Below are 66,201 nucleotides of genomic sequence, written 5' to 3'. Positions count from 1 at the left end.
TGCCACTTGTTGTGTGAACATGGATTTTTCATCTTACTAGTACATGTGGATAATTATGTAACGTGACCACTATTGAGAGTTACACACATATATTCCAACACTCTTTTTTATTATATTATTATTTGTATAAATTATCTTAATTTTATGAATAAACAAAAATAGTGAAACTTTGTGCCATTTGAGTTTATTATTTATTATATTTCAATAAATAAGATTGAGTTTAGGTCAACTAGGCAACGAATACTAAAACTTTTGAATATAATGGGTAGAAAATCCCCTTTTTAGTTGTACGAGAATGAACCATATATATTATCTTCATAACTTCCAACAACATAGCTATTGGAACACATGCTTCCCAGTTAAACTTGCATTTCTTGGGAAGCTAATTTTCTATTTCTCTATAAAACTTATTTTCCAAATGGACTAGAAGTTCATTTCTCATTTAATGGAAACTCATTTTTTTCATCTCCCCCCTCACTCTTTCTAGAAGCAAATTAATGGGTACACTTACAAGAGTTGAGCACATCAAAGATCTACAACAAAAATTCTCCTGTTATACATTTCTTATTATAACCATCCTCCGTAGTTCGATACACAACATCTAGAGTGGGTCATCAAAATAAAATTAATAGTTAAAGAAAATGTATAAATATTGTTAAATTGGATGAAAACACTTAGTTAGGTCAGTTTTAACATAAAAATATCTTGAAAGAGTGCAATACAATTGTGAAATTTAAATGTTTCCCTGCATATTTGCATTGTTGTCTCTCATACTTTTTCGTAAAAGTTAATTTTCTTCTATGAAAATTATGATCATTCTATGTCCACATTGTAGTATCTCATATGATTTTGTTTTCCTGAAACAAATGAAATTTTAGAGTTGCTTCTCATACCTCTTTCCTTCAATGGAAACTATGCCCAACATCTTAGAATATATATATTGAAAGGCTAAAAGGCTTTATAAAAAAATAAATAATCAACACTATAAACTTCATATCAACATTATAGGATCTGATCGTAGTAGAATTCATAAAGAGAACTCTACACTCAAAGTATCAAATTTTATAATCCACAACTTCTCAATCACAATGCTTATAAAAGTGTTAGAAACATTGTAAAGCTGTATTAATATTCACAAAATCAGGTTAGAAAATGCAATATCACATTATTTCTTGACCCTCTTTATTTTTTAGAAGTGAGTCATCTCATCCTCTATAAGATTCTTAATTTTTTTTTTCATATCTATGCTTAACATGTTATCCAAGTAGTAAAAACTATGTACAACTCAATTGTTTTGCATTCTGTCTTTAAATTTTACCACACTAGATTGCTTGAAATCTTAAATAGCTTATGAAATAAAATCATTCGATGACTTAATTCTAAAAAATAACTTGATAGGTAGTTTAAACACCCCAAAAAGAAAGTCACAAATTAGTCTTACCTTGATAACAAACTTGAAAGAGAATTGCTTCCTAGATGCATTTCTTAACAATTACATGCATACATTGCATTCCTTCATATTTTATTCAAGTTAGAAACATACATTTTTTAAGAATACACAAACCAATGGGAAGTTTCTATAAAATACATTTAAATATTCAAAATTAGGAGTATATCATTATCTATTTGTTATTCACCGTAAAAATTGTGACGCCCCGCCAAACGCTAACACAAATCCCAAGGCCAAATCCAAAGGTACTAGGTGGCACCTCGAAATTTCGGCATGGTCTCCTCTATTTATGTTAGCGTTTCACGGAACTCAAACCTGATAAACCAATTTATAACAAAACCTGTATATAAAAATGTAGATACAGGAAAATAACAGCGGAAGACTAATTACATCTAACATGTAAGTAGATCAGAGTGCGGAAGATTTATCAATATACAGGCTTACCAAAACACTCTCACTCTAACATAGGCCTAAACTCTCAATCCAAAAACTACATACATCCTGGGTGAAACTGACAACACTAAGGGATGTGGTCCTAGTGCTCACCAGGCAATAAAATCTGATCGTCGATCTGATCGACCAGATACTCCTCAATTACTGCCTCTACGCCTGCCTCGACAGCTGCAAGTGCTGAAACTAAAAAAAAATAGGAAGGAAAGGGTGAGTAACAATGGTTACCCAGTAAGTTCACAGCCAATTCCTACTAATAACCCTTCCTAAGCATGATCGAATAAAGCATACTGAACATATTAATACATGCAAGGTTTTACAAGATAAAATACGATCAACTGGTACATATAGCCAGGGATGAGCAACTAAACAGTTTAAAAATTACACATAACATCAATTATCCATACTCATTATACATTTTTCATTTTATGCAAATAATGTTGACAACATTAAAATAATAGACATGCTTCTCAGTTTGTAATTCGAAATATAACAACAGATACATAATACAAATGGTGGAGTATTGGAATTAAAGAGTTGGGATTCACGACTGGATCGCTCCCAGTCAGGACATGATGTTACAACATAAATCTGGCTTTTAGTTCCTGATTTTGTGGCCAGTCGCTGCGCTTACCACACTGGTGACCATTTATCCGGCTCAGGCTGGCCGTTTGACGTGACCGTAAGCAATGGGTCTCTTTTCGATGTGTCAGAACGTTCGACTACTACTAGATTATTAGTGATCACTGACTAATCATCTTCGTCTATGCCTATCAGGCGTGCATGTGATTCCCAAATGACACTCCACTCGTATACGACCACCTTTACAAAACACGTTCACTGGTAAAGATAAGAAAGGAATGGACCCGGATTCCAGTTGTGACTCCACTCTCATACGCTTCCCATACCACGTATGAGTTTGGTGGTCCCTACCGTACATCCCAGGATAGTGCACCCCTCCGGATGATGTGACACACTATCCCTTCAGGCATTCACCAACCCTTTAACAGCTCACAAAATAGTTACGTATATATATAGTTTTTCATTTAAAACAAAAGAGAAATTAACAGAACAGGGTTGAGAATGGATATCCAGTTCCTACCATGCAACCGTGGCCAATCGGCCTAAAATAAATAACAGTACTTAGCGCAAGCGCTAACATAATCGGAAATAAACATGCAACCCTTTCATTAATAACCTGGATATCCTTTCACCAACCTACACACCACATACAATGTAAAATGCAGACATCACCCCTCGGGTGTGATTCTAACATTTTACCGTTCATTCCCTTTTCTCATTCTCTCAACATTCTCATTTTTCATCCTTTCAAATCAACCATTCATTTTCAATCGTTCAAAGTCATTCTTTTGGTCTTTCCATTGAAAACCATCGAAGTTTATTCAAAAACAAGGTCCCGGCAATGCACGAGACCAAAGCTGTTAAAAATGGTAAAAGCTGATGAAAATTTGGCTAAGTGTTGGAAACTCAATTTTTCAAAGTTCTCGAAATTAAAAATGAGTTTTTCAAAATGAAAGCCTCGATCATGAGATTCGACACCATATAGTTTTTGTAATCTAATTCAAAGGAACGCGAAAGTTATTTCATTTTGAAAACTTGCCGAAAATGTCGAAAATTACGTTTTGTTCTTGAAACCAAAATTCGGATTTTGATCCTTTGAGATTTGGATCTTAAAACCATTCCCATTGTTCCGAAATGGGGGGTAAAACCTTAATTTCATTAAAGAACTTAAAGTAAATGGAACATTTACTTAAATGTTTTTAATGAAATAAAGGGTGAGAAATAGTGTATAAGGTGTGAGGAAGTCAAGCCAAGAGTCAGAACACTGTTTTGATCAAAACTGTGTCTGTCGGTGGCAGAACCAGGATTCTGTCGGTGGAACCGACATAATACACATCGGCAGATGTCGGTGGGACCGACGGTCCTGCCGACAGTGTAAAATTTCTCGCGCTGTTTAACTTCGTCGGTGGCAGAAGCTTCATTCTGTCGGTGGGACCGACAGAATGCCTTCGGTAGGTGCCGGTGGCACCGACCCTTCCCACCTACAGCCTGAACCTCACTCGCGATTTTTGGGTTTTTCAATCCCTTTTTCGATTTCTTCTTCCATTCTTCGAACCATTCGACCCACCCACGATTTTGTTATCAAAATTCGATAAAGCATAAACAAAACACCTACTTCTACCATGAATGTGAAATCAAACACCAATTTCTACGATTTAAATGCAAACAATAAGTTTTGTTTCAAAACCCTAAATGCACATTTCGGAAATCTAAAGCTACCAATAAGAATTGGAAGTCCCTTACTTGGTTGTGGATGCCAAGGATACAAGCTAGCACTACAAATCAGGGTTGGATGGCTCAAGAGTCGAGGTTGGGCTGACTTGGATGCGAAACGAGCGAGGGTTTGCAAGGTATCCGATAATGACGTTCTCCTTCGCTTCTATAATGAAGTAAAGACCTGGCTCCTAACTCGATGAAGCCCTCAGACGGAAGATGGGGAGGTTTACTCGAGCTACCCGGCTGGTTTTGATGGAAGATGGAGAAAATGAACAAGAATGGGTAAGTAAAGATGGTGAAGTTGTAGCTCTCGACGTGGCCGACAACTTTGTCTTCTTCGTCGAGGTTCAACTCGGCTTCGTTCGGGCTAGAACTTGAAGGGAATGGGTTGAAACCCTTGGGTTGAGAAGTGGCTGCCGTTTGGTTTCCTTGGAGAAGAAGAGAAATGAAATGAAATAAAAGAAATAAGATTTCTTTTATAATAAAGCTGAGGGCATACTTGTAATTTTCCCATCATTTCTAACTTCGATCGTAACTTAACTATTCGGACTCGGAAAACGACAAACGAATATACCATTTCGAATAATATTTCGATTCGGATCTAATGGTGTCATCAAATCTTTTCGATTCTCGCTCTAACGAAATTCCACTATTTTGGGTCCCACTTAACACAAAATTCGAGGATTCTATAACTTCTCTATCCGAATTCGAATTCGGACTTGCTTACAGGCTAATGTATATATTTCGATCCTTTTGAATCTAATGGCGAAGTCGATTTACCTCGAAATTAATCATAACAAAATCCGAGTATTTTACTCTAAGTCTCTCCTTCGATATTTTCTTTCAAATCTCACCATTTACTTTCCTCGAGATATGAGTTGAAAATCTGGGGTGTTACAAAAATCATCATAAATGATTGCAATTGCCGTTGAAAAATCTAAATATGTGAAGAAGATGGGAAAATGGTAGTTTAGCTACTCCAAAAAATAATTTTAAGGGGAGATGAAGTTGAGGGGTCATTTAGATATAAAAAAGTTTACTAAATAGTCCATTAAGATACCGCTCAAAAGTCAAGGACTATTTACAAAGAAACCCCTGCAACATGGTCTATTAAATAATTTTCCCCTATTTTTAACATACTTTTCCCTCAAGTAGAAACTTATAAATTTTTTTTTTTTTTTGAAGCAGTATACAGTTAAAAAATATTGAAGTGGTAGCATAATAATCCCAAGTTTATTTAGGATGATTTAGGTAGGTTTTGGGTGAATGTTGGGGTTATCTTGTGTTTTCAAAGTGACAACCTATCTCCTTGACCAAGGTCTTTTTAGAGAGCCTAATAGAAAATGACTAATTTCCCTCAATTCTAATCTTTATGGAAAGAAAAGGCTTGATTTTTTCTCTTAAAAATTTATTATTTTGATATTCTTCAACCTCTAAGATAATATAATATTTAAAAAAAATATTTGACATCATCTTCAACTTAACAATTTCAACGAGTTAAAAGCCATTGAGTTTTCTATGTTAAAATCCATCATGTTCAATTTCTCAAAAAGTGGATTTTGGTCTTGAGGTTGAGGTTTGAAGGAGAAAAAAACTTGACATTGATAAGATATATATATATATATAGGGAAATGTTCAGCAACAAACATTTTGGCAAAACATTTTTCAAAACCTAGGTTAGAGGTTTTGGAATGGGCTGATTTTTGGTGAGGATGATCTATACGGTGAGGAGATCATCATCACCAAAAATCAGCCCATTCCAAAACTTCTAACCCCATCAAAAATGATTTACAAAAAATGGACGGTCCACGATTTTTCAACTTGTAAACTGGGGTTAGAAGTTTTGGAATGGGCTGATTTTTGGTGAGAATGATCTCCTCACCGTAGAGATCATCCTCACCAAAAATCAGCCCATTCCAAAACCTCTAACCCATGCTTTGAAAAATGTTTTGCCAAAATGTTTGTTGCTGAACCGGACCGCTGAACCGGACCCATATATATATATATATATAGGGGGCGGTTCGAGGGACGTATTGGAAATCGACTGGAAAACCGATGCAAGCGAACCGTTAGATTTTTGGCTTTCGACGGTTAGATCTTGCTTAAAAATAGAACATGCGGGCCAGCTGGAAACATCATTTGTTTAAAAACTTTTCAGATATTTTTAAAGACCTCCCTCCATCATTTATATTATTAAAAGTAAAATCCATTGTCTTCTCTCTCAAAACTAACACGTAGACTCTGTCTTCTCTCTCAAGAGTCTCCTCTCCACAAAAATTACAGATTCAAACCCTTCTCTCTCACGACATCATCCAAATTTTCAATAAAATTTTATAATAAAAAATTGCTCCAACTATTTTCAATGTCATTGTATGGATAACAATGTAAGATCTGAAAAAGAATATGAAAGACATTTATACCAAAAATATAGACCTTTGCATCATTGGATTAAGTGGAAAATTTCTTGGCTCAAAGCTCCATGACATATGGTAGATTCTTCAGGAAAGCTATCAACATTGATATCCTTTCCCCCTCAAGAATAATATAAGATATTACAATCTGTAGTAAATTATGACAACGAAAATCATTCAAGAAAAATGAAAATGTTCTCTCTCTCTCTCTCTCACTCAGGGTGTGAATTGTGATGTAGGTTGGGCTAATTCTATCTTCAAAAAAAGAAATGAATCATTAGAACAAACATGCAACAATGGCCCATCTCTCAAGATCACTTGTCTGCCTTGCCTGGCTACACCATCAAGTGAAAAACAATGATCTAATCCACATTTTTTTTGCTCCTAAAGTTCTCCTTCAATGACGTAAATTTCTTCTTACATTAGTTAATAGTTTCCCAGGGACCGTAGCTGCAACTCTTTCCCAGCACTGACTTGTTTATTTGGAGAATGTTTTTAGAGCTTGAACCAATGCTCTTCCTTGAACGGCAGACCACAAGTCCTGTTCCACACAAGAAACCCCATTGGCGACTTTCTCGAACATCACCACTGTTAGAAATAGTTGGAGCAATTTTTTATTTTCCAATTTTATTGAAAATTTGGATGATGTCGTGAGAGAGAAGGGTTTGAATCTGTAATTTTTGTAGAGAGGAGACTCTTGAGAGAGAAGACGGAGTCTGCGTGTTAGTTTTGAGAGAGAAGACAGTGGGTTTTACTTTTAATAATATAAATAATGGAGGGAGGTCTTTAAAAATATCTGAAAAGTTTTTAAACAAATGATGTTTTCAGCTGGCCCGCATGTTCTGTTTTCAAGCGAGATCTAACCGTCGAAAGTCGAAAATCCAACGGTTCGCTTGCATCGGTTTTCCAGCCGGTTTCCAATACGTCCCTCGAACCGCCCCCATATATATATATATATGGGAAATGTTCAGCAACAAACATTTTGTATATATGGGGGCGGTTCAAGGGCCATATGTAAAAATATATGAAAAAACAATGGTGTTTCAAAATATGGGTTAGAGATTTTGGATTGAGCTGATTTTTTGTGAGGATGGTCACTATGATGAGAAGATCATCCTTACAAAAAATCAGCTCAATCAGAAACTTCTTAATCCATCAAAAGTTATTTACAAATTATTGACAAAAATTAGCAAAAATTTGACGATCCACATTCTAAATCACTTTTAATGGGGTTAGAAGTTTCAGATTGGACTGATTTTTTTTTCGGATGATCTTCCCATCATAGAGATCATCCTCACAAAAAATCAGTACAATCCAAAACTTCTAACCCATATTTTGAAAATTATTAATGTTACATTGTTTTTACATATGTTTTCTCATATGTCCCTTGAACCTGACCCTATATATATATTAGAGGACAAAAACATTGGATTTTTGGAAAAGAAAATGGAGTTTTTTTTTTTCTTTTATTTTTTCAAGAGATCAAAGGTGACAATTAAATTACGATTGTGCTATTACCACACCTATACTATGACTATATACCCTTTTATAAAGTCACACCTTTCATACAAACATTTTAGTTATTTATAGTTAAGGTTGAATAATTTGAATAATTTCTCTAGATTTTGATGAAAATTAGAGATTCCCTGTGTTTTCAAACTTACGACATACACTTGAGTTCCTTGATGCATTAGAGACTAACGTAAAATAATTGAAATGCCCTTACTTCCAACCTTGTCCAAAAGCCCTTTATTTTCTTCGAAACCTATGATCTTCAACTTTTAAGGTAAAATTGTATATCCTCATCTTCACTCTAGAGATTCTATCACCTTCACCCATCAATTGTCAATAACATGATAGGATTCTGAGGGAGATTGAAGACAATAGGTTTTTGGGAAGAAAAATCACAAGTTTTGCCAAAAGGTTGAAAAGGTTCAAAGGTTAAAATAAACTTTACTTTGAAGTTGAAGACAATGGATTTTTGGATTATCATGCAAAACCGAGTTCCTGAGATCAAGGGGCATGTCCCCAGTATGAAATCAAACTAAAGTATCTCTAATTGTGGCCAAAATCTAGAGATGTATCTCAAAAGATAGGATCCTTGTTTTTGTGTGTTGTTAGTTCTTTTTTCCTCCCTAAAAAATTCTTGAAAAATAAAATAAAATTGAATTTATTTTTTTAAAATGGTGTAATAGTTATAATAATTGGAGGGTTAATCTACCACCCTTGAGTAATTTTTTTTTGTTAATTTCTCAGAGATAAGCACAGTCAAGGGGTATATAATTAATTTGGAAACAAGGGAGGGACTCAAATGTTTAGCAAAACCTAGAGAGATATATGTGAAAAGAGAGATTCTACTAATTGGCGACTTATTTTATTTTATAGATAATTTTTTACTTATTAATAAATATGGAGGTAGCGGTCAAAATGATCACCCAACAAGCCAACTATTCACCTACTTGTATACCTTTCTTTTGTATCGGAGGTTTGAGCCCACTAACTCTCCCTATTCGATACCTGAAGAATAACAGATCTTTGAAGGAATGAGAACTTTCTCCAAGAAGTGGTCATTTCCATTATTTACTTTTTTTTTAGTGTGAACTTTTCTAAGAGTTCAAAAGGGTTGGGATAATCCAGACTGGAAAGCACGCAAGAATACGTGTTCTCTATTAAATCATTCTACAATTCTTTGGGTCCTAACAACTTCTATCTTTTCCTTTCATTACCATTTTGAGACCAAATGTTTTATCTAAAATATCATTTTTCATTCTATGAACAATTCTTACCACAAATATTATGATGACAAGGGGAATATCATCAGTTAATTTTTGGTTCATGCGTGAGTCAAGTGGGGTATAAATTTTGTCCTTTTGTTAGAGAGGTTTGGACTCATTTTGTATTTTTATTCAAAATTCCGAGTTGTTTTACTTAAACGTGTCCTTAATCTATTTTAAAGTTGGTCCACTAAAGTTAGAGCTTCCAAAATAAATCCACGATCTTCACATCTCTTTGTTGTTTGCTGGGATATCTGGTTGGAGTGGAGCAATAAGACTTTTGAAGGGAGAGCACTTCATGCGTAATGTGCTTTTGAAATATTAAGACTGACCACCTCTAGAACAAAATTTTTGAGGAATTTAAGGAGATCTTATTATTATTTTTTTTGTTGAGGATTTTATGTTCAGAATGAGACTTATTATGTTATTAGAATTTAGCCATGACTAAGACACATACATCCCCTTTGAGTTTAAAAGGGTAAAAGAGAAAATATGGTGAAGTTAGAAGAGTATTATTAAAAAGATGAGAGAAAATACAATAAGGTTAAAAGGGGAAAAAGAGGAAATGCAATAAAATGAAGGTTAGATGAATCTCACTCCTTTATGTCAATTGTACCCCCACAAAACTGTAATTGAGTGGGATCCACTGTTGTGTGTTATTATATAGACTAAAATTTGACTATGCCTACGACACATGCATTCTATTTGAGGTTAAAGATGTAAGTGAAAAAATATAATAAAGTTAAAGGGATATTATTGTATAACAGGGGGAGGAGATAGGAAAAACAATAAAGTTGAAGGGAGGATAAGAACATAAACAATCAAGTGCAATTGTGCAAGACTTCACTCCTTTGTTTCAATTTTTATACCACATAAAACTTTAATTGAATGGAATCCACCGTTGTGTTTTATCATTCATTTAGGAATATAATGAGATCCCCTTTTTTTTTGGTTAGTAATCAAAACTCAAAACAACCCAAAATATTTGTAGGATATTTAAGTTAATGACCAAAATGTCTACAAAAGCTGTTTTTCACACAAAATGTCCACAGCATATGAAATGCCTTTAGACCCCAAACAACACTCCCTAAACACTAGCCACCAAAGTCCAGATCATTTAGTGCAGAGATCAAGTCAACACAAGGCAAAGGCCACGTTGATTCCAATACAAACAATGTCAAGCCCTAGTCAAATCGTAAAATGAGACACATCGTCCTTTATTCTTTTCACCATCAATAAACCAAATAAGATAGTCGTAACAATAACAAGCTGACGCACTTCAACCCAGCAAACATAAGCCCTTCCGAAGCATGTCAGGTTGTTCAGCTTCAGCTCAACGTGCAGAAGCCCCCCCAAACAAAGGAGGCTACTAAATGCACCATCCAAGCCAAAGAGTCCAACTGATGTTATATCTTAGTAAAAAAATGACAAAATTATGTTCTCTCTCAAGCCAATGTGAGAATGGGTGCCTTTGAAATGGATCGTGGTAATGAACATACAGTTTTGTGTTTGAAACATAAGAAATATACACTACAAAAATAAAAGAACTATGACCTTTATGTACATTGCTGCATGAAAACAAACCCAAGTCTGAGATGTAAAATTTGCTTACGAGAGGATCAAGATGTGCCAAAAACTGATACAACTCCAAATCAAAACGTGACCTGAAAAGATGGAAAAATAATGCATTAGTCCAGCATATATTTTTGGAACAATTGTCCCACAATGGGGTCTCCACTGCAAAGAAATTCAAGACAAAATTCAACAAAAATCATATAATCACAATCCTGGCGTTTATAATCTCATCTTGAGGGATTACTTCAGCCGTGAAAAAAGCCAAGAATCTTTCAACCAAGAAAATTTGAAAAAAAAAACAAAAAACAAAAATTCAATGTTACCCATTGTTCCATTCCTGTCTAGGCCCAAGAATGAGACATTAATGAGACGGCATGAAGCTTTGCAATATGATAATAACCAATTGAACATCTTTCAAGCTATTTATTAGGTTTTCCCTAGAGTTAAATGGGCCCGGGGTATGGGCAAATACTCTGATTAAGATTAAAAAATAGCTCAACTTATCATCAAATGGTTAGGGAAGATCTGATTGGTTGGATTTTTGGGATGTTTCAGTTCCTTCTTGATCTCCAGTATGCCTATTTTGTCAAAAACTTTTAATATCAATAAAAGCTTAAACAAGTTTAATACAGTTTGATTCACGCACACTTCATTTCAATATCCATACGTAGACCCCTGTTATCCCTTGTTGGACCCATCTACAGTTGTTGACCCCATAGATATGCAAATTCTTCTTGATTGGTCCTTTTAATAATTTTTAAGAAAGCTTATAATGTCACAGGAATCCTTCTTTTTCGTTACAAAACTATAAATGAAATTACTTATAACACACCAAGGGTGTTATGACCCAAATGGGAAAAAATAGAGGAAGAAGGGAGCAAATGAGACTGCAGCCGACCATCTGACAACGGCCGACCTTAGATTTCTTGATCACTCTCTCATTACCTGTCCCTTTATGGAGAACAAGAAACAGAAAAGAGGGTGTAGTCATTAAAAAATAGAGCGGTTATAGGAAATCCAAACACCATACTTAAGTCACCAATTGGTGGGTTATAAAAAAGTTGGTGTGGTTATATATGCTCTGTTTGTTTTATGTGAGATCTCAAGCTTCGCAAAATCACTAGCACTGCCCAACAAGCCAGACTGAGTGGATGACCCTAACCATTTTTTCTGAACCATCCGATCTCTTTCTGGCAAATTTTGGGGATAACCCAGCGATTTAATGTGTCCAAGGATGGCCAGGAAGTAAGGTGTATGCTGAAATGAACTTCATTATTATATACTGTGCTGTAATGAAGATTAAAAGGAAAAATATTTTCGTACTAACTTACAAACGGAAATGAGCAACACACCTCGTCTCTATAGCTTGATCCAAGGATGGCTTGCTTGAGGAAGCTGTTTAAGTCATAAGTTTCTAGAACTACCGTTTGGATCCTTTACCACGCCAGGCAGTCCCTCGTCTTGTTCCAATATTAGATAATTTTGAAGGAATGATGCAATAGATATGGGCAAATTCTTCATCAATAATTTCTTTGATTTCTTTATGCCAATAGAAGAAGCCTTTGTCAGTCTAACAACTTCGTCTTCATATTGCTCATATATAAAGAAGAAGGTGAATGCAGCGACCAGGCCTAAATGTACAATACGTAGGTCAAAGGGATTGAATAGCGTTATGAAATTAACAAAACTCAAAATATGTCCCTTACCTACACCAATCACTGAAGAGAAGGAAGACGAGAGTAGCTTAAAAAAATATAGAGAAACCACAACCTGTATTGGTTAAGAAAATCATCAGAAACATAAGACACACAGTGTCACGCACCATGAGTGCACAGGTTTAGGCTAGGGCATAAAATGGGTCAGATTTTTATCCGAAATCCGACCTGGATCCGAATTTAGTGGGTTTGGACCCTTGGAGTAGACCCAAATAAAAAATGGGTCGTCAGTTTTTTTTATCCAAAATCCAATCCACCTAGATCCGAATGATATATTGCTCTGAAAATTATATTTTGACAAATTATATTTTTATAGTTGTCAAAATATCTTTTTCCTACTCCTTCAATATAACATGAATTCTTATAAAATAAAAGAATTATAATAGTAAAATAGAATAGTATAGCACTTAGAAAAGAAATATAGCAAAAAAAATTGAACGTTTCAAAGTTACTTGACCAGACCGACTTGAATCAAGTAATTTGGGCAGTTCAGATCTGGATTTAGTGAAAGTAAAATGGTTCGGATATGGTTTTAGTTAATAGGATCCAAGTTGGATTGGGATACGGATACGGATCCGGATAAATAATTTGGATCTAGATATGAATATACTCAGATCCAGCCGAACCCGGTCTATTTTATATCCTAGTTTAGGCACATTCTTTACCTTGAAGAAAATATTCCAATCTTCTACTTGAGTAAATGACCTTAGAATTCGCACGCATTGGTTCCATGTAGACGTTAGAGATAACAATGCAGCCTTGATCACTGTTTCCGATACTTCAAAATGGGATGGGGATATTTTTTTAATAGTGAAACCAAACCTGTTGCAGCAATAACCAGACCAACTTTTAACCTCATATCCTAGGCAGGACCATTAAATTACCTGATTACTCCTATTTGCATGTTAACTTGTATGAAAATATTTGCGACTTTCAAGATTTACTACAAAAAATAATTTCTTCGTAAAATACAGGCAAAGAAAAATATTCATTTATTAAATAATTCACAGATTATAAAATGTTAATAAAAGAAATGGTTGATAGTGCTGATACCTACAATGAAGATGGTAGGATGCCGTGACCGAAAAGGACAACTGAGATCAGTAGTAGAAGCTTGGCTGTGGAGGAGATAAAAGTTCTTCCAGAAAGGAAAAACCAGTAAAATAACAGAACCAGAGCAATAAAACATGTAAATGTTTCCTTCTCATCCCTCCACAATAGTATGTCTGCAACTGCATTAAGATTATTCAACATCAGTCCGTAGAAAAACAGAAAAGGATTGGTTTCTTCAAAAAATGTGGTAGGCTGCTTTGAATTCTTATCCAAGTGCTTCAGATATGACACAGAACACTGGACTGACTTCAGTTGCACCAATGTACTAAATTACACACCCGTACCCAAAAGCAGCCAATTATGAATATGATAGAGAGATTCTATTGCCACAACAACTTTTGCTAACACCACCCCAAATTAGCATACATCTTGGGGTGGCAATAGTAAAAGTTGGTGTGGCAATAGAATCTCTCGTATAATATTAGACACAGTTATGAACATCAGTAGGCCTCTTGTAGACCCACAGCCACTTTATTTTAAAATGTTAGGATTCAAATTCATTTTAAAAATCAAATGCAAATAGAATCCCACCTCTCCCGCTGCCTAACATTTTATCCACTGATGAAGGTTCGTTAAAGTATCGGTATCTTGAGTAAGGTGAATCTTTTGCTAAATGAGAGAATGATTCGACAGTTAATGTGACACCTTCCTGTAAATTAAGCAATCAGTGTACATGAGCAAAATATTAAGTTTTATGCTTCCTTTCTTCCATGATCGATGCTACTAAATAATGATTAAGCACAGTTTTTTTAGAGGAAAGCCTATAGAGATAAGAGAGAATAAGGAGCAGTACTCCCTGCCAACGGACCAAAAATAGCATGGGTTGGATGATTCCTAATGATCCAATATATTGTATTCTTCTTAACTATCAGAGAAGATACAGTGATCAGTCCGGGACAAGAAAGTCAATAAATCTGACTGTTATGTTCATACGAGTTAACATTTGACAAGAAAGTCAAAAAATAGTTTTTTGACATTGCAAGGTTTCCCCACATCCTTTTGGGTTGAGACTAGTCCCTATGGTTGCACATCTCGATCCCATGAAAATTTCCCAACATGCAACCCCCCCACACACGACGTTGTGTTTGTGGGGACCCATCCGACAGTGAGTCCCTACAACCCTAAAGACGAACACATGCAATGGCATGGTAGAGATAATGAGGACAGCGACTTCTCCCTTCCACCCTGATGTGAGCATTCCTTGTATATTGTGGTTCATAAGAAAAAAGATAAGCTAGTAAACATTTATGAGAGTAGGACTGAAAGAGTCGTGGTTGTTAGGCTCAAGGCAAATTATCAGAGACTAGTCTTTTCAAGAAATCATCAAGCCTTCAAAAGTTGAATAAGCAAGATTAACCTTAGACATTCACGTAAACTTTCAAAACTACAAAAAAGTAAATAGATAAATAAACAATCCAATAGAATTGTGGAGAAGAATCATATAATGTCTACACCTAAAGTAGAGTTGTGGACCATTGGAGAACAGAATGGAGGAGGTGAGATGTATGCAAAACTAAACAGGGAAAAAAAGAAAAGAAAACCTAAAATAGTCAGATGTTTACCTCAAGGGAGACAATTGGTGAGTACGCAATATGTTTTTCGGCTTTAGAACAATTGAAAGTCCGAGTGCGTGAGACGAAATGAACAGTAGCAGGAGCTAGAATTGAACCGGCATTTCTTTTGTTGCCCAATTTCTCATGCACCCACTTGACAAGTACAAGGATGAACCAAACCAGACTAGAAGGAAGTTGGATTGTTGGGCTGTAATAAAAATAGGATTCAGCACAATGTCAAGTACAATTTTTAGAAAGCATCAGGAATAGCAAAAAAGCAAAAAACAAAAAACAAAAAAAGAAGAAGAATGGGTGCACAATTTCTTTAATATCCAATAAACTAGAGAAGCATACCAAATGAAAATAAGACTGGGGAGAACATGATATAAAGATATATATATGTGGAATATGAATGTGAAATCATGCTCAGCTCTTTTTTTTTTCTTTCTTCTATTTTCTGGGAAGTCACACCATACTTAGCTCTTCCTAACTTCTAAGCTTCCAAGGAACCATGAGTCATGTGTACGCTATGCTCAAAGACCTAATAACTATTTATAATCTTTGGACTGCAGTTTTTTGAGCAAGACAAGATTAGGATGTGTAGTTCACCTTTGATAACCCAGGCCTTCCAACATGAGAGACACATACTCCCAAAATTTTATTGGCTCAAGATTGGTGATAAAAAATGCCTGAAACTCTTACACATGAATCTGGTCAATAATGACAAGCAATATAATGTAATATTTAAGAATGTTTAAAAGGTATATAAATACCTTTCCAGCTGCAGAAGTTATCCCAGATCGTAGAGCTTTCTCTGCACAGACATGGGCATGAGCAACGTTATCGACGAATGTGAAGTCACACATATTTTCTCCATTGCCTACGATGAACTGAAACAAAAACAAATTTTCAATAAAAATCCCAGAAAAAGTGAGATTTGCTGATTTACAGCAGAAAAGAGTACAACGTGTCGTGCTTGCTTTCCAACAAGAAAACAAATAACTCTTTTCTCCATCCCATTGTCCCCTTGCTCTGCGACTTAGCTTCAACCAACTCTCAAAAACAATGTTATGGAACATATCATCTTGCCAAAAATCTATTGAATTGACAAATAATATTGATTTCTTAAAAGGTCAAACCCCATCTGAAAAATCTGTTTGCAAATTGAGTTTCCTATAATATCCTTAGTTAATGAAAACTTTGGTAAAACTAATAAAAGGTGAAGTGAGGCATAACGCAATTCTCAACCTTAGACCAGCCAGGTTTTGCGGCACTCAGGAGAAATGGTACAAGATGCGTATCGCCGGGTCCAAAAGCATTACTGGGACGCAATGCACATGTTAAGAGCCCATCATCAGTGTTCGCAAACAAGACCAATGCTTCTGCCTGAGCCTTTAAATCACTAAACATGTCCTCAAACTGCACCAGTGCACACAAATAAAAGTTATAACTGACCCATGCTTCAAGAAAATTCAAACCAAACTTGAATATTGGAAGCATGAAAAAAAAAAACCTTTTCAAAAAGAAACTTACTCTCCAAGGGTATGGCAAGGACTCATCTCCATTGTGTATGTCATGTATACCATCAAAAACTACATCCGCAGAACTGTTATATAAAAGCCTTTCGACTTTGCACTCTCGGCATACATTAATTACATTTTTGGTACCTGAGGAGTATACAGTCTTCAGTAATTTATGTCCTACAATGAGTTTTAGTAGAAAAATTCCTTAAAAGATTATCCTTGTGAAATGAATGGAGATTTACCTTGAACAGTGATCATATACTGAAGATAGAAATCACTTAAAGATGAATCAGTTGCATCCATGTGAAATACAACAGAGGAACCTTCAATGGCTGCAAGTGAAGGAGATCATGCAAACAATCAGCAAAGAAAATCACAAATTCCCAGTCCAATTTTGGCATGGCAAACTTAAAATCAGACAATTGCAACTAAATTTTAAAATCAGACCATTCATTGTCACTTGTCCTATTTAACATACTGGTTAAAGTGCTAGAGAGGCTAATGGGAAAGGCAGCGGTGGCTAATGGAGACCATGCGGGTTTTAGGGTAGAGGTAAATGGTCTGATTATTTCAAACCTTCAGTTTCTCGATGGACTAATCTTATCTAGCTTTGTACTATGCTGGTCACCTCAACCGTCATTTTTATGCCATTTAATATATCTTATACATTCCAATGTATATGAGAAGATTATCTCAACTAATGCCACTTCTCTGTCCATGACCTTGCCAAAGTTGCACTCATCTACTAACAATAAATCAACTCAGCATGGTTCTAGTTTTGCATTCATCCCTTCCCTAATCTCATCAACCCATATTGTGTCATTTGCAAATTACAAATGACTAAGAGAGCCACCTCATCGATATGAACAAATAGTGCATATAAACCAATGCAGAAAAAGAATTGACATAAGGTTGACCCTTGATGTAAAACCACTTTACCTTGAAATTCTTTTGTCTCTAACATGTTGGCATCCTAGTTTTGATATTTTCTCATTTCATATATTGAACTATTGATACATATCAATTGACTGATTTACTTTTTTTGTCTTTTATTATTCGAATCATTTTAGTGTGTATGACCAATAGTTATGAACCAATATAAATGGGTATTCAATCTTATCAACACTGGCCAATTTATATCAATATTTAAAACCATGACTCATAAGTGTCTAATGATGTTGATATAATCTTGTGTCTGCTTTCTTCCTCAAAACCCCCAGATTTTTTCAGTAGGTACTCTATCTAATGATTTTTATAGATCAAGAGAACATAATTTCTTTCATGTATCTTTTCAATTCTATTAGGATTTCCTTTGTTAGTAATACAAGCATCATAGTAGTTATCCAGTATTCCAATTTTTAAATATTTTATTTGTCTTCAAATTCTTACTAAAAATCTAAGTTATCTAAGGCAGACTTGTCTCTCCCAAGAATGGAAATTCAGCTGATTCCAAATCCTGTCAATCATCATTATTTTGCAAGAGATTTTTTTTTTCACTCATGTTACCCTACTTTTACAATATTGTAATGTCCAACGTGGCATTTTTCAATTAATTTGTAAAAATTCCATGTTACCCACCCTAAACATCACCTTCCTTCACTAGTATCCTTTTATTTGTTTATTGCACAATATGATCCCCTCCCTACTTTGTACCCTTGGACTGTTTTTTGCCTCTTAATAAATCATCTTTTACTGGTCAAGGAAATCTTTCCTTCCTTCCCTAAGACCCAATAGTCAACCTCTCTAATGCAATGAACACGATATAGGCCTCTCCTTTTCCTCTTTTCAAATGCGAATTATGCAAGGTGCATACTGCACTCTAGGTGTGCACACAATTCCCACGCCATTGCACCTAAGGTATGAACATGGATTCCCAAGAGCCTTGAGCATGTGGTTTATATATATAGCCTTCCCCAACATTTTTGGACATATTTGAGAATGTTCCATGATAAATTTTTTTCTTCTTGCCATTTAAACAAATTCGATTGATATTTCGAAGGTGCCAGCTTGCTAAAAGTTTAATTTCTCTTAGTTTGATACCATGACCAGGGTTCAAAACTAGCTTTCACCTACCAATTTCTGACCACTTACCAAACAAAAAAAAAAAGGAAGAAAAACATAAGAATTTCATTTACGGTTACTTTATATTGATCTAAATGTCTTAATAGAAAAACTTAAACGAATTATTCTCAAAAACATGTAAAAGAAGTTCTAATAGAGCAAATTACTAAATACAAACTGACCAAACCAGACAAAAGTTCACTTAATCGTAATTGGTTTTTTTTCTCACACAATCAAAATTTTCCATATCACCTCCAAGATTGAACGTGCACGTTGTAGGTTCTTAAGATTGAAGGAAATCTAAACAAATATGGATTGAAGTAGCGAGAAAGACATGACGACATTCGAATTAATAGAAGAAATGGATGATGATGATGATCGTGAATTTCTAAGGATCAAATCAAACAACACAAAAGCACCAATAGAGAACAATGAGATCAGATTCTTAAAAATCAGAATCAATAATCAGTGAATCAGAACAGAGATTATTCACCTCTGCTAAGTTGAGATTTCTCTCTAACATCAACTTGGAAATACGAAGCCCGACCAGATGAAATCGCTTCGGAGAGAATCGAATTCTTCTCATTGAAATCGAGTTTCAGAGAAGGAGCAAAATCTGCGATCCGAACGATCCAATTCTCTGATTTCAAGAGCTTCGAAACAAGTGATCTTCCAATAAAGGTTCGACCTCCCAAAACCACACAGGTTCTAGGGTTTTCGTCTCTGAAACCCTCATCGATGATCGCCATTTTAGAGAGAGAGAGAGAGAGTTGAAGAAATGGTTCAGTTGGGCTGTGCACGTATATATTTGGCGCCGAAATTGAAGCATAAGGGTAAATTTGCAATTTCGTATTCGTATTTATAAAGGGAAACAAAGACAATAATACAATATAGGGGTAAACTGGTAATTTCATATTTATGAAAAAGGCGTTGCACTATGTCGGGGTAAATTGGTAATTACGAAAGGAATGAAGAGAAATATTAAAAAGTCATTGATCCAACAACCCGAAATGAGACCAACCCATTGACCCGAAATTTCTTTATAAGAGTGAATTCTCAATATGCCACGTTCTATACTCATTTGGGCCCACCACTTGGATAACGTTTGTACCATCTCGAGGTGTGATTTCTGATTTGTTAGAGTTCCCAAAAATTTACTAGTGGAAATGACCTAATGTGTGAAGCATGTATATTTGCAAAGGTTTCCCGACATCTTACCCACTTGAAGTCATCCATGGTGATATATTGAGTACCAAGTCTTACTGAATCACATATGCACTTAAGGTACTATGGTTCTTGCATAGATGAATATTCCCGTTGTAGCTGGATTTATTTGTTTTGTTAGAAATTTGAGGTATTTAAATATTTTAAAGAGTTCAAGGTGCTTGTTGAGAATCAATTTAATAGAAAGATCAAGAATTTACTATGCGATCATGGTGTTGAATTTATATCACGTGAGTTTTATGATTTTCTTAAAATGCATGGGATCATACGACAATTGACATGCGTAGGAATATTGCAACAAAACGATACTTTGAAATAAATCAATCATAACAAATCTAAGTTTAAATTATAATCCTAGTAAGCAATGAACTCTTAACACTCCCTTTCATTCTTTAGCTTTTGTCAACTCCTTCAACCCCAAGCTTCCTTTGAAATTTTTGAATATTTTTGAACTAAGCGTTTTGGTGAAATTTTTTTGAAAATTTTAATATCTAAATGTTAAACAACAAGTAGACGGATCTCTAGCTTAATCCACATTATAGTAACTAGATAATTTGTATTCGGAATTTAGGGAGTGTACCTGTTAAATGTAGTGGAGATCTAAACCTAAAGTTGTGTCACATTGAGTTGATCATCAGAGATTAGCAAATCCAAATTAGCGTTGCTTTGACATTAGTAGAGTAGTCACGGTTCTTTTCATGCCTTAAACCTTACGATCTTTGATAAAAATCCAGAAAACTACTGAACTTAAAAATAAATAAATAAATAAAGAGAATATCTGATTTATTTATTATGTTTTTTTTTTTTTTTATTGTTGTATTTTACGTATTTATTATTATCTATTTATGGTGATAGATAGATAAAATTATTACAGTCTTCTAATACAAGGGGACTCAATCTCACTAGGAGTAGGACTCTTAAGTCTTAGAGGAATCCTGATATATGAGTTACTGAGTTGGGTCCATATAAACACCCAAATAACTAACAGTTTAATCAGTATTTATAGAATATATCTTCATTGATTGGTACGTGAATTGACTCACAATGCTTATTGTAAGCCAAATTTGGACGAGCATTGGTTAAGTATACAAGACTACCAGCCATCTCTTGGTAGTCTACTTTTACTTTTCTATATGCACTTTGTGTAGATTTAACTAAAGCAGTTCAACAGTAAGCTCTTACTTGCTGTCCATTCTCTACTTTTATCTTTTCTTCTTTAAGAAGTTATTATGTGGTGCTTTATGATATACACTATTATATGTATAATCTAACTCTATCTTGTTACAAGTTAAGCCCCAAAACCCTTAATGGGGGTGAAATCCTTACTAATTTAGCAAGGCCAGTTGGACTCAAATTCAACCTTAACAAACTAATTATTGGTGGGGAAGGAACCCACCATCCATGAGATATATGGGTCCAAGGGAATAATTTGACAAAAGTTAAAATAAAAATTACTTAAAAAAAGGAGTTGTGATAATCTAACTCTCTTTTCTGATACGCTCTCATCATAGAACTGTAGATCCTTTGCTTCAGGATACTTAAGAAAAAGATTTATGATTTTGTAACTTCCAAGTCAAAAAATCACAGTATGAAAAAAAAAAATCCTTTATAAGTAATTTATTATTTTCAATTTATCAAAACAATAAATGTTTCTTTTGTGGAAAAATGTTTTTGGAAAACTTTTCTAAACTACCTTACTCTTAAAAACTTTTTCTTTGTAGAATTTCTATAAAAATAATGCAATTATCAAAAGAACAAAATTTTATTTTGAAGGAAATGTTTTTATATCTTTGATGCTTGATGTACCCAACCAAAAACATGTGACCGTTGTTTAATACCGTGGTCAATTGAACTCAACCCATGGTTTGATTGAGGACCAAAATTCACTATTTTTGTTGATCTAAGCACACAACAAACGAACTTGAAAACCTAATCCATCAACATTTTTCGTCAAAAATTTGGAAACCCAAATATATTTCTTTTAGTTATAGTTTACTAAAGAAAAATTTTAACTTCAACGACTAAACTCGTCAATTAATTTTTTTTATGTATCATCTATATAATAAAACACAACTGAGTTGTTTTAATTTTGTAATTTTTGAGTTGGGGATAAATATTTTTCTTAATTACAATTTTGTGTTGGACAAATGTTCCATCGATCTATATCACACTTTTTTGTTTTTTCGCATCATTCCCTCCAATCTTATTATATATCCTCTTCAACCAATTTTATTTTTTTTTTTTTTTTAATTTTTACCTCATACTAATCTCAAAATTTTAATAAATAAGACTTTTTTTTTTTTTTTTTTCTATATTTACTCCTTTACCCCAAAGTCATACCTCTGAACAGAAGAACAAGATTTGTTCACACCCTAAGTTTTTTGCCATAAGGTCTCCATTATGAATTTTAATGGGTCAGAAAAAATGAGAATTATTTGGTAAAAATACCAAAACAGTCATTTATAAGGCAAAAATTACTTGCCCAGCCATCTTTTAAAATATTATAATGAGATAAGCCATATGCCTGTTTTGATATTTCCCATTTTTTTTCTTTCTCGTATGAAACTCCAAATAAATGACCATATTTTTAAAAAAAATTATGAAAAAACCTGAACTATATTTTCTAGGGTTTATTTCATGTTGATAAAAGGGTACAAGAGTAAATTCAGTTTCTTAGAAAGAGTCAACTTATTTGTATGAATTTATAAAGAAGGGTATAAAGGGAAATTCATTTTAAGACTCTGATTGGCTGATTCTTAACTGCTGTGCAAGTATGACATCTTTTCTCTGGGCCCACTGATTTAGTGGTGATGGTGTCAAAATAGATATCATTGTAACTTGAAAGAGTCAACTTGATGTATGGTGTGAGTTGGTTAGACATCAATAAAAGTTGGTTTGGTGATCCCATCAATCAACTCCCCTTTACCCAAAATATACATTTTAGTCGCTCCACCACTCCCTAACTTTTTGATTGGTGGCAATTTAGAAAAGATTGTTTATTTTGTATGAATTTGTAAAGAAGGGTATGAAGGTAAATTTAGTTTAATGTTTGTTGACATTAAATACCCATTTTGGTAAAAATAAATACCAAAATGGGTTTATGATCTTTTAATAAATAATATTTGTTTGGCCACTGAATGCTTGGCAGTTTTACACCAACTTTTGACAGTTATCTTTTTTATTTTTATTTTTAATTTGAAATCTGATTTAAATATACACCCTCCACGTTTGGCCAATACTAGAGATACACCCCTGTTTTCAATGTGATGACATTCCCCCTTTAACCTAGGTTTTGTACTAGACTAGAATAAAATGACTTAAATGTCTTAACCTTTGGTTTTCTCCCCAAAATCAGTCATCTTCAACCTTTTTATGATTTTATTTTCTTTGAACTTCGAACTTCAAACCTCAAGAGCAAGATAGTATGATAGTATTTTCAGAGATGTACAAGGATCTACTTTTAGATATACAAATCAAAAGTTTCTATAAGACAATGAAGAAGTTGGGTTGCAAATGAGATTGAACGAGTTATAGCTAATAACTTAACGATTAAAAATATTTAAGATCATGTTCAACCTTAGCAATTAAGATTCAGTCTTCTTCAACTTCAAACCTCAAGTATATATATATATATATTTGATGAAGGAGAAAGATGGACATTTCAGACATAAAAATCAAGTAATTTTTTACCACACATTGAAATCAAGGTTGAACAAATTAAAAAAGTTTTGTGTTTTAAGACTTACAGAATTTTGTTAGAAGTTGAAAACAAAGGTATTTAAGTCATTTTACACTATCTCTATTTCAAAACCTAATCAAGGGGGCATATTATCAGTTTGAAAAACAAGTGATACCTCTAATATTGACCAAAACGTGGAAGTCTAAATAACCTTTTTTTTACCCAACCATGACGCTTCTTCACACTCCATTGAAGTATGAAGCAAAAGAGCAATTTGGCCATTGTGGCGTGCGTAGTGAGGGCAGCTCACAAGTTCCAACAAACGTTTGTTTGGTAAACCCATGCATCTACTACTCGCACCAAAACCTCAACAATCACTCCAAGATACAACAAACCTTTCTAAACACGGGCTCACACACACAGACACAGTTTAAAATATCCAAATGTATCAGTTGATGCGTATTGGTATTGGCCAAGACCTATACGAAACATTCAATGTTTTGAGAATGTATCAGTTTGGTTCGAATCAGATTTTTTCCTTCACTGAAACATTCAATTGATACGATATTTAAAAAAAAAAAAAAACACACACAGACACACAAATCCTTGATTTTTCTTTCCAAAATCAGTCATCTTCAAACCCTTCAGCCTTTCTGGTCTAAAATCAATTGAATCTCTATCATCAATCCATCATTTTCAACTTCACCTTAATCCCTTGAATTTTTTTGAGTATAAATTCATTAATTAAAAGAAGAATACAACGATAGATCGAGGTTACCAACCAAAACAAAAAAATCAACAACCACATAAGGCGTCCCAACGATAAACAAACTCCTCGAAAATACCCATTTAAACTAGGGATAAAGTTTACACCAAAACAATAACCACCCATGAATTTTCATTCATGAGATACCAAGATGATACAGGCAACTCATCTGAGTCTCAGACAATTTTTAAAACCATGTGTGAGAACATCAAATACGAACACGGTGTTAAGCCATACATGTGTCAGCAGTGACAAATGTGGCCCTGCTCTATAGTCACTGACCGAAAACTACAAGGGATCGTCCGTCAGAGTATGACCATGCCCATGAAGAGTCTACGATCTCGAGATGCGACAAGAGTAATGCCCCACTTTAGGCCATACTAGCCTACATAAGAAGATCGTGGTACTTACACCTCTTAATTTAGTCGAGTATCAGAATTTTTTTGCAAACTCCCTCTCCCAAAGAGACCGTTTAGAAATGGTAATCGATGAATAAGGGATAGGCGAGAAGGAGAATGAAAAAAGATTTGGAAGACATCCGACTCCAAAATCAAGGAGGAGACTTAACACATATCAAAATGTGAGATACACAGCACTGTGAACAAGATATACCCATTTTTTTTGGCATAATTTATAGGATCATATAACAAAAATTGATCGCTAACATATTTAAAGAAAATTGTTGTAACGATAGGATAGATGACAAGAACTACAAAGAAACTACCATTATTCAAAAGCAATGACACACAATCAAAAACAGTTAAAATGGCCGCACAATTAAACTCCTTGAAAAATAACTTCTTCTTTTTTAATATTGCAAATCACTAATGATTTATATGTTTCCCAAATTATACAAATAAAAAATTATTTATATCAAGGGATAAAAACACATGGGACCAATTTTTTTTAAATAATTTTTTTTTTCTATCACAATCTTGAATGATAATAGTGTAATATTCATCTCTCAACACTTTACAGCTTCACCATTAGACAATTGCCAATCATCATTTATTATCTAAACCCAAGATAATCAACCAATGGGCCAAGTTTTTCATCCTTTATTTCACTTTCTTCTCCTGTCTTTATAGATTTTTGCATAAATGCGTCTTAGAGAAACTCTAATTCAGTTAGTAAGATTCTTTAAATTCAGGTTAAAAATGAGATCAACTCTTAGAAATATTTGTATTATTCTTAATTGTATATTTATTCTATACTATTTTAGAATAGAAGAATTCAAATAATTGACAAACGTGTTGAAGTATCCAAATGTTCTTATACTTTGTGGGGACTCAAATTTCACATTGAGAAGATTTGTATTGATACTTCGAATCAATCAAATAGTTCAACATGTTTGTGGGGTCCAATAATTAGATGGTCCAAACTTGTTCTATAACCCTCCCCTATCAAAACAGATCCTTGATATTGAATGAAATAAGTACATATAGATGATTTTGTACAAGATACACAAATAGTGTTTTATTATTCTAACAAGTGGACCCAACACTCTAAAAACAGAAATCAGAATCTGATGTCTTACCAGTTATCCTTCGCTCTGCGAATGACACCCAAGGCTTCGGCGTCATCTGCAGTCGATGGAATATTTAATGTGTTCCGGATTTCTATGCTTGACAAGCGAAGAAAAGGATTACAAGACTTCTCTGTCTTCAATGTCGTCGGAATCTGACAATAGAGCAGACATTACCAACGTAATTAGCTATAATTGGAAGTTACAAACCCTTCCGTAACAGAAACTAATTTAAAAAAGAGAGATTCTATTGCCTCACCAACTTTTGCTAACGCCACCCCAATTCATATGTAAATCACCAAAGAATTAGCCCACATCTTGGGGTGGTGTTAGCAAAAGTTGGTGTGACAATAGAAGCTCTGTTAAAAAAATCCTTATTCATCACTCCCCCCTCACCAAAAAATAAATAAAATAAATAAATAAGAGCCACTCTTCAACCTTGGGTTTTGGTGACAAGAAAGCCACTTGTTCTCCGGATGACTTGATTAATTAATCAATCTCAGTTAATTGCATGACTTGATTAATTAACAGAGCTTCTATTTCCACACCAACTTTTGCTAATGCTACCCCAAGATGTGTGCTAATTCTTTGGTGATTTACATATGAATTGGGGGTGGTGTTAGCAACAGTTGGTGTGGCAATATAATCTTTCTTAATTAATCGATCTTATTTAATGTTTTTCCCCCCTTCTAAATCAATGAGAATTCAAACCTAGATGACCTTGACAAATAACTCAATCGTTGACGAGGTTTTAGAAATTACCGTTGGCAAGCCCTTAGTACGGAGATGGGCTACATGAGCAGCATAAGACTGGAGTGCCTCATTCTTGGGCTCTATAGACAATGCGAACTTTGAATTACTCTGTCAAAAATGGATGTCCCACAGTCAATAACTTCAGAACCCCTTGCAATGAAAATCGGGTGAGTAAGGATAGTAAATGAGAATCTCGAGAGCCAGAGGAAAGATAAAACCTACCAATGTATATTCATGACCACAGTATATATTTGTCTCATCAGGCAAAGCAATGATTTTTCCAAGGGAAGAGAGCATCTACAACACAAACAATTTAAATGTCACGATTTGGCAGGACTGAAGTGAAGATGAACTACAGAGATATACATGTATGCAGAAAAAAATATTCATAGAAATAGTATTTTTTTTCGGATTTGGCCATTATTCGGTGAGAGATCAATAAGGTTAACCGGATAAATTCAGAAAAAAATATGTATTCCATGTACATAATGGAACATCAAGCACCAGATTCCAAGGATGCATGGACATGCATAAAATGTATGTATCTATCTAATGTATTTATTCATGGATATGGATTATAATATAAGATAGATATTAAGAGAGGAGAGAAAACTATGGTCTCTTATTTCCCTGGAAAGAGGATTTGGAAGCCTAAGGTATGGTTAATCAATAAGCACACAGACATTCGTAAAGATATTTGATTTATCAAAAAATAAAAAGTAGGGCATAAAATAAGTTGGATTTTATCCAAATCCGAGTGATCCAAAATCCGAATTTAGTGGGTTTGGACCCCTAGAGTAGATCCAAATAAAAAAAGGGTTGAATATGGGTTGATGTCCCTTGATCTGTGTTGGATCCGGGTCAGATACATATCCATCAAGATTTGAATGATATATTGCTTTGAAAATTATATTTTTATGTTTTTCAAAATATTCCTTTTCTACTACTTTAAATTAATATAACATGAATTCTTACAAAATAAAAGAATTATAATGGTAAAATAGAACAGTATAACATTCACAAAAGACATATAGCAGAAAAACATTGAATGGTCTGAAATTATCCGACCCGACCCAAATCAAGTAATTCGGTCAGATCTAGATGTAGTGAAAGCAAAATGATTTGGATATGGTTTTAGCTAGTAGGATCCGAGTTGGATTTGGATTTAAAAAATTTGGATCTGAATATGGATATACTCAGCTCTGGCCCAAACCCAACCAATTTATGCTATAATTTAGAGAAAGATTATTTGTGTGGAATTTGTTTACTGGTTGTTAATTTGCATGCACATTTTTCACTCCTTACCAAATAAAAAAAAATAAAAAAGAGTAGATAAAGTAGTACCTGTTCAGGGGTTCCTTCGAAAAGCTTGCCACATGATAAGCTGAACAAAGTGTCTCCAGTAAAAATTGCCCCACATCTAGGAAAGTAGAAGCTAATGTGGCCTGCTTAAAATTCATACGAAAAATTAGAAGACTTAGTGCAATTCAATCACCTCAAGCGGCGTCACTACAGTAAATTTCAGTGTTAGAACTTTTAGAAGAACCACCAGCAAGATAGTAATTCAATTAAAAAGATAAGTGATTAGTACATTTAAAACAATTGAAAATAAGTAAGTGCTACTCTAATCATTTTTTTTTTGCTTATCATGGGTATCCCCACCCTTTGGATGAGACTAATCCCACGGTCACATACACCACCCCCTCATAAAGTCCTACGTTCAACTGGTTGAGTTGAGGGTCAACCGGACCCTGGAGGGTGGCACCAAGTGCTACTCTTATCAAGAAAATGTACATTCTTGTGCAATCATTCCTTTTTATATACTGCTTCCGTTTTATATCTGTCTGTTTCTAAGAGTGCCAACTTAGCTAAGTTGGTAAGATTTTTTTTTTGCTTATCTACATTCTTGTGCAATCATTCCTTTTTATATACTGCTTCCGTTTTATATCTGTCTGTTTCTAAGAGTGCCAACTTAGCTAAGTTGGTAAGATTTTTTTTTTTTTTTTTTGCTTATCGTGAGTATCCCCACCCTTCGGGTGAGACTAATCCCACAGACACATACACCGCTCCCTCGGAAAGTCCTACGTGACACTGGTTGAGTCGAGGTTCAACCAGACCCTGGAGGGTGGCCCCAAGGAGTTCATTGCTTCATGGGGTTTTAAACACTTGACCTACTCTTCCTGAGGAGCTCATCAAGGCTCAGCTTGCCACTAGGCCAACCCCTTTAGATAGATAAAGTAGGGCTCAAACCTAAGATGTATCGAGTGTTGTTCCCACGTATTAGGTTCAAACCCCCTTGAACCCTACTTTATCTATCTAACCACTAACCTTTTGCCAATTAAAAAACAAAATTGCCTGTTTCTACACGACATTAGGATTCCAACGGAGCTGACATTAGGCTGGGAGATCACTCAGGTGGGACATCAATTGGAAAGTATAGACAGGCGTCTCATACCTATGAGTGTCTATATTAAACTTTCACAGCAAAAATCGTCTTGGTCATACTTATTTTTATGGCCCTTATCCCCTTCATGATTGTTTTGAATTTTCTTTTCTTTTACAAGTTAAACTTTTATTTCGAAAAATAGGAGGAAATGAGGGTCGAGATGACCACCCCAAAAGAAGGAAGATGATACAATAATGATAAAGAAAAACAAAGACATGCCCAGAGGGCCTCTAGATTACCTAAAGATTTTTTTATTTTTTTTGATAAGTAGATTACCTAAAGATTGCCTAAGAAACTCTGATATTACAAACTCAATCTCATCTGTACAGAAAATCTTCGAAGAAAACTCCTGTAAATTCCTTGAATACTTTAGATTAAGGAAGCCAAATATAGATATGACAATCTCTTGAAAAAAATGTGCATGAGCCTCAAAAACCCGATTTTCTCTTCCCAAATCACTTAACATACAGCAAAGGAAGCTATAGCCCAAAGCCTTTTCGAAACGGTGAAAGGAAATCCAAGCCGCTGCCAACCCCCGAATAATGCTACCATGGAACTAGGAAAGTAAGGAGATGTTAAAGAGAGAGAAAAAGTGAGCCCAGACTTCCAGAGAAAGCAAAGAATGCAGGGGTGGTTATTTAATGGGTCGACCTGGGAGATTTGAGGCAAAACAAGCCAATCAAATTTTGATTTTTAACCATCCTATCTATAGGTTATTTTTCTTCTTGAGTCTATTCCACTCATATTTTGCAAAGAAGAATAAATGTATGGAGTGCAACTTGGATAGGGATAGTGGGACAAGCATAAAGGGGGTGCACTAATTAAGATTGATTAACATAAGAAACCTTGAAGTGAATTTTCATCTTCTTGGTTTAAGTATCCACAACAGGAGAGGGGTGATAATGGAGGAAGTTTCCATAGAGCAAGTGGCTGAAAAGAAGATGTGCATTTGAAGTGGTATACACCAACATCATACCAATTGAACTAAAAGAAATCTTATGCCAATAATACCGAATATGCTTTATGTTAACTGGACTGACTAAGAAAGATAATATGAGAAAAACACACAATCGTATAAATGTGGGAATAGGTCCTACATGTGACAGAATAAGGGAGAGTTGATTGAGGTGGTTTGGTTATATGCAAGGAAGACCGATAACCACACTTGTGAGCAGGACCATTTAGGATGAACATCCTAAAACTGCAAATTAAGGAAAACAGAAGAAGACACTAAATGAGGTATTGAGAGCATATTTGAAGATGTTTGCCTTAATGGAAGACATGCCTTGACCTACTAGGTCAGACCATCTAATTGATGGATGGTAAAATGAAAACCAACTAATTGAGCCAAGTTTAGGTGCTGTAGACTCCTAGGTCAGACACACGAGAAGTTGTGGCTCCAACACCTTGCATGCGCACCCCAAGCCACACATTGGTATACCATATGTATATTACATTTGCAAAAGAATTATTATCATACTAGTTACATTCCAACAATATTCATGCATGAGAAAGAGAACGAAACCAATAAAAAGTGATAACAAGTGAATGTGGTTGATGATAAAAACCAATAACTAAGATCAAATTATTTATTTTTTCACAATTGTTTAGGATAACACATTCCTCAGTGCGTAAAGCATGCACATCATAACCATCTTTAGATAAGAATAGGAATACAACCTCGAGTATGACCAGGGGTTTCCATTACAAGCACCTCATGGCCTGCAAACATCCACTTGTCTCCATCCTTCAAAGCTATATCAATGCCAGGAATTCTATCTTCGTCTATGCTTGACCCAATTACCTACATGTAATTTCAAAAGTTGAAAATCCATGGGCTCAGAAGAGTAAAATTTCATGATATTTTTGACAATTACGAAAAAGAAACACATTTGAAGAAGGCAATAAAATATTTCCATTGGAGCATAACCCCATTAGGCTCTTTTTTTTTTCTGATTGTAGAAGATGCAAACATGTCAAGCGGTCTTGTTGCCCTATATGCAAATGTTCTGGATGGGAAGAATTAAGTAAAAAAAAAATATTGATGGATGAAAGACACAAGACTTATGAATATTTTATAAGGAAAATGGATGTATACTTATGTTTTCATGTCTGTTTTATGATTTCCTACAGTTTCAACAAATTCTCTCTCAATATTTCTATCATTTTTCACAAGATTTCCACTATTTCCAATGTATATCCATATTGATCAGAACATTTCAAAAAATATCTTCATTTCAAGGTTGACAGAAATAGACACCAAAAAGAAATTTTAATATCTTAGTTTTAGTATAAAATAGACTTCCTTGGAAGCCTTGCCTTTGAATATTATGATTATGAGTTAATAAAAGATAAATAATCTAATTTGAAAAGGGCAGAGCATCAGATGCACATGCCTCATAATTAAGGCCTGTTTATTTTCCAACATGTAGGCAATTATAATGCACTTCTGGAATTTTTTCTATTCTATTTACACAACCATGATGCTTTAAGTATTGTTCCATAGAATTGTAGTGCTTTTTAAATACAAAGCAAAAAACCATTGCAGAAAATATGGGATAGAGTTTTCCTTCCTAAATGCTGTTCTTGTTCTCAGACAATTGCAACTGGTCTTAATGATTGCCATAAAATATGGCATAGTGTTAATAAAAACTGTATAAATTTACAAAATATTCAGTTGAATTATATATAAATAATTTGACCAAAGTTTAAAATCCCACATCAAAGCTTGAAAAATGCCCTTCTTCAAGGCACTTGAGAATGGATTTTTCCTCTCATCTACAAGTGATCCTCATATATTCTGTATTATGAAAATTAACTAGGAAATAAGTTGACATTATATAGGAGATACTCGCAACACATGCATGTTTTTAATTGGAGAATTTGGGAGAATGGAAAGGTAAAATATTGTTTTCCTATGATTGTTTGGCGAAATGGTGGACAAACATGACCTTGAACATAATGTAAATAGAAGAGGAGGACCACATGAAGTATTTTTATCAACTTTATAAATGCGCCGACAAGACCAGTCAAAATAAATAAACCATTCATCAGAATTGTTTTCTAATCATTCTACTTTTGGATCTGCTATGAAAAAGAGCCAAGATAAATTCTAATGTTTAGCAAACATGATCATATATTTTTGTTGCTCATGCCAATTTGAATTGGTGAATATTCTATCATTTATTTATATGATCATCACAATTATATGGTTACAACTTACAACTATTTTTCTATTCAACAATATTGATATGCAATTGTAAAAAATAATAATAATAATAAAAATGATTGATAAGAGGCTGGCTTTCTGTAAATGTAGCAACTAGGAAACAATGTTATCATACCTTCGCACCATACCTTGCTTTTAACTCCACATTTCCACCAGTGTGATCATAATGATGATGGGTGTTAAGTATGTATGTCAAATTGCGATTTTTCCTATTAAGTGCATCTATTATAGGTACAGCTTCAGAGGGATCCACAACTCCAACTGTACCCGTATCCACATCATGCAAAAGATATGCATAATTGTCATTAAGGCATGGTACCTGAAGATGAAAATTAATAAAGATTGAAATAAGTAAGGGAAACATCTTAAATCATATAAGTAACAACTACTTTAGTGGACATACAAGCATCGATGATAGAATGAGAGATAACCATACAAAGCTAACTAGGGTAGGTTAAGAAACAGGCAATATTACCCTACATACTATGGTTCGTGCTTAGTAGATATTTTAGGCCTAAAATGTGACCATAATAGATGTTTAAAAAGAGATTTCTAGATAGTCTATCATATTATTTGACCATCTACTGCAATAGATCATAGATTGGATGACTTGGATTTGAAAAGGTCAAATCTTGGACCAAAAGATATCTTAGGTGGGACCTGACTCCCTTGCATCAACCAAAAATAAATTCTTTCTTTTTATCTTGTCTAGGAAGATATCCAATAGAGGAACAAATCTAATATTATAGCAGTCATTAACAGCATAAATCAGTGATACAAATCTATATAGGCCTTTAGAAGTAGATTACCTAAGACAACATAAAAGCAAATAAAAGTAACATAGATCCTGCATCAGAAAGATAAGGGAAGATGGCCCCAAGAAAATTAAAGGGATTAGATCACAAAATTAAGTAAAATTAGGATATAAGATGAGGAGGAAGTCAAAAGAACCCCCTTCAAAAAAGCTAATAATTCTCAATACCCCCATATCTTGAAAAGAATACCGAAGGCCAAGGCTTCAATGGCATAGTATATCTCAATTTGGAAAATCAAAGTGTTGTTGTAATACCCTGAAATTTTTATTACGTATCTCGATGAATAAATTTTATGAAAGTTGTTGGTTATTAATCAAAGTTGTGATGAAATAATTTTCAAGTCAGGCTTGTATTGTTAGTAGGTTTAGAATGGTCGAGAAACATAGTTTTGCATGAGCTTGATTTGATGGTTTAAGTTAGTTGACCCAAAAATATATTTTAGAAGAATATATATGAATATAAAGAGCTATTCATATTCATTTCTGTTAAAGCTATTGAGAGAAGTTGAATCTAAAAAATTGTTTGTTCATTGTCATTTGATTTAGGTTTTGTTCTCGGTAGAAAGTGAATAAAAGGCTAGTTGAATAAAAATTCAGGATGTCAAGTTTAGAAGCTAAGAATTGAATCCAATGAGGTAGGAAACTACCAATTTCTCCATATGGTTATGTGTTTTGAGAAAATGCTTTAGAAATGTTCAAATATGATTATTTTGCAAATCATGCAGGTATGTGTGGGTTTTGGATGAATTTGGACGTTTAAAATGTTTTACAAATTTCTTAGAATGAGTTCGTGGAAGATTTTGGAAGCTTTTAAAATGGAAACTGAGTTTTGAAAAATGCTTTCTCCAACGTCTGACTAACCAAAGGGATCCTCGGCCAACCGAAGCTCCTTTCGATTTCTTTTTCAAAAAACGTGTAAAATTGGAATTTTGTTCCTTGGCTAACCAAAGAAAAAACAACATTTTTGAAAAATGATTCTTGGCTATCAAGACTTCAAAATTCTCTTTTAAAATGTTTTATATTGTAAATGTAACTATGATTTATCACGAAGTGACTTGTAGAAGTCATTTGATTTGGAAGGTCGGCATCGAGAAGAGATTGAAATGGAAATAGAGTTTCCAATGTAATGTGTGTGGTACGTGAGTGACCATGAGTTATTTATACTTGTGTTGGTGCGAGGGATGTTATTTATACTCATGTTGGCACGAGGGATGTCATTTATACTCGTGTTAGCGCGAGCGATGCTATTTATACTCATGTTAATGAGAGGGATGTTATTTATACTCGTGTTGAAGCGAGGGATTAATTTACTTTGCATTGGTGCGAAAATGGGTGATGGATGTTTTATTTATTTTTATTATTTCACATTTTTGGGATCATATGGATTTGAAAAAGGAAAACATGGATTTATGTCACAGTGATTAAAAAAAAAAAAGAGGCTTTTGTGATTGGAAAAAAAAAAAAAAAAAAAGGGTTTTTAATTATTTATATATAAATGTGATCTAGCAAAGAGTTTGAGAAAGCCTATAAAGATTAGCTTGTTGATCTAGAATGGCAAGCTAATCTAGGATGACAGTCGAGGCATCCATTCACCTTGGTAGTATGGGATGCCCTGGAGAATAATGTCACACCTAGAATCTGGGATGTTCCTTACTATCTTTGATAGAGATCTTGGTTGTAAAGATAGAGGTATGGGACAACATACGCGTGATTCTTGAATTTCGTTAACACTCCTACTATTACACTGTCAATTGGATGTATATCTATAGTTGGATGTCGATGAGTTCAAAAGCTCGGTAATATGCTGATTTAGATTGTTAATGTTGAAATAAATTAGCAACTGTTTAATTCTTGATTTAAATGTTGACATTGCACATGTTCAAATGTATTAGTAGTTTTCCCTGCAATCCCTAACTATATGTTGAAACTTACCTTTCTTATTGGGTAACTTCCCTGTTACTCACCCTACATCATCTCAATTTCAGGAAGTTCAAGTGATTGATGATCAACTTAAGAATTGTTGCAGTTTCAAGATCAATAGGTTGTGTGTTGTGAGCGTAGTAGATAGAGTAGTTGGTTTATGTTGAGAGAGCAGGTTAGTATATTCTTTGAAGTTCGGGCCACTGTTTCTATTTGTTATTTATAAATAAAGGGCGTTGTGAGGTCGAATTATTGTTTTTGTTTATGTATCGTATTTATTTATGTTTCCACTGCAATATATGATGGGAGCAGTTCAGCAGCCCTAAATTTTGCCAAACATTTTTCAAAACATGGGTTAGAAGTTTTGGAATGAGCTGATTTTTTTTTTTTTTTTGAAAAGTAGAATGAGCTGATTTTTTGTGAGGATGATCTCTATGATGAGGAGATCAACCTCACCAAAAATCAGCTCATTTTGAAATTTCTAACCCTAGTTTACAAATTGAAGAATCGTGGACAGTCCAATTTTTGTAAATCACTTTTGATGGGGTTCGAAGTTTTGGAATAGGCTGATTTTTGGTGAGGATGATCTCCTCATCATAGAGATCATCCTCACAAAAAATCAGCTCATTCCAAAACTTCTACATGTTTTAAAAAATGTTTGGCAAACTTTAGGGATGCTGAACCGCTCCCATATATGATATCATCGTCTGAATTTGTTGAGTTATATATGTTTATCACTGTACAAGAAATATCTCACCCCTCAAGATTCTAACCCTTAATCATGGGGATGCATGTTAGAATTTTGGGGCATGACAGTTGCACTAACCCACCCCTTCCCAAAAAAGGAAAAAAAAACAAATAAATGAATAAATAAAATGGAGGGAAGAAATGCTAGAAATATCTTGAATGATTATCACACTTGCAAAGCTAAATGGGTGGTCTTCTCTTGATTGGTTGTCCAGTGCTGGGAGCATATAAATCAAACAGGATTATTATTTTATTTTTTCAGTTAATAGATAAAAAATTTATTATAGATAAAAAGGAAGGGCCAGTCGAACTTGTAATGACCAACCACTACATCTAATCAAAAAGGAATTTGGTTACTTTAATGTAAAATATATCGTTTTATTTGATGTGTCAAGCCTATGTCTAATATCCCACACCCTTCGTGAACATTTAGGACCAGGAAGCCTTCACTAAGAACATGACTTAACATGGTAGACAATGTGACAAAAAAATTTCACTAGTAACTGGTTCTCCAAAAAATAGAAGAAAGCATGGGAAATGGTATAGTAGCAATAAAGTTGAAAGCTATCTTATGACCAAAAATGTCATGAATGATGAATTAACCAGAGGAGCACCCCCAAAGAAATCATGTGCATTTATAGGCCAAACAATAAACGATCTGCACCATTATATGATACAATTGGAAAAAAAAAAAAAAAAACCTTTGTTCCTCTCATCTATTGCTCAAAGGTACAACAAGTGTTTCAACTTATTTCAAGTTTGTTATAATATTTTTCTTAATATTACCACTTACTTCTACTTTTTTTAAGAATCTTTAAACACATGGTGTTAACCAAAGGAAGGGAAGGGAGCATATGGTTAATCCTCTCGCCTTTAAACATATGGCTAATCCTCTTTAACTTTGTTTGTGGTGCACTTTCAAAAACAATTGTATGGTTGTGTTGAGGTAAGGATGATTATCCTCGAAGTGTCCAAAAGACCAATTAAAGAGGTACTGTAGAAAAAGAAATGTCAAAATTGTTGATCCTTTGACAAATAGAAAATGAAGTATGCTCACCAATTCAATTTGCAATGCGGAAATCGTATTGGAAATGCTACATAAAAATTGTGCAACTCCAAGTGAATAACTACTTCCACGCAAGGTTTTGAACGAACTCGACAATAAGCTCCCAAATCCATACAACAAACGTTTTCTAAAGAATTGTTGACTCATGCCTGGCCATGCACAAAATCCCCTCCTCACCTGTAAATATAAAATTAGATCTTGACTTAATTATAATAAATGGTGAACAATTAGTCCTCTTCATATCGTTTTTAAAAATGACTTACGCTAGAAGGCCATACTTTATTCAAATATAAATTAAAAGGCTTACACAACAAAAGAAAAAGTTTTCGTACTCACCTACAAGTATATGATCATAGTGATAATTTCATTACTGTCTGAAACATGTTAAAAGAAGTTTTAAAATAGTTGTGCAAGACAAATGGTGGTACCAAGATTCATATGGGAAAATGCCGAGTCTTATCTAGTAAAACTCTTGTTTTACTAAGTATTCAAGTATCGAAAATAGAATAGATAATAATTCATCATCATCAAAGGCTTATCCCAAAGATTTAGATTTGATCAAATGAACCTTGTTCCTCCATTCAGCTCTGTCAAGAGCCACTCTTTTGTTATTGAACTTTGTGTTCATACCATTTTTACTATATCAGACCACATGCTTTTGGGTCTTCTTTGCTCTCTTTTAGGACATTCAACTTGCATATTCATTCTTTCTATGGTTGTAACTGGTCTCAATCGAGCATGCCAAAACCATCTAAATCAACTTTCTCTTAGTTTATTGTACATTGGAGCTACGCTTACATTTTCTCGAAATGCATTCATTTCTAATTTTGAAGTAAATTTCCTACGTTCATATAATAACTTTTAAGACATTCTAAGCTCATCCTTATTAATGTTTTCCATATTAGTCAAGAGGCAAACTTGGGGTGCAAGAAATATGAAGACATGAGTAGGCAAAGGATTCCACCAAATCCACTTTTCAAGTGTCAATTTTTTTTTCTCCTTTTTCAATGAGACATTGGATAATCTGATATGGGTTGGATCAGTCTCTAGTTATCAGTTTTCTAGAGGACAATATTGTCTCCATCATTGATCTTTCAATACTCGGTTTCGTAAAGACTAAAGAAGTACCTCCCTTTCTTAAATATGACACCAACCCATGGCCAAAGGAGTAGATAAACAATTATTGTTATATAGAAGTTTCCCACTGCTAACTTTCTCTTTATTTTCTTCCAATAAAAATTTTAGATGTAAAAAAAAAAAAAAATTCCCACACCAAACATTAACTATTTATTCGCCTAATCAAAGAAAAGAAAAAGAATTTCTAGTGCAGCCTACCTAATGCTTTAAAAAAACACTTTCTATAGAAATCACTCAAGGAATCCCAGCCTACTCGCACATATAGAAAAAAAGTACCATGTTCGCCTTCTTTGCCGACGTGTGCAGGCATTTTGGTAATTTGCACAATGATTGCACCTAAAATCACACGGTTGAAACAATAAGAAAATCTATCAAGATGGGTGCCTTGACAAAATATATACCTTTCGATAGAGTTGAATGATGAATAAATATTGATGTTACAAACCTAAATATTTGAGAAAAGGCATAGATGATGATGATGGCAAATAGGGGATGCAAACTACTCAGGCAAGAGAAGGGATGGCATTCCCCACACTCAAATATAACTAAATCTTACTATATTCTCTTATCCCCATGAGTACGAAGTTCACAAATTTTCACTAAAAAAATATCACTCCAATTGACATTGTTTTTCATTCTTTGTTTTCCAAATATCAGTAGTTAGTCGAGCTCCGACGAAAAATTGAACTAGGTTTCTAAAAAATGTCTAATTTCCTGTGCAGTCCCTCATCTTTGTGTTATAATTTATCATAATAATAAATAAAAACTAAGAAAAGCTCTTAAAATATCTTTTTTTTTCCTTGAGAGAAAATAGAGATCCAGACCTTAGTTTACAGAGTCTTTTTTTATTATTTAATTTTCACAAAAAGAGACTGAAATTTTGATAATAATTTAGTAATAATTCTCTCTGTCTGTTCTCCAATTGTAGTTCCGATCTAAGCAAAATCTCCTACGATTTACCTCTGTAAAGATAATAACAATTAATTTCTATTGCTCATCATTTCCGATCCAAAAAAATTCTATTAAAGTGAAAAATTATCCCCAAAAAAAAATAAATAAATAAATAAACAAAATTAAAACCAACTTTGAATACTAAATTACTGATAGATATGATACAAAACGAACACAGATGTTAAAGAAATTCAGAAATAAATAATTGAAAAATAAACGAACCCTAGAGCAAGGCAAGGAGACCATGGCGCAAGATGCTTTCGAGAACATTTTTAGAGAAGAGAGAGAGAGAGATGCGGGAGTAAGTGATTCCTCCCACATGGCGCCCCGCTTGGGCCAAATGTTTATTTTATATTTCAGTCTTTTACTCGAGTCTCCCTCGACAGCCCACACTCAAGCGTTAATTACATGGAAAATTACTTAAAAGGACCCCTCACATGGGGATTTCTTTTCTAGGGAAAATTACTTGAAGAACTCTCGCGCGTAGGGACTTCTTTCTAAATAGTCCCTAAGTTTTAGCTGAACAGGACATTATTTACTTTTTCTTTCTAATAAATGGTTCTGTGAACAACATTTTCACCATTTTTGACGTGTGAAATGTCTAAATTACCCTTTCCTCAGTTCTTGATGATATGAAACTAAAGAGACCACTCTAATAGATCGATCTTGCTTTTATTTTCTCAAGTTCTTCTTCCCAATCTTCTATATGCTAAAATCGACACAAATGTGAGTTTTTAATACCCTTTTTTACTTGTTTTCTATGAATATAATAGATCTAAATCAAAATCCAAGTAAATAAATGGTTTATAAAGGATTTACGGGTCATCAATTTCATTTTGTTTGGTGTTTTGATGAAAAAATTGTGTTGGAATCAAAATTGCAAAATCAAACAAAAATGAATTACAGTATCAAATTCATACTAAATAATATTGTGAACTCAATGGTAATTAATTTACCATTGAACTTGATGCTAATTAATATTAAAATCGTCAAACTTGATACTAATTAATATAGAATTTTTATATAACAGAACCTTTAGTTAATGATCACATCCACTTTAACTTATTAATGACATAACAAATCACCTCAGTTGTTCAATTGTTGTAGTGAATATTGAATTGTTACATCTACGTACTTCTTTGAAGACATGACAATTCACAAAAGATCCAATCAATGGTCATAACCACATTACTTGATTGCTTATATATACCTTTGGAATGCAATCATTATAATCTCCCCTCTCAACTCATAATCATCTTCTTCTTTACAAAAATTTCATTATCAACAATGTCTGGTGGAAAATCTCTGATTGTCATTAGTAGTGATGAATCAGATGAAGAAACAAAGGTAACGAATAATGACGATAGTCGATCCAATGAATACTCAAGAAACTCATGTTACAACACGAGTAGCTTAGACGAAGTAGCTCATGACAATATAATTTAACAACTTCAAACTATATAGGCAATTGAAGATTATTTCAGTGAAATAAATAAATAGTGGCATTGGTTGGTCACTGAAGCCAAATATCTTAAGATAAGATGCATGAAATCGAGAAAAAAAATTCTCCAATCGAGAGCAAAGATGTACTTGATGAATACATCATCTACATTTGGTCAAGCTTTTGAACGCAAAAAAAAAAGAAAATGCACAATGCTTTTTCATGTCATACGACACAACAACTTAAGTGATTTTCTTGAATTTACTAAAGAAGAATGAGAAAATTTATCAATAATAATAACCTTGGTTAGCCATATAATATGACTGATGAAAGGGACTAAGGTTAAGTTATGTTTTTCTTTCCTAATTATGTAGAAGTTATGCTTTTTATTTTCAATGTTATGATTTAAGTTGTAATTTCTTGATGCTAATAAATATTAAAATCATCGAACTTGACAGAATTTGAACTCATTGTTATTTGAACTACCAGCATCACCACCATCCATCCCATCCATCCTAGAACCATCATCATTCCCTCTCCCATCCTTCTCTTTTTGTTCTCTTCAAGTAAAAAATATAATTCCCTTCAAAGAAGTCATATTGTCTTCTAAATCACGAACCTTTGTTTGAAGACTTACTATAAGTTTTATGAGGTCCCTCATTGAATAAATTTTGAGTCCCTTCACCTTCTCACCATTATTGTCTTTGTTCTTTCTCATCTCTTAGTTTTCTTCTTATCTTCTTCTCATGTATGTATTGTTGTTCCATTTGCAGAAACTTTTAATATTTTAACCAATTTTGATTTATCTTCTTTCCCTTGTGTCTTCTACAAAGACAAAGTATAAGAAATTATCAACAACAAAAAAATGATGAAGAACTTAATTTAAATAAGTTGAACTAATCATTTACCTTCTTATTTACCTGATAGGTCTTGACATGTTTCAGAGATTTATAAATTTTTATTATTTCTTCATCAATCTGAACTGTATCCAAATCCTTAACATCCTAAATAATTTTTTTTTTCTTCTCACTATTTGTCAACTTAAAATTTCTTAGAACCTGTGTCAAAATTTTACATTTCATTAATCATTTATACAATAAAATAATATCAGTAAAATTTAATATATTTTTTACCTTGCACTCTTTTAAATTGTCCTCTATAGTCTTATTCAATAAATAAGTTGTGGATTCCCATTTTAAACATTTGAGCCATGCATCCTTCTTAATCACCTTGCCTATCTTCAGGGTTATAATGTGTTCAAATGCTCATACCTGTCACATTACAAAATAAATTTAAGAGTTTGAATTAATGAATGAAATAAAAAATTTAAATACAATGGTTAAATTAATTATCTGTAGGACATATGTGCATATATATATATTGTGTGTAGCCCTTTCCATCACTTCTCCAAGTGATATCATGGTTTGTGTTAAATCATTATATACTACCAGTCCCCATGGATATTCGTCGAAGATAAACAAATTATTAACAAGCTCAACATATTTTGGCAAGATGGCGTCATTGCAAGTTGAGAGTAAAAAATACTAATAACATACAATAGACTCAGCTTCAAAAAATCATCACCAGAAATCCCTGGAATCTATAATGCAATTGAAACATCATTGGTAAGGATCTTTTGAAAAGTAGGAAAATATGTCTCCCTTATGCTTTTCTTACCCTTCTCAAGTGAAAGGACTACAACTTCCTTATCTACCACATATTTCAATTTTAATATAAGGGTAATATCTAATAGAGTAATCTTTAAATCTTTATCTCCTAAAGAAAATGTCAAAATTGGTTGATATTTTTCCATCAAAATTGTAATAAGGATTTGCAGTTGTATAATCTTCATCACCTTCAATTCATATAATTTGTCAAAACACATACCTTTAAACACATTTATTTGTTCTTCAGTTAAACCCTAAATTTTTTTGATAAGGTTACCACTACTTGAGTGAAGTGTTCTTTTCCCCTACAATATTGATATTAAAAATAAAATAAACAAGAAAAAATTAAATTAAATTAAATTAAAATTTTAAATTTTTTTTTTAAAAGTAATACAATACATACGATATTTTGAGTTCATATATATATATATTGACTTCAATACCATAAGATAACTGCACCATTATAAACAAGAATCAAAGATTTTTAATGTAAAAAAATTATTTAGTTCAATAAATTACTGTCGACTTCGAAAGAAATTACAGTTGAAATCAATAAATTACCACGACTTCAATAATATTACTATCTAATTCTACAATATTGCCAAATGATACCTTTTTGTGAAGGTTGTTCATAGTATCATTACCATGGAGTTCATAATTTAATTGCACATGAACTCGATGGTTATAGTAATTAAATTACCACCGAGTTCACAATTCATTTGGTACTCAATTCGATGCTAATTAAATTACCACCGAGTTCATAATATTTATTACTACTAAACTCAATGGTAATTTAATTACCATCGAGTTCATATTATTAATACTACTAAATAAATTACCATCAAGTTCATATTATTAATACTGTTGAACTAGACAGTACTTAAAAATGAACTCGACATTGTAAAAAATGAACATTCGTCTTCTCCGACAAGAAAATGACAGAAATATATATATATATATATATATATATATATATATATATATATATATATAAAGACAAAATCAATCTCTATTTTCATTTTCAAACAAAATGAACCATAAAAATTAGATTTTTTTTTTTTTTTGTTAAAAATGATTAAAAAAACTTAAGAAAAACCTAAATCAAGCATACATCTTCAAACCAACCAATAAAATCCTCTTAAAAAAATTAGATTTGACCTTCTCTGATGCAAATGGTGGCTCTTACACACCGATTGGATGCCAAAAATCAAGTTTTTTTATATTAAAAAATGATAAATTCAGAGGTTAGGGTAGTTTAGGTAATTTGGGCAAAAAATTTGGTGAAAATAATCTTTAGGAACCATTTAGAACGAATTTTTTTTTTAACTAAATGTCTTGTTTAGCTAATGTTGAAAACTTAGGGACCATTTAGAATGAAGTCCCTTTACGAGGGTCCTTTAAGTAATTTTCCCTTCTTTTTTTCTAGATAGTCCTTGAATTTTGGGCGATAGCTTGATAGTATATTAGAGAATTTTTTTATTTTTTTAAGAAAAATTACTTAATGGTCCCAAGTAGTAATTTGATAGTCATTGACTTTTGTGGGTTTGTTAAATAGTTCATTCAGTAAATCTCGATTTTCTAAGCATTCCTTCATACTCATTTCCCTCCATTGTTTAACAATGAAGTATCGAAAATACCTTTTTGCAATATAGAATTCTTTTTGCTCTCTCTTTATATTCTTCTTATAAAAAACACTCATTTGCTCCAAATCCATCATTTTGCACGAGTTTTCCTCCTCGTTGAATGCAATACGTGTTCAAGTAAGTAATTATTTGATGTTTTATTTTTTTTAACTAGCATCTAAGTAATCTAGTTAGGTCTTATTATTTTCTATTGTCAAGCTCAACAATATTTTAATAATTATTGTCGAGTTTGAATTTTTTCTTATAGTTGCCGAACTCGATTAATTTAGAATATAATTAATTGTCGAGTTCAACAATTGTTTTAATTACTATTGAGCTTGACAATTTTTTGATATTATGATTATCGACCTCGACGATTTTATTTATATTAACATTGTCAAACTCGATTATATTAATTGTCAAAGTCGATAATTAATCAAATTCATTGTCGAACTTGACAGTAATCAAATTTACCTTTTTGGTGAGTTATTTTATTTTCGTTTCACCAGGTTTCATTACAACGTCTGAAGATAGTTTTTATGTTGTTTTGAGATTCGGTGATTAATTTGCAATTAATAAAGAAGAGGAAACCATGTCATATATTGATGGTGACGATAATTCTGAATGTGAAACTATATATCATAATGATACCTTTGCAATTTTTAAATAAAGAGTGATTGACATTATCAATACACCATATGATGGTATAAGCTTGAAGTACTTCATGCTTGGAAATCATAAAAATTTGATGAATCTATCGAGAGATAAATCATTGTCTGCATTGATTGATTTGTATCGGGCATCAGAAAACATGTATATGTATGTGCTAACCCCCTCAAGAAGGATTCCAACCCAAAGTTCAACATATGCATTTGTGGCAAATGTTGTAAATGAAAATGATAGAGACCCAACAATCGATGCACTTAGTCAACAACCACCACTAGAAAATATGCACCTCTATTAACAAGATTTTGGGAAAGATAATATTCTTGGAGTATAACAAAAAATTAGTGACAAAGAGACCTTCCATCAAGCATTGAAGCAAAATGAGATTGCTCACAACTTTATTATGGTGCTCATCAAGAATGATTTGATACAAATAACCGTAAAATGTAAATTCATGGGTTTCCATGGAGGTTACATGCATCAAAGGTCCCTACGGATCTAAAGTTCATGATAAAAATAATGAAAAATTCATGTACATGTGATGAAGGAAACACGGGTAATACAGATCATCCTCATACAACAAAAAAAAAATTAGTCTCAATGTTGGTGATGAACAAATTAAAAGATAGTCCTCAATACAAACCATGTGACATGGTAAAAGATATAAGGAGAGAATATGGTATCCGCTTTCCATACATCAAATGTTGGAGAGCAGAAGAGCTTTCGATGAAAGAATTGCATGGAAATTACAAAGAGATGCATAACTTTATACCTTGTTTTGTTCTATGGTATAAGAGACAAATCCAGGGAGCATTGCTATATATAAAACTGGACCTGAACATCATTTTCTTTGTTGTTTTATAGCATTTCATGTTTGTTAGAATTGTTTGTATTTAATAATAAATTGTGGTGCGTAAGTAGGGGGAATTAGTATCCTTTTATGTTTTTTATGTCATTATAAATAGAATAGAGGAGGCTGAAACCTATTCAGTTTGCCTCTTTCTTTCCTAGCTCTTCTTTCTTCTTTATTTTACATGGTATCAAAGTCATTCTGATATATTTTTTTACACTTTCATTTACCAATCTTCCTTTTTTCTTCTCCGTTTTCACTCTTTTTCTTTTAGAGATTGATCTAGGATTTTAGAGAACCCTAAAAAGGGATTTAAAGGTCTCACCCCCTCCCCCTTTGTTGTGTTCTTGGATAGATTATTGAGTATAGAAGTACAACAATATTTTTATTGAATGTAGAAGGTACAAGAGGTAGTCTATGTGTTATTTTTCTTTGGTGAAGTGTTTTACCAGGCTCAATTAATATGTTATTCAAACGTGACCTGAATCTACTGCTAAGTGTGAGTTCGAAGGTGACTTGAATTTATTTTTTAAAGTATTATTCTCTTACTTTTGTGGCCGAAAAAGTAGTTGTTGTTCATATACTATGAAAACTCAAATTGTGTCATCATCTAAAAGACGTTTGTTCAAGTTTCTTGTGATAGTCTAGGCATACAAAATACATCTATAAAGTCAATGGATAGAATTATCTTCTTTGGGCTCAATTCCTTAGAGTTTTTGTTGGTGCAATTTTTAATAGATGATGTCCTAGAAAAAAAATTCAGCAAGGTGTAAGGAGTGGTCGAAAGATAATTATTGTGTGATGTCATGGCTACTAAATAATATGGAGCCTCATATTAGTGCTAATGTAATGTTCCAGCAAACTACGAAAAATATTTGGCATGCAATTCACGAGAAGAATATCTCACGTGTTTATGAATTGTATGAGAAGATTTGTAATTTTCAACAAAGTGATAAGAGTCTCGGTGAATACTATAGCACTCTTAAAGGTATGTGAGAAGAGTTAAATATGCATCAACCCCTTTCTTCTGATTTAAGGGTCCAACAAAAGCAACATGCAGAGTTCTAAGTTGTCAAGTTTCCATCTGGACTTCATTCAAACTATCAGTATACTAGAAGGCAAATGTTGACTAGCAATAGTATCTCATCACTGCATAATGTTTTCTCATGTCTACAACATGTTATTGTACCTTCTTAATCTACCACCATTATGATCTTATCTACGGATGCTTTTGTTATAATTTCTCCTCAATCTAGTAATCTTATCTCATATTCCAATGAAGGCCTTGGTAGTTGTTCTCGTGGACGTGGTTGAAATTCAAGGGGAGCTCGTGGTCGAGGTTGCAATAACCGTTCATGCACGAATTGTGGTCGTTACAACCACACGTTTGACAAATATTGGGATCAGTTTGGATAGCTTGCATGGGCCAATCAGACTTATCTTGTGATTGATTTTTGTGATACTCAACAGAGTGGTATGAATAAACAATATTCTAGTGTTGTCTCTATTAATAGTGATACAATGGTCGTCTCTTGTGGCATATAACAATTAATGAAACAAGTGCAATAACTTTTTATTTAGTAGACTTCAACCTCTTCTAATGTTATTTTCACTCTGGCATACTCCTTAGATACCATTGCATTTATTGCTTCCCAGCCATCTTCGTCTTGAAAAATAGATTTTGGTGCTTCCACTCACATGACAGGTAATTATAAGGTTTTTTCATCTTTGTATAAACCATGTACATCACTTATCTGTTGTTCTTATTGATGGTTTATTTTTTAATGTTACGGGAAAAAATGATGTATATGCATCTTCTTCCATGGCTCTTTTATCCGTGTTATGCGTTCTAAAGTTTTCTATGAGCCTTCTATTTGTTAGTCAATTGACTAAATCATTAAGTTGCTCCATAACTTTTTAACCATCTTCACATGTCTTTCAGGATTTCCAAACAAAGGGGACGATTGGTAAAGGGCTTGAATCGAGTGGATTTTATTATGAACACTTGTTGGCTACTGGTGTTGCGCTTCATTCCAGTATGTCTCCACTTCAATGACATTTTTAGCTTGGTCATCCTTCACCACATAAGATTAAGTAAATTGTTCATTCAATTCAATTAGTGTCTTTCTTCGAATGCGAGGCCTGCAAGTTTGGTAAACATCATAGGTCTGTGTTTAGGTCTCGTCTTAATAAAAGAAGTCAACTCCTTTTTCATTAGTCCACTAAGATGTTTGGGGTCCATGTTATGTTCCTAGTCTTTTTCGTTTTAAGTATTTCCTTACCTTTGTGGATGATTACTCAAGAATGACATGGTTGTGCTTGTTGAAATAAAAGTTTGAAGTTCTTGTTGTATTCAAATCATTTCATAAAGAAAAGAATAGTTTGATTTCAATATTCTCATTTTTTTATTCTGATAATGCTTTGGAATATATGAAAAACGAACTTACTGATTTTTGTGTTTCTAATGATATGCTTCATCAAACTTCATATGTACACACTCCTCAACAAAATGGGGTAGCAAAAAGGAAAAAAATAGGCACTTGTTAGATGTAATTCGAACAATGATGTTTCATATGGGTGTTCCAAAGGGTTTTTGGCCGATGCAGTTCTTACTTCATGCTATCTCATTAATTGCATGCCCTCATCTGTGTTGGATGGTCAAATTTCACTTCAATGCTCAAGTTTACCTTTGTTTCATGTCCTACATATTTTGGATGTGTTTGTTTTGTTCATATTATGGATCCAACACTTGACAAATTGTCTCCCCGTGCAGTAAAATATGTATTTCTTGGTTACTCTCATACTCAAAAGGGGTACAAATGCTTTGAGCCTCCTTCTCAAAAGTTATTTGTCAGTACAAATGTTACTCTTTTTTTTAAAATACTCCATATTTTTCAAATGCTTTGAGCCTCCTTCTCAAAAGTTATTTGTCAGTACAAATGTTACTCTTTTTTTTAAAATACTCCATATTTTTCACGTGAAGGAAACATTATTTCTACTAATGTTCTTTCTTCTTCAATACCTCTTCCAATACCCTTCCAATTTATATTCCTTCTACCAATATTGGCAAGCCATTGCAAGTGTATACACGAAAAAATAAGACATCTGCACTACAAAAATCCAACAATTCTGCACAGTTGACATCTTCTCAAGGACATTCCTCATTTGACTTGAATTTATCTATTGCTGCTTGGAAAGGTAAATGTTCGTGTACTAAATATCCAATCACTCAATTTGTTTCTTTGACCTTCTAAGTTCTTCGTATCGCTAGTGTGCCTTATCCCTTTTTGTAGTTTCTATTCCCAAGACATGTTAAGAAGCTCTTTCCCATCCAGCATGAAAGAAGGCTATGGAAGAGGAAATGTCTGCCTTGTGTTCGAGAGATACTTGAGAGTTAATCACATCTTCAATTAACACAAATATTATTGGTTGCCAATGAGTTTTTGCTATAAAGTATCAACTTGATGATATTATTAACAGACTAGTAGCCAAAAGATATACACAGGTGTATGGTGTGGATTATTTTAAGACTTTTTTTTTTGTTGTGGCTAGATTAAATTCAATTTTTGTTCGTATCAGTTACAATGACTAAACAATAACCATTATATCAACTTGATAACAAGAAAGCTTTTTCGTATGGTGATTTGAATGAGCTAGTGTATATGTAGCAACCACTTGGATTTGTTGCTCATGGGGGAATGAACGATTGTGCAGACTGAATAAGGCTATTATGGTCTTAAACAGAGTCCACGCGCCTAGTTTGAAAATTTTAGTCAAGTGGTGAAGGATTTTGGATATCGCAGAAGTCATGTAGATCACTCAATTTTTATTCTTCAACGAACAATATGTGGTACTGCTAATTGTGTATGTATATGATATTATCATCTATGGTAGTGATGTGAATGGAATTAAAGCGACAAAAAAATACCTGAAACATCACTTTCATACTAAGGATTTGGGACAATTAGTCGGCCCCCCTATTGTAAGGATAGGAATATCTGATATTATCATTTCATTATAGGATAGGAATTTTGAAAAAAAGTAAAAAATAAAAAGGTTGGAGTGCAATAGAAGTGGTTCGGCACTAAAATTTAGATTGCACAATTGCCCTCACTTTTACATTTAAACTTAATACAATCAGAGTCATTTTAATCAAAAATCAAGAAAACTGCAACCCACGTCGCTATAATTACAATGATTAATTTTTAAAATTACAAAAATATCCATTTTATCACGTGATCTTTAAAACCCTTTAATATATATTATAAATTACAAATAAGCCCGTTTTGATGCATGTGTGTTTGCACACGCTACCTCCTAGTGAAGTTTAATTAAAGATAGATTCAAGTTTGTTCCTTGAACAAACCTTAACTTTATAAAATCATGCTATCATGACTTGACTTGATAAGACTTCAAATCTTACTAAGGGTCATTGGCCAAATGAATAATCAACTCAGCAATCGAACAACATAACCTTCTAGGTTTCATGGAAAAACTCAGGTTCAAAAGGAAAAAAAATTAAAAAAACCCCTTTAGAACTTTTATCATAGGTGTTGAAAATGGGTTGCACTCCAGGGTTCGCTCGGGCAAACTTGATAAAGTGATGTTTGGTGGGTAACAAACTTCATACAGTAAGTTTCAATGAGGGAGTTAGGAGAGTTGGATAGTTAGACCTAACTTGGACCAAAGACATCAAAAATCCCATACTCTGCCAGATTAATTCCACATTTTATTATCATGTCCGATAATCCCATTAAAACCATAAAGTCTAATCTAGGATACAAAAAACTATGCAACCAAACACAACTCAAGAATGCAGATACTTAAATGGGTAGACCAGTTACATTCGACAAAACATATCCGATATATTCACCATTACAACTCAATTCTACAACATCAGGTACTTAAAAAGGGTAAATTTTAATGATTTACCACAGAGTAATTAACAATGTGGAATTGTTCCTTTTTCTCTCCCTATGGCTTTGAGATAGAATACAAACACAGCTGTGGAGAACACCTCAAAGTTCATCCTGCATGAGTTAGGAAGAAAAAAAATATTTAATCTTAGACATATATAAATAAATGAATGTAAGCAAGCGCCCCCCAAACAAACAATAATGAATAACACTGAAGTGACCTCAAGATTGTACCTCATATCGCACATCTTGACGTGAATGTGGGTAGGAACCATAGATGTTTTTCATCGATACGAGTCAAAAAACATCTATGGTTCCTACATGCTTTCACGTCAGGATGGGCGATATGAGGTACAATCTTGAGGTCACTCCAGCATGACTCAACAATAATGCCTTATTCCAGAGATTTGTGGTTGGCTAAGCTAGTGCTACACTGAATTGATTACGGCTCCAATGTTTACTAAGACAGGCTTAGGGAAGTTTTCCGGAATTTGTTTTTAGATGGGACTCGTTGTGTAATAGCTGGTGCTTGCTGTCTTTGTAGCTGGTCATCACGATTGCCTACGTTGTACTTGTTTCCTCTCTCTAATAAAATTATACTTAATAAACAAAATACTGCACCCACAACTCCATGTCAAGGTCAAGAACACAAATGCTAGGGCTGAGTAGTTTCTCAAAAACGGGGGTGGTAGTGATGCAGCAATCCAGTGAAAGAATCAAAAGTAAAGAGAGCTTCTATTGCCGCACCAAATTTTGCTAACACCACCTCAAGACGCGTGCTAATTCTTTGGTGATTTGGCATTAACAAAAGATGGTGTGGCAAGAGAATTTCTCAAAGCAAATAAACAGAAACTTTCATGCTTACATGGTAATCGTCCATGTAATCGCGGTGTCGATCATGCTGCAAAAAAGAAAAAAGATGCCTTTTGAGTTTAGAATTTGTACAATAATATAACATTTTGTAGTCATTAGAAATCAAAGCTTAAGGAAACATTATCTACAAAAAACATCCCAAAGCTTTCTGAGAAGAAGAAAAAAACAAAAACAAAAGGGGAGCAAACTTGAGCCAGTTAACTCATTCTTAAAGAAGATGACAGAAGTTTAAACTAGGGGTGCAACTTGGTTCGATTTGGGGCCAAATTGAAACCAAACCAACATAGATCAGTTCCACTAAATAAGAAGCAGAACCAAACCGAAATGCAAATAGAACCAAACCAAACTACGGTCGGTTTGGTTCCATGGATTGCCAATATTCTATAAACTTTCTTGGAAGTAACATACTTTTAATTGAAAGAAAAAAAAAAACAAATATATATATATATATAGATATATAATAAACATAAAATTTCATAGAATAAATCACTAACCTATCCATAAAAAAATCATTAATTTATAAATAAAAAATAAGTCATTAAGATATGTCCTAACTCCTAAAATGATCCATAATAAATTAATATATATTTATTTATTACATTAGAGTTCGGTTCGGTTCTATATACAATCCTTGAACCGAGAACCAAACCAAATTGATCAATTCTCTATTGTCTGAACTTAACCTGAAACCGAACCGCAATGTAATCCAAACCAGCCCAAAACTTCGGTATGGTTCGGTTCTCGGTTTGAACCAGACCACCTTGTTTCCCTAGTTTAAACCAACAAGCAAATAGTAGGACCTCTATAATTTTAAAGGAAAGATTAAGAGATCAAAACATATGTCCCAACATACCCTCCTGTATTTCTCCCTATATCGCTCCTTATCTCGGTATCGTCGATCGTGACCCCTCTCTCTTCTCCGTTTTTCACCCTCCTCTCTTGCTCGTTGAGCTTCCTGCACGCATAGTAGCTCAAAACAACTTAGAAATCTTCAGCTAATATTAAAGATAAAACCCGTTAAGTAATTAGATTTATTAAACACCTCTTCTTCTCGAGCTCGTCTCACTTTCTCTGATTCCTCAAAGGCTTCTTTTTCAGCCTGAAAGTTGAAACAAAATAGAAGTTTGAAATTCACAGTCATCAAAATGAAGTGTTGTAGTGGGGACTCAAGAGAAATGGTCAACCTCCTTATTCTTGAACAATATATCCTGCACAACTTGTTTTGCGTAGTCTGGGTCATCACAAATCAAAATGTTGTCGAAGACTGAACCGGCCTTCACCTGCATTGGGTTGAGTAATTATATCCAAACTATTTCAAACAAAGCTATTTCTCATTTCTTAGAAACAAGTTGATCAGTATTGATGGAATAAGGACTTGAGTGAGCTAAATTAGGTCAGATATCCAACCATCCAGAAAAAAAAATATATGGACACGATTAATAGACCAACAATTTAACAAGAGAGCTGCTATTGGCACCCCAAATTCTACTTATTAGATCCAAATTTATTAAATTATTTATCACATCCCAATTAAAGATTAAAACACACTCTTCAAACATTATAAAGGTTTGGCTCAAATTATAATTGTAACATTACCAAACATTATAACACTCATTCAAACAATTTCAGTAGTTGCTTAAAATTATGATTAGGCTCACACATGAAATCCTGAACCCCCAAAAAAAAACAGAGCTTCTATTAGCACCCCAACTTTTACTTATTCTCTTTACTTGTAATTTAGGTGTAATAAGTAAAAGTTGGGGTGCCAATAGCAGCTCTCTTTAACAAAGGCTAGTATTTATCTACATCTTAATATTTGATTGTATGGCTACTGTTGATTTACATAAGAAATAGTAAACATATTCATGTTTGTTACCTGCCAAACTTCAATGCCTATATATTTGATTGGCTTTAGCACATAAAGGTCAGGGTCATCTTCAAACTCTGCAATAAATAAATGAAAAATAGGGCACGGAGTATTAAGATATATTTCCCTCACCATCCCCCCAATCCGCTCTCTTGCTCATTTAGTGTTTAATGATCAGCTGTCCCAGACTGATTTTATATTCTGAAATACTGAAACAACTTTTAATCATTTAGCAATTAAAACTTTCTTCAGAATGGGCTTTAGACCCATAGCTCAGGTGGTTTGACAAATTGCAAAACAAACTTTGAGGTCATGGGTTCAAGTGCAGCTTACCCTTTTTTTTTTTTTCAAAAAAAAAAAGACTTACTACAGAAGCCACACCTGGGTTATCAATCCATGGGATTTCCACTTGCCCTTGTAGTTGGGGTTCTTGATTTAATAAATAAATGAAAAATAGGGCACGGAGTATTAAGATATATTTCCCTCACCATCCCCCCAATCCGCTCTCTTGCTCATTTAGTGTTTAATGATCAGCTGTCCCAGACTGATTTTATATTCTGAAATACTGAAACAACTTTTAATCATTTAGCAATTAAAACTTTCTTCAGAATGGGCTTTAGACCCATAGCTCAGGTGGTTTGACAAATTGCAAAACAACTTTGAGGTCATGGGTTCAAGTGCAGCTTACCCTTTTTTTTTTTTCAAAAAAAAAAAGACTTAACAGAGCCACACCTGGGTTATCAATCCATGGGATCTTCCACTTGCCCTTGTAGTTGGGGTTCTTGATTTTCTGTTGTTTTGGCAAAAATAAAAATTGATAAATGAGAAATGGCAATGAAACAAATAATTAAATCTCAAGTTATTGTTAGCTGTAGCATACCTTGCGCTTCCATGGTCCTTTGTATGCTGGATTTGGTATCTTTGGTGGTCGCCATATACCATCCTCTTCTTCATCCCAGTTGTCAGGCTGACCAGAGACATCAATGGGAGTTCATGCCATGTTAGAAACTTAAAAAAATGGTGAAAAGAAACCTAAGAGAAAATTAGATTAAAAAAATAAGAATTTTTTTCTTGCACATAGCTAAAGACATTTTATGAGGAGGGGGGTTACAATAAAAATACCAAAAGAAACTTCTTCCATGTTGGATACATTGTACAAAGAGGGACATTTTCTCACCTCTCTAGGGAATAAAATGGGTCTGATTTTATCAGAAATCAGAGTGATCTGAATATAGCGGGTGGGTCCTTGGAGTAGATCCAAATAAAAAAAATGGGTCGAATATGGTTTGATGTCCCATGATCCGAGTTGGATACAGATTCATATCGGCTTAGATCCGAATTATATATTGCTTTGAAAATTAACTTCTTACAAAATAAAATGATTATAATGGTAAAATAGAATAGTATAGCAATAACAAACAAGTATAGAAGAAAAAATGTGGGAACTATCCGGAGTTATCCAACCCAAATCAAGCAATTCAGTCGGGTCAGATCCAGTTAAGTAAAATCAAAATTATTCAGATATGGTTTATCTAGTAGGATCCAAGTCGGATAAGGATTCGAGTCCAAATAAAGAAATCTGGGTTTGAATATGGATATACTCAGATCTGAGCAGAATCAGACCCATTTTAAGTCTAATTATTTGGATGTGGTTTATCTAGTAGGATCCGACCCATTTTAAACCTACTCCTCGTGAATCTAGAAATATCAATTATGAAAAAAAATTAAAAGAAAACAAAAGGAAAGAAAGATTTGTGGGGTCTAACAATGCATATCAGTGTCAAACCCCAACATATGTGTTGGTAGCCAAGTTCCATGGCTTTTCTTTACAAAACAGATGACATTGTATGCAATCAATGTACCTGTTTAGCTTTTGGATCAGGAATTTCAGCTGGAATTTTGTCATAACCCTGCAGTATCAAGACAGATTTATATTACCATGTAATGTTTAGGTGATAAATACATAAATTTTTTACAATCATCAAATAAAATACACAGATAATACCTCTGGTTTGGCAGCAATAGGTTCCTCAATATATTCCCTATCATCCCAGTCTGCAGGCTGTAAAAAACAAGCGGATGTATTAGAATACAAATCATAAAAAGAAATACAGAAATGTTGAATAATCTGAGATTTGTGCTAGGCACCAACAGATGGTACCAAGATGTAGATTGTAAATCCTTGCTAGAATAATCTAAGGTTTTACCGATCAAAAGAAAAAAAGAAAGAATAATTTAGGGTTTCCATATCAGCTACAAAACCTTTTTCGCGCCAACTTCTTTAATTTTCCGGGGTGGAAGAATATCCCAGTCTGTATACATGCTTCCCGATTCTCTTTCTCGGCCATCAACCAAGAGGCTATAAGATGCATCAGGCCTAAGGATAAATGTGTAAAAATGAGTTAACTTATCCGTTTCGCACTGAAGATCCTTCTTGATCGGATAATTCTGTCCCTGGTAGGAAAGTATAACATGGAGCTTCTTTGTCTGTGAGCCACATAAATCGGGTCCAAACATAAAACTGCATAATGAAAAATTGCAAGTGAGAAGGTTTAACAAGAGAAAACAGACAACTATTTCCATGATACATTCCATCCGATATAAATAGATTTCAAACAGACATGCGTTCTAGGAAAACCAGATCGATCACCACAAATAAGAAACTCTCCAAGTATAAAGAAAATGTCGTATGTCATCATCATCGAAGCCTTATCCCAAAGATATGGGGTCAACTAAACGAATTCTATTCCTCCATTCAATAAGTAATACAAGACCCCAATGAATAGTGATCTAAACAATGGAATATATGGGCCATCTCCAAGATGTGACTTAGACCTAAAATCAAGTCAACTGTAGAGAGTAGGATATCCCTAGAGCCCCCTGGGGGGGGGGGGGGGGGAATCAATTTTCTTGTAACAAGTAAAAAAAAAAGAGTCATCAACAAATTATGTCAAGTCACTAGTTTTTACCCACTTTTTAAACTGACTAATGATACCACGATTTACATTAGGTCTCTTTGGAAAAGAAATGTGTGGATGTGTGGTTATTACTTACTAGACACTACATCATCCAATGTGCAAAATGCAGATTTTTTTTTGTTGATATCGTGGGTATCCCCACCCTTCGGGTGGGACTAATTCTGCGGTCGCATGCACCACCCCGTCGGATAGTCCTACGCGTAACAGGTTGAGTCAAGGGTCAACTGGACCCTGGATGGTGGCCCAAAGAAATTCATAGCTTCATGGGGTTTCAAACACTTGACCTACTCTTCCTGAGGAACTTATCAAGGCTCGGCTTGCAACTAGACCAACCCCTTTGGGGTGAGCAAAACGCAGATTGATAAGGGCAGGATCTGAGATAGCAGCATTTGCAATTCTGTATAATAGATATAATAGGCATGGATATGCATTATTTTAAAATTTGTCCACATACGTATGCTTTACATATTCTATTATTGTTCTAATATCTTTTACCAAAATTTTCTTCATGGTTTTGGTTCTTGCTTTGCAGTTACTTTGTCCAACTTCACTTGTGTTCTAAGTGTTTCAGTGGATAATCACTAGAATTCAATAAGTGTGTTTAAAAAGAGAAAAATATAAGCTAACCTACATAAACTGTATATATTTTTAAGTATATTATAGTCAGAGCCTGTGGAGCGGGCCTATGTGAGACACTAAAAGGATCACTAACGAAATACCACATTTAGAAACTCATTTACTCCACAATTTAGATTAAATGGAATTTTCATGTTGGGATCTTGGGTCGAAATGAGTGTTGTTATTGTAGGCAAATTAATGCCTCGGAAGATTAAAGAATTGTATGCTCAGAATGCACATGTAGGGTAAAAAAAGATCACAAGTGTCAGACAAGGAAATTGGGGAAGTCTAAATAGAACTATGTGTATGTACAATTATGTCATCATCATCAACATAGTTTCATCTAGATAAATAGAAACATCAAACACTGTAAATAGTAAACATATAATAGAAGATAACAGAGAAAAGATAAATAATGATTTTGTAGCAATAAGCATTCAATCAACCGGCTCTAGCACAATGATTTCTAAGAATGATGTTTAAATCTGAAAGATTCTATTGCCACACCAACTTTTGCTAATTCCAACCCAATTCATATGTAAATCACCAAAGAATTAGCACACATCTTGAGGTGACATTAGCAAAAGTTAGTGTGGCAATAGAAGCTCTTCAATTATATACCATGAAGTAGATGAGATATTTTAGAAAACAAAACATCAGACCTGTAAGGAGTATCACCACCGAATTTCTTTTGATTGACAAATCCAGAAAGAAGCTTAATGTAACCGCCACCACATTCAATTTCTTGCTCAAACTTTATAGAATATTGGACCACCAGGGTTCTGTCTTTGTTGCTAAATTCTGGTATCTTCGCCGAGATGGCGAAATGCTTGGCATCAGTAGATGTTTGAATACCTGGTATTCAAATTTTCTCCTGTTAAGATCTATGCAGGCAAGCCCTACCAAATCCACTAATGTAAGCTACAAGACACGTTGTTGTAGTAGTCCAAATAAGTATATGAGCCAATGGTATGATTGATTTATTAGTCACTCCATTTCAGACAGTCATTAAAATTAGAGAGCTGCTATTGGCACCCAACTTTTACTTATTACACTCCAATGACTTAAATTATTTATCACACCCCAATTGAAGATCAAAACACGCTCTTGAAACATTACAAAGGTTTGGCTCAAATGATAATCTCAACATTACAAGACTCATTCAAACAATTTTCGTAGTTGTTTACAATTATGATTAGGCTCATATAAAATCCTAAACCCAAGAAACATAAATCTAGCCAAAAAAGAGAGAGAGCTTCTATAGCACCCCAACTTTTACTTATTTTGAACCATTCACTTATTTACTTTATTTTTAATTGGGGTGCAAAAAGTAAAAGTTAGGGTGCCAATAGCAACTCTCTAAAATTATGGAGGAAATGTTTGATTGAAATTGTCATCAATTCAATCACTAGAATCATCTGATTGATGTGATTTGGGGTTATTGTCCACCTGATAGGTGGCCGGCCCATAAGTTGGAGGGCCCAAATTGAGCAACTAATAGCCAATGAAGATTTAAACATTAGAATAACATTCTAAAAAGTATCTTCATCCATTATTAATTTTTCATGAATGCCAATCTTTTACAAGATTAGGGTGGAATTCCTTAATGGGAAATATATAGAAATATTCTCTTACGAGATTTGATAAACACCTCCACCAAACATGCTACATACCTTTGTCATCTGGATCTCCAGAATATTTTCCCGCTGTGTGCTTAAATGAACCCGCTTTTCCTTCACTCCTTTTCCAGTCGGACTTAACCCAATGGCTCTCCCACCCATCTTTTGCATAAACAGATAAAACAAATCATAAGATGACAGTTTTGACTAATCACAAAACAATGACACGTAAATTCATGTGAGTCTAGAAAGTACATTAAGTATTTGCTAATAAAGAAAAGTCAATGTCTTAAGTTGGGAATTGAAATATCAATCCTACATAATGATCAGAAGTTGATAATGAAGACTTTTCTTTCAACAAGTATTTGATTATTGCAAGTTAAACAAGGAAAATCATTGACAAGGGTAAAGCTCTCTTCAATGTATCAACTATTTGACGGATAGATTGTTGGTGGCAAAGGTTGCAAGGATGAGATAGGCTCAAAATTGTTTCGAATAAGAGACCCAGCATTTGAACAACCTAACATGTGGTTCAACAATGAAATGGTCATAAAAGTGGTTTGGCTAAACAAAGAATTTTATTACATTATCGTCCTCAATCTGGTGATTGGTAGGGCCAAATCCACACGAAGATTGGGGCACATAATAAACCAATTCGTGAGCAATATATACCGCTTAAGGTTTTAAAATCATAGAGAAATTTCTCGTTCAATTGATCAACACTGTAAAAAGTAATTTTCCTACTTGCTAGGCCTGTTAAATAAAACCCTATAACATGTAACCTAAATAACCCTAATCCTGTGGGCATGGGTACATTGATCCGAACTTGGGGTTGATCCCATTCCAACAAGCTTGCAAGCCTTAGAAACAACCCTTCATCAACTCCCCTTTGTTTGAAGGAACTCAAACCAGTTGAGTTAAAAGTCTGGTCACTACGGTTTAGGTACCGAAATCAACCTTTCCAATAGAAGAGGTACTTAGAGTATCTAATCTTCTTTGAAGGTTTCGAGCCAGTGTGGGATTTGGGTTTCAAGAGGGACTCTAATTTTTGGAAACCGCAGGACCCTGTTGACTTGACGACTCACCTTGATCAAGCTCAATGGACCTTCTCAGACGACGATGATAGGGAGTGAACTCGCAATAGAAGCAAAATTTTCACTGTTAAGTCTTTTGCTTCAATATTACACACATCCAACTTCTTTATTGAGGACTTCCCCACAAATCTCATTTGGGGCACAAGGTCCCTTCCAAGGTGCGTTTTTTTGCTTGGTTAGTCGTGCACTATAAACTTCCCACTCTTGATCTTTTTAATTTGAAGGGGTTTTGTGACTCCTAACTACTGTTTTCTTTGTAAAATGAATGGTGAATCCATGGATCACATCCTCCTCCATTGTAAGGTCTCCTCTCTAGTATGGTCTCATTTCTTCAGTCTCTTCAAGACCTTTTGGGTGACTCACAGCTCAACCCTTATATTATTCCAGAGCTGGGATTTGTCCTTGTTTGTTGAAGAAAGAAAATCCTCTGGAGACTTCTCCCCTTTGAGATCACTTGGGGGTTATGGCTGGAGAGGAATAGGCGAATCTTCTAAAGCTTGGAAACAACATTGCAGGAGATTATTTTAAACTAAATGCATACATAACGTCATATGGGTTGTGGTTTAGTCATCCTAGGCTACTTCTCTCCTTAATAAAGTATTAGGCTAAACAATAGTCATAACACAAGAATGACGTATGGAACACAAATAAAGACCTCTTAACTAGAGTGGCATGGTTTTCTTGGTAGCATGGAGGCTTGATACACCATCTACATCAGCCATGCGAACAATGATACTGTCCAAGTCATTATATACCCTAGAATACTAAGAGAGAAAAAGAAAAAAAAGAAAAAAAACAAGCTACCAATGTAAGTATTGAACGTTTATACCAACACCCTCTCTAGCCCCAACCAAATGCGACTAGGCATGGGCCCTTTGAACCCACTAATGTTTCGCCCACCCATGATGAACACCAAAAATCTAACCTATTGATGATTTCGAATAATTAAATTTGAGCAACATGTGCTATTGTGCATTTGTATGCCATTCATGGAGCCCATGATGAAAAACATGCTCAAATCCAACAACTACATACTAAAGGCTAACCAACTTGATTGTGTGTGCCTACATATACTATATACCAAGAGATAAGTCTATGGTTTTACAAATTTCAATTCAAACAGCCAATGGATCTCAAACAAGTCAAACCATCCCAAACCAGGTCAAACCAATCAACTTGGACTTGCCAAGTTTTGAAAAAAGAAAAATTGGTCGATATGAACTGATTCTCCACCGAGTCTAAACTCAACTGGAATTAGAATCTGATTCAACTCGCCTGAGTCAACTCTAACTCGGCCAACTCTAATTTTTAAAACCATGATTGGACTTACCAACTAATCATTGTCCATGTGGCATCTTGGAGAAACGCTTAGTTCAATAAGTAGAGGGTCCACATGACTGCCACGTGTAAAGAAATTCTCACCACTCCAGTGAAGAGGTTTGAACTGTCAATCCATTTTAAATCTTCTCAACCTAATAATTATGGTTTAAAAACTCGTCCGATCTGACTCATGCGAGTATCAATCAGAATCGTCCATCACATTGACTCATCCGAGATCCAACATAACTCGTCCTATTTTTGGAAAATATCGGCAAATATAAAATTAAATAAATAGATCATTTTTAAATGATTTAAATACTTGATGGTCATCTATAAAAAAAATAAGATTCTTTGATTGAGAATCTAATCTAATGAGCATCTAATAATCTATCTTATAATAATAATAATAATAATAATAATTATTTAATAATAAATATACATTAATAAATAATTTTAAATTGGTTTAAACGGTTTGAATTCCAAGTCAAGAAAAGTCGGACGATTCAACTCAGTATCGGCGATTCTAAAACCATGCCCAATATAGCTTTAATTAACTAATTAAAGTACTCTGTTGATCTGGGAGCAGTAGTTATAGTGACGCCTATTAAAAATCTCTAAAATCTCAACCATTAAGACGATCTCGACATCTTTTATCGCAAATCCCTATGATCATCCGTAGGTTCGAACACTATCACAATTTAGAGGAGAAATTAGAAAGAAAAAAAAAATCAAAGAAAATTACAGGAAGAGATGTGTGATACCTTCAAAGCGCTCTTCAAATATGATCTCTGAGACTGCAAAATTGGTGAAAGAAGAGAGAGAATGTAGAGAGAGAATGAGAAGCAGAAGCTTAGAACCTAGGGCAAGCTTCGCCATTTCTGGGCAAGCTGAGTTAGTGGGTCTGGAAGAAGAAGTGATTTATAGACAGAGTTAGTAAAAAATGCCCACGAATATTGGCTAAATAACATTAATACCCCTCGTCAAGGTACTACAATCATAATCATGATTTTAAATGGATGCCGAGTTGACTCGCCCGAGTCGTATAGTCTAACACACATGAGTCGCACGTTTAAATCGATTTAGAAACTAATGGGGAAAATCACCAAGTCATGAAACCATCTTTAAAAATTGGATTTGTAAATAATTTATTTTTGGGTGATTTAGACATGGCCCCCTACCATTTCGCTAAATATAAGAAATACCCTCCATTTGAAATTGATGACTGCATCCCTTGAATTTAGTCTTCTAAATAGAGGTAAGTAAGTAAGAGGATGAGAAAATGTAGTGGTGGTGGCGGCGACGGAAGTGAGAAAGAGAGAGAGAGAAGGTGGTTGGAGATGGTGATGACGGCAACGGTGATGGTGATGACGATGAGGTTAGTGTAATAATGACTGGTGGTAGTGGTAGTGATAGGAAAAAAGAAGATATGAATGAGAAAAAAAAAATGATATTTTGAAGATAGAAAATATGGGTTAATTTCACTTTCCCACCCATATAGGTGGGAAAGTGAAATTCATGTTTTGGTGGACTTTTTAATTGGGGTGAAAAATTAATATCCATGGAAAAATGCAATCAAACATATGAAAAATGTCATTTTCCATAGAAATTGATTTTTCACCATATTTTCCATGTGCAATCAAGGGGAAAAAGATTCAAATGCCCTCATTTTCAACATCTAGCCAAAAATTCAGATTTTTCTTCTTATAATCAATCATTTTCAAGTTCTTCAACTTCCATGGTATATCTATTCAACTTAATCTTTAATTCATCTTTTTCTGCCTAGAACTAACAAGTATTTTCCCCTTATTCAATGTAGAAGATTGAGGTCAAGGGATGCATATCATCATTTTCAAAACATAGGGGGGGGGGGTATCTCTAATATTTAGCAAAACATAAGGGGCATGTCTAAATCACCCTTTATTTTTTTTAAATGTTGAGAGGTTATATGGTAGAATATGAATTTTGCCTTTATTGTAGATTCACACTGTTTAAAATATATATATATATTTGCTAACACAGTAAAATAAATTGATTTGGTAAGTATTTTGATATTTAAGTTTAAATGACTCGTAGGAAAGCACATGATCTCAATCATTAAAACATGAAATCCAAAGGTCAAATTTATAATAAGAATGTGTAATATTAGGGTATTAGAGTTTGCCCTATTGTATTTGATTAAAAGGGTAAAAAAGAAAAGATGATAAAATTAGAGGTGTAAATATTGAAAAGGGGAAAGATAGTAAAATTAAAGGGAAATTATTGAAAAAGATAGTAAAATTGGAGATGTATAGTTGAAATAGAGGGAGGGAGGGAGGGAGGGAGGGGAGGAGAGAAAAAATAATGAAGTTGAACGGGGTGAAGCGGAAAGATAATTGTAGTGTGATCTCCACTTCATTATAGTTATAGGTTATGTTTATCCCCCACGAAATTATAGTTAAAGCAGGGCCACAATTATGTTTTATCATATAAATGTATTTTTTATATATAAAGAACAATGTATCCCTGTAAATAGTGAATTGGGCCCGTATTTGAATTTTGCCATTCCATAGACCATGGTCCTGTACAAGAACTAGTCTTAGGGCACGTGCAACGCCTGCATATCACATACATTAAGTAAGTGAAGTGCACCCTTGCAGGTGGCTCTTGAGGAATTAATGCTCATATTGGGTATCGAACTCACAACCTACGGACATTAACCACTTTATTGGTCCTAAATTGCCATTGAGCCAACCCCTCATGATTATATAGATGTATTTTTTGGGTTAAACTCAAATTCTGTCCCATGGACTTCATGTTTTAATGATCAAGATCATATGTTCTTCTATGAGTTATTGGACCATGATCCTTATCCAAAATACAAATATACTTCTCATCATCATGAGAATTATTTATGGGTAAATACAAGTAATGTTTCTTATAAGATTAATTTGGCCAAAGACTAATTCATATAGATTGACTATTTTTAAAAATTCTATTGAATTAATTAATTTGAGGCAATTTTGACATATTTCTTTGAGTCGGGAACCACATAAATCGAAGGAAAAAAAACACACAATCTCGATTGATATTGAATTTATCTTTGGGATATTAGATATATCATTATGAGGCATATTTATCTTGATAGCTGATTTTTTAAGAATGTACAAATAGGATATAGTCAACGAATAGTAATTGGATCGAATACAAAAATATTCAAATCTTTTTTATTTTTATTTTTTTGATATTTGAATTTGAATCCAAAATTTGACAAATACTCTAAAGTAATAGCCGAGCCGAGTCTATCTTCGATAAATATTCAAATACAAAATAATATCCAATTTATTCGAATATGAATTCGAATTGGATTCAAATAATCGACTTTCCATTGACAGTTCTATGTGTGAATGTTTGTGATGGATAAGAAAAAAAAAAAGATTTTATGATTGTTTTAGAATCTATTAATCTAATTTATAATAGTAAAAAAAAACAATTATTTTTGAACTTTATATTTACCGAGTAATGTAGAATTATTGTGAACCGGTTTAGTGGTTTGACTCGTCTTATTAGATTGGATCGGTTTGGTCAATCCGGACTCGACTGAACCAATCTGAAAAACGGTTTTCTAGAACAAACCACAAACTCTCTTACAAAAACCCATATTTGTATTTTTGTAAATTAATCATAGGAAGAGGGCATTTTGATGGGCCAAGGGGACGACGATAGTCGTCTTCTGTTTGGAATTTCTCGGTGACTTTTTCATTGACTTTTCAAGGTCTTTTCGTGAGTCTTGGCCGCTTAGAGAATCTCTAAGAAAATTCCCCATTTAATACTCCTCTAGTCACTCTTTTTAAGTACCGTTTGAAAACGCGTTTGTGGAGTATTTATTGGGAGGACGGACTGACTGACTTTGTAGGTTTTTTTTTTTTTTTTTCATTTTTAAGGTAAGTAGTGAAGGATTTTCACACTAAATGACTTAGAAGGATTTTGTGGAGAGATTTCAAATTCAAAGAATTTTATGAATTATTAATTTAAATATGATTAAAAAAATAGGATATTTTGCATTAAAAAATTTCATGAATCATACCTCAAGATTGGACCTCACATCTCACGTATTGACGTGAAAGTGTATAAGAATCATAAAAGTTTTTCCTCGAGATATGAGAAAAAGTATTTATAGTCTTTATCCACTTTCACGTTAAGACCAGAGATATGAGGAGGTCTAATCTTGAGGTCACTTGACCACGACTCAAATTTCATAGGTTTATGGAAGTTAAAAAAAGGGCCCACTTTTATTTTAATACTCAAAATAGGGTTATTTGTTAAGTAATTTAATTTTTTGGACATAAATATCTTTTTTTTATAATTTTTCTTATAAACCCTTGAAAAATAATATTCTAAATTGATATATTACTCATCCACAGTTATATAAGTGAAAAATGAAAAAATGGTTTAGATTATCAATTTTCCTCTATTTCCTTTACTTTTTTTAAAAAAAATTTCTTTATATATTCTTGTAATCTTGATATATTACTCATCCATAGTTATATAAATAAAAAATTGTAGAAAAAAAAATTAATTTCACAGAATTTTTACAGTTTTGCTCATAAAATTTACCCAACGTCGAACCTAGACGTTGGAATGTATTATTGTTGAGTCTCAACGATATCTATTGTTGAACCTTGGTGAAATTGTCTAACAAAAGTTTTTATAAGTAAAAAATATCCATATCATCAAACCTAGACAATAGGTACCATTGAGGCTCGACACTATAATACATTCCAACGTCGAGGTTCGACATTGGGTAAATTTTATGAATCATAAAAATTCCGTGAAATCAAATTTTTTACTATCATTTTCTATTTATATAACAATGGATAAGGCATGTAGCAAGATTATAATAATATGTGAATAATTTAATATTAAAAAAAAAAAAAAAACTGAAAGAAATTGACAACATTTAGTAGAAATCTTCAATAGATAATGGATCGAATGTAGAGTCTCTTTGTGAACCAATGACTTTTTGGTAGTTTCGATTAAGAGAATGAATCTCTTTCTCTTTCTCTTTCGATGGGATAAAATGTTGGAAGGGAGGAAGTTATAATTTAAAATATTATTTTTCAAGGGTTTATTAGATAAGTAATAAGTGAGAGCATTTCTGTCCAAAAACAAAAGTTACTATAGCAAATATCCATGTTTTGAGTATTAAAAAAAAAAAGTGACCTTTCTTAATCCATTTCCACAAATCTAGGGAATCATGCTAGAAGTCCTTAAAAATATGAACTTTAATAAAATACATAATTTTAAAATTTTGATTGAAATGACACCCTTGAGTCATCTTAGTATCTTACATGGCGAGTGACATTTTCAACGTAAATGGTCCTCCCATATAATTTGTTCAATATTTTATCGAACACTTGACACCTCCTCTCCACACCTCCTTCGATTTTCTCTAAGGAAATTTTATTGACACGCCAATAACCTCTAAGGGCACCTCTAAAAATTGAAAAAATT

The 66,201-nt window shown here is 33.7% G+C and overlaps 3 protein-coding genes across 7 annotated transcripts; all 3 read right to left on the bottom strand.

The window, feature by feature from the left end:
• Positions 1–10,835: 10,835 nt before the first annotated feature.
• LOC147382229 (3-beta hydroxysteroid dehydrogenase/isomerase family protein) lies at positions 10,836–19,700 on the bottom strand. Of its 3 annotated transcripts, none has more exons than XM_086428436.1 (13): positions 19,417–19,700; positions 17,105–17,194; positions 16,873–17,006; positions 16,588–16,758; positions 16,113–16,229; positions 15,949–16,028; positions 15,349–15,547; positions 14,318–14,435; positions 13,731–13,905; positions 13,339–13,495; positions 12,665–12,728; positions 12,311–12,589; positions 10,836–11,047 (listed from the first exon to the last, which is right to left on the bottom strand). In XM_086428436.1, the coding sequence occupies exons 1-12, from the start codon at positions 19,670–19,672 to the stop codon at positions 12,363–12,365; spliced, it is 1,788 nt and encodes a 595-aa protein (XP_086284562.1). In that variant the 5' UTR covers positions 19,673–19,700; the 3' UTR covers positions 10,836–11,047; positions 12,311–12,362. The 3 variants fall into 3 exon arrangements, with proteins under 3 accessions (XP_086284562.1, XP_086284563.1, XP_086284564.1); XM_086428437.1 differs by having other exon boundaries at positions 13,731–13,899; XM_086428438.1 differs by lacking the exons at positions 10,836–11,047; positions 12,311–12,589; positions 12,665–12,728 and having other exon boundaries at positions 13,357–13,495; positions 13,727–13,905.
• Positions 19,701–25,993: 6,293 nt separating this feature from the next.
• Positions 25,994–39,555, bottom strand: LOC147382228 (putative hydroxyacylglutathione hydrolase 2, chloroplastic). 3 transcript variants are annotated; one of them, XM_086427678.1, is made up of 9 exons: positions 39,403–39,528; positions 38,506–38,565; positions 37,084–37,269; positions 32,661–32,864; positions 30,997–31,120; positions 28,215–28,315; positions 27,093–27,167; positions 26,880–26,978; positions 25,994–26,272 (listed from the first exon to the last, which is right to left on the bottom strand). In XM_086427678.1, the coding sequence occupies exons 1-9, from the start codon at positions 39,499–39,501 to the stop codon at positions 26,126–26,128; spliced, it is 1,095 nt and encodes a 364-aa protein (XP_086283804.1). In that variant the 5' UTR covers positions 39,502–39,528; the 3' UTR covers positions 25,994–26,125. The 3 variants fall into 3 exon arrangements, with proteins under 3 accessions (XP_086283804.1, XP_086283806.1, XP_086283805.1); XM_086427680.1 differs by having other exon boundaries at positions 38,428–38,565; positions 39,403–39,522; XM_086427679.1 differs by lacking the exon at positions 38,506–38,565 and having other exon boundaries at positions 39,403–39,555.
• A 10,580-nt stretch (positions 39,556–50,135) lies between these two features.
• CRT3 (calreticulin 3) lies at positions 50,136–61,630 on the bottom strand. Its single transcript, XM_086427710.1, has 14 exons — positions 61,473–61,630; positions 58,352–58,459; positions 57,341–57,533; positions 55,345–55,603; positions 55,088–55,144; positions 54,945–54,992; positions 53,963–54,049; positions 53,815–53,872; positions 53,092–53,159; positions 52,400–52,495; positions 52,258–52,314; positions 52,069–52,170; positions 51,208–51,243; positions 50,136–50,456 (listed from the first exon to the last, which is right to left on the bottom strand). Exons 1-14 carry the CDS (start codon positions 61,585–61,587, stop codon positions 50,445–50,447), a joined length of 1,296 nt encoding a protein of 431 aa, XP_086283836.1. The 5' UTR covers positions 61,588–61,630; the 3' UTR covers positions 50,136–50,444.
• Between the last annotated feature and the right edge of the window lie 4,571 nt (positions 61,631–66,201).

Source organism: Akebia trifoliata, chromosome 16 (assembly GCF_017979445.1).
Source record: "Akebia trifoliata isolate Shusen 1 chromosome 16, ASM1797944v1, whole genome shotgun sequence".
Taxonomy (NCBI): domain Eukaryota; kingdom Viridiplantae; phylum Streptophyta; class Magnoliopsida; order Ranunculales; family Lardizabalaceae; genus Akebia; species Akebia trifoliata.
Note: the sequence above shows the minus strand (reverse complement) of the source record. Positions and strands in the feature narration are given on the sequence as shown.

Coding starts and splice junctions, on each gene's coding strand:
- LOC147382229 (XM_086428436.1), bottom strand. CDS start 19,672: ATGGCGATCATCGATGAGGGTTTCAGAGACGAAAACCCTAGAACCTGT. Junction 16,759..16,872: donor CCTTGCCATACCCTTGGAGA/GTAAGTTTCTTT, acceptor GCACTGGTGCAG/TTTGAGGACATGTTTAGTGA. Junction 13,496..13,730: donor GGCATCCTACCATCTTCATT/GTAGGTATCAGC, acceptor TTGCTGCAACAG/GTTTGGTTTCACTATTAAAA.
- LOC147382228 (XM_086427678.1), bottom strand. CDS start 39,501: ATGTGGGAGGAATCACTTACTCCCGCATCTCTCTCTCTCTCTTCTCTA. Junction 38,566..39,402: donor TCTCCTTGCCTTGCTCTAGG/GTTCGTTTATTT, acceptor GTGTGATTTTAG/GTGCAATCATTGTGCAAATT. Junction 32,865..37,083: donor CCGCATTGCAAATTGAATTG/GTGAGCATACTT, acceptor TTTCATCTTCAG/GTACCATGCCTTAATGACAA.
- CRT3 (XM_086427710.1), bottom strand. CDS start 61,587: ATGGCGAAGCTTGCCCTAGGTTCTAAGCTTCTGCTTCTCATTCTCTCT. Junction 57,534..58,351: donor TGGAGATCCAGATGACAAAG/GTATGTAGCATG, acceptor TTTGAATACCAG/GTATTCAAACATCTACTGAT. Junction 53,160..53,814: donor CCCATGGATTGATAACCCAG/GTGTGGCTCTGT, acceptor TATTTATTGCAG/AGTTTGAAGATGACCCTGAC.